Source organism: Nicotiana tabacum, chromosome 7 (genome assembly GCF_000715075.1).
Source record: "Nicotiana tabacum cultivar K326 chromosome 7, ASM71507v2, whole genome shotgun sequence".
Taxonomy (NCBI): Eukaryota; Viridiplantae; Streptophyta; class Magnoliopsida; order Solanales; family Solanaceae; genus Nicotiana; species Nicotiana tabacum.
Window position 1 is genome coordinate 96,807,965 of NC_134086.1, and position 72,089 is coordinate 96,880,053.

General features: G+C 37.8%; 2 protein-coding genes, 1 long non-coding RNA gene and 1 other non-coding gene across 4 annotated transcripts; 3 read left to right on the forward strand and 1 right to left on the reverse strand.

Annotated features, from left to right (window-relative positions):
• The first annotated feature begins 17,148 nt into the window (after positions 1–17,148).
• On the forward strand, positions 17,149–21,188 carry LOC107787376 (ras-related protein RABD2a). The gene is made up of 8 exons (XM_016608930.2): positions 17,149–17,311; positions 18,810–18,882; positions 19,455–19,502; positions 19,637–19,684; positions 19,798–19,869; positions 19,988–20,143; positions 20,225–20,328; positions 20,822–21,188. Exons 1-8 carry the CDS (start codon positions 17,298–17,300, stop codon positions 20,916–20,918), a joined length of 612 nt encoding a protein of 203 aa, XP_016464416.1. The 5' UTR covers positions 17,149–17,297; the 3' UTR covers positions 20,919–21,188.
• Positions 21,189–22,217: 1,029 nt separating this feature from the next.
• LOC107787377 (RGG repeats nuclear RNA binding protein A-like) lies at positions 22,218–26,319 on the reverse strand. Its single transcript, XM_016608931.2, has 7 exons — positions 25,875–26,319; positions 24,466–24,778; positions 24,312–24,377; positions 24,075–24,207; positions 23,266–23,418; positions 23,119–23,172; positions 22,218–22,622 (listed from the first exon to the last, which is right to left on the reverse strand). The coding sequence occupies exons 1-7, from the start codon at positions 26,050–26,052 to the stop codon at positions 22,428–22,430; spliced, it is 1,092 nt and encodes a 363-aa protein (XP_016464417.1). The 5' UTR covers positions 26,053–26,319; the 3' UTR covers positions 22,218–22,427.
• A 13,979-nt stretch (positions 26,320–40,298) lies between these two features.
• On the forward strand, positions 40,299–40,405 carry LOC142162555 (small nucleolar RNA R71). Its single transcript, XR_012693803.1, has one exon. It is a non-coding gene; the product is annotated as a small nucleolar RNA R71 (small nucleolar RNA).
• A 7,219-nt stretch (positions 40,406–47,624) lies between these two features.
• LOC142161812 (uncharacterized) lies at positions 47,625–50,677 on the forward strand. The gene is made up of 2 exons (XR_012693444.1): positions 47,625–48,381; positions 50,414–50,677. It is a non-coding gene; the product is annotated as an uncharacterized LOC142161812 (long non-coding RNA).
• Positions 50,678–72,089: the final 21,412 nt, after the last annotated feature.

Consider the following 72,089-nt stretch of genomic DNA (forward strand, 5'->3'; position numbering starts at 1 on the left):
TCTACCCTTGCGATTTTCCGACATTAAAAAACTGGGGGTCTCCCATGGTACACTAACCAATCCTCCTATTTCCTCTAGCAAGGGTGTCATCTCAATCTCTCCGAAGTGAAACACAGACTTATCACAATCCCAGAATAGAGTTGCAGCTTCTATGATTTTATTGTTGGGTTGGACCTCCAGGAGGGAAGGTAGATTTCCTAGGTATTTCCGGACAAGAGTCTGATCACTGGAATGAAGATCCTCCCACCAGCTTAGCAACCTTGGGTGGATGTTTGTGACCATGCCGAATCTGGGGACTTCGTGCCTCATGTTTCTGCAAGACAAAAGGGCTAGGTCCTTACCCCCACCAAACTCGACTATTAAATACCAATAATTGACATAAAAGTATTTAGTTCTCCAAAAAAATGCACAAAACATGATAGTGTCTGTTTGGGTTTTTGGGAAACCCAGTGGACTTTGGACAAGGCTATCTTAAAGAGTCATTATGCCGACAACATAACTGACTCAGCTAGGTTTGACCATGATGTATGCACAGTTTAAACAGAGTAAGGTTTCTACGGGGTTTTAGACTGGTACCCTTGAGCGGACAACTGAAGAGGGAAAGGCACGGAACCGTTGACTACACCGTTGATCGACTGGTTTTACCGTAAATACGCTTTTGCCGGATTTAAAGGGTGATAATATCGGAAGAGCGCAACCACTCATTATAAGCGTTGCTATGGTATTTATTTGGCACGAGTGGAATATGATGTTGGAAACATGCATATGCAATTAAAACAAGTCGTCACATATTTGCACATTCATAAAGTAATAATTACAATAATTTAAAATAGTAATAAAGGAGTGCAGTAAAGGAAAGAAGTGAAAGAAACAAGGGAAAGAAACAAGAGACAAGTTAGTTTTTTTCAGTAGAAGAGGGAATTAAATGCTTAAAGGTATTAAACAAATAAGGCACATAAGAAATGTAAAGTCACAGTAATAGCTTGAAATGGTAGAAGCCTAAAAGATATCCTCAGCAGAGTCGCCACGCTGTCGCGCCCCCTTTTTCTCACAAAAATCGGGTTTGTGACATTTGCGAGACAACTCGTTCCCGTTCGGGAATTGGGTTTTGAATTGAAGAGTCGTCACATAATGATTAAAGTGCATTAGGACATTAGGAGGGTATTGTTTTGAGTAACCAGAGATTGGGTAAGGGCTTGAAATTATCCCAATGGGAAGGTGTTAGGCACCCCTCAGGATCCACTAGTGTGGTTCCCGGCCAAACTACTATTGTGACTTAAGTGCAAATAACATATAGGCAAATAAAGGCTTCAAATAAGAGGGGATTTTCACGTAATGGTTACAATAAACAAAAGTAAGAAAAAGGAACTAAAAAGAGTTGATTTTCTTAAAAGAAATGGTTTAAAAGGATTTAAAAGAAACAAAGAAAACAAAGGGAAGGGGGTCCTAGGTTTATTAATAATATGGATCACCCCACACAATATCCGGTAATCACTCCTCAGTGAGGGGCTACACGTGATGTTATCGCATGGTCATCATATTCATGTCTACCCTTTCCTACCCCGTTAAGGTATTAAAGCGCAGAATAGTCTCGTTTACTTATTGCATGCTATTACCCGCCCCCATCTTATCAGCTCTGGAGGCACTTGGGACTACTAATCCTAAAGGAAGGAGGTACCTATTCTAAGGCGACAATCAAAACACGTATGGCAAGTATGGGGAAGCATATAAACAAATAAAAGGGCTCAAACAGACCTCCTTAAAATCGAAGAAAGCACATAATATAGCATGACTTGCATGTACTTTTTAGGGTCTGGTTAAAACTTAAATGGTGGAGGCAGATTGATTTATTACATAGTTCAGATAAGAAGCCCGAATCAGGCCTGCCTGCTGGTTGTAGCTGATAAAAATCTGATTCAGTTTATAAACTTTCACCCTATGGCTTGCCTAAGTGTTAGACAAAGACCCATATAGGCATGATATCTACTGATTCCAGAAACGATGAAACAAACATGAATACATACTAATTTAAGAAAATCATATGTTATTAAAGAAAGGCGGGTTTTAGCAAAATAGCATGCGTCATTGTTACTAGTTTTAGACCTATAAGCGAATGAAACGATTCAAATTCGATTAAGGCTCCTATAGGCAAGCTTTATATGTGTTGTCGATTTAGGACACTTTTATAAACGTAGTAAAAAATGCAGAAACCTTATAGGCATGACATCTAGATGTTGAATTTCATTTAAAGTCTATGAACATGATATCTAATTGCAGTTGGTTATTTAAGACCTACGAACATGTTTGCCTGATGAGGAATGCATATGCAAGATTCAGAAAGAACCTATAGGCAGGATATGTACATGATGTGCAGAAATTCAAAAATTCCTATAGGCAGGATATATATACGCTATGCAGAAGTTCAGAAATAAACTATAGGCATGATACCTACATGACAATGCAAGATTCCTATAGACATGGTATCTATATGAGAATGTAGAAATTCTTATAGACATGGTACCTATATGAGAATGCGAGATTCCTATAAACATGGTATCTATGCAGAAATTCTTATAGACATGGTATGTAGACGCGAATGCAAGATTCCTATAGACATGGTATCTATATAAGAATGCAGAAATTCATAAACTCCTATAGGCAGGTTATCTACCCCTTTTTGCATACATAGTTACCCTCACTTTTTCACTAACCATCCCCGAGAGTTTTATTACAAAATAATTACAACCCAGAAAAAGTAAAGTAAAGGAAAAATACATCAGAAATTAAAAAGTACAACCAAGGGGAGCCTGATTCAGACTTCCTGTCTGAAGTATGAAGTAAATCAACTCCAAAAGATCATATTTCAAAGCCTTTCTCCTATTTGGGGAGTGTCAGAGTTCCCTAAGAGTATCATATGAACTCCGGGCAGTGCTTACACCCAAATGTATCACGGATTAAGCCATAGTGCAGTATAAAAGGGCCAGCCCTCAGGTGTCCAAGTTCAGAGGGAGCTCAAGGTCCCAAGGCAAGGCTCACAAGAGGGGGGCAGAACTTAAGGACTAAGAGAGAGTGCAAGTGCAGAAGTAGAATTCTGAAAGGGGAAAAAGGAAAAGGGAAGCAGCTCACATCATTACACATAAGGGTATAGGGGAATGGGAAGTTGCAAGAGGCAACAGAAAAGCGGGCTGAAGAGCATACCCAGCAATGGGAGATGCTGGCACACCTTCTGGCCTGTTTGCTTAGAGGTCAAGACCCCAGTGGTTCAAACTTAATTCATGGACAACAACTTACATTGCCATGCCTTAAGTCACCACTCAAAACACATAGGGGTGATAGAGGAATGGGGGTTCATAACAAAACACACATAAGGAAATTAACATGCTAATTTAAGTGTTGAGATATACAAAAGTAGAATATGAACATGGATACAAAAGCAGTAACTACACATTGTTGTGGTGCTAAGAATTAAATTAGGACATACCAGTTTTCAGGAAAACAAGTAAAGGAAAGCAGTAGGTCTTGTAAAACAGGCCACAGTACAGTCAAAAATAGAATATTATTATGAGAGAGTGTGAGCTCAGAAGGATTCTGATGATGTAATGTGTGAAGAGGGTTGTGCCTTTTATAGTGTAAAAATCAAGCAGAAATAAGGTAAGAAAAACAGTTAAGGAACTGATTGTCAATCAATTACATAAGGCTTCCCTTAACTAAGGGATTCAGATTCAAACGGGTGAAAACCATTTAAGGAAAGAAATTGAGTAAGCAATTTGTGCACAACATGCAATCAGGGGCAAATACATAAAAAGTTATTTAAGGACAAGGTTTTGAAATACATGGTTTGTGCAAATAAGGTAAGCAAATCAATTAACAAACAATAAATCAAAAGAGTCTGAGACTTTGCATGAATGAACCGAGTCAGAAAAGATGAAGAAGGGTTTTAACTTAGGTCGAGTAACAGGGAGAATCAGCAAACAATGGAAAGAAATCAATCAAGCCACATTCATAAGGAAGTTTGAACTAATTGCAAATTTGAAAACCATTTAGAGGGAAATTCATCATATATAAAAAGCATGTGAGCATGTTAAGTATGAAAGAAAACTTTCATGTCACTGTAAATTAATAAGAAAAACCAGTGTAGAAGAGTTTTAGTAAAAAGGTCAGAATCATATAAAAACAAAGAAGTCTAAACTCAATTCAAAGACTCGAAGAGTTAGGGGTTCTAAAATAAAACCCTAGTTCAATCAAATATATGATCAAACCTGGCAGAACCCCCAAATTTTAGGGTTTCCGCCTTGAATCAAGTACAGAGATGATAAGACAAGTAGTTGAATCGAAACATGCTTAGAGGTTTCAGAAAAGAATTGACACTTCTAGCATGCTTTTTCCAGCAACAGAACTCATGAATAGCATGTAAATAGAGTAGAGGGGTTCAAGGCAAACAGAGTAAAAAGACTAATTCGAAACATGATGAGAAAAGACTGATAAGAACAGCAGAAGAAAGCATGCTTAAGAGGATCCTTTTAAAAGAAACTTAAACAAAGTTCAATAAAAGAAAATAGTAAGAACACTTAAGAACACGGTAGAAGAATACAGTAGGCGAAACATACCAAAACATAGTAGAAGAAAATAGCAGGACATAGTAGAAAAGCATACAACAGCATAGTATAGAAAGCATAGTAGAAGAACATACAAAAATGGAACATAGAAAGCACAGTAGAAGAACATACATGGTAGAAGGAAAACATAGAACACAGTAGAGGCAAATACACACAAAAGAAAAGGAAAAGAAAGTCAGAGAAACACTTAAGCTTTTCAGAAAATCCTAAATCGTAAAAGAAAGACTTTGAAAAGTAATTTTCGAAAGAAAAGTTAGGGAGATCGTTTGAAAACTCAAAGAGAGCACAGATACACAACGGATCTAAAGAGATCAGAGAAAACCTCAAAGGGTTAGGGTTTCAAAAGAACCCTAGAAATGAGAAAGGCTTTGAAAAGGTCACTGATCTGAGTCGGAGAGGTCAGAACCAGGCTGAAAACACCATGATACGCCGGACCAAGGTCGACGATGACTCTGGACCTTGAATCGGCAGAGGTCTGGGTGCAAACCTTCAAGGACAGGCCTTGAATCTTCAGAGATCAGGTGTGTAAGAGCAACAGGAGGTGGGTATAAGACTTCTATAGCCTGAGAAGCCATGGATCACGGTAGGTTTCAAGGTAGAAGTGATGGGAGGCGGCTAGGGTTAGAGAAGGTTCGAGAGTGTTTTGAGAGAGGAGAGGGTTTCAGAGGCGGCTGGTTAGGTGAAATGATTTAAGGTTAAGGGGTGTTGTTGGATTAAAAAGGGAAAGGAGGGATTGTGGTCGTTGATCATTTACATCAACGACCTGGATTTAATGGGGGGCCGGGCGAGTTGAACTTAATTGGATCAGGGGCGGGTAGTTTAGGAATTGGGCCGGTCCATTTGAAATTGAAATTGGGGTTAATTGGGGGGTCGATTTGGGCTAAAATTTAAATAGGTATGGCTAGTATTAAATAGCCACTTTTTCCCTCTTTATTTTTATAAAAAATAGCAAAATTTGGAAACAAATTGAAGGTACTAAATTAATTAATAATACGCAAATATTAAATTAAAAATATTGGGATTAATTTTGTAATTATAAACGCAATTAAATCTTAAAATAGGCTAAAATTGCAATTATGTGCAATTTAATTTTAAAATACTCAATAAATTTGTAAGAAAATGTGCAAAAATTACATTAGCTATATTTTGGTATAAATATGAGAATACAATAAAGGAGTTACCAAAAATGATAATTTGGGAAATAATTATTGGTTTTTTCTGATAAAATAAGGCGATAAATTGATTTAAAAATGTTTTAAAAATTGAAAAATAATGAAACACTTGGACATGCTTATATATGCATACATATGCTATTTTGAAAGTATTTTGCATATGAAAATTATATAGGGAAAAATTGGGTATCAACACGGTCAACTCCATTTTTACCTTAAACCGCTTATGTGGTTGCTCGACCGCTTCTGCGACCTCGCACCTGCGGTCCCCAGGTCGCAGGTACGGTTATGACAGCAGACTTAAAGCTTCAGCTGCAACTTTCAACTCCAAACCTTTCCGTCAAACATCTGAAATCATCCCGAGGCCCCAGTAACCTCAACCAAAAGCACGAACAAGTCATATACCACTAGCCAAACTTATACCAATCTTTAGAACACCTAAAACAATATCAAAACGACGAATCAACCACGGATTCAAGCCTAAGAACTCCAAAACTCTAAATTTACGCTTCCGATCAAAAAGTCTATCAAACCTCGTCCGAATGACCTGAAATTTTGCACATACGTCACATTCAACACTGCGGAGTTGCTCCAACTTCCGGAATTCCATTCTGATCCTCATATCAAAATCTCACTATCAAACCGAAAACTTTGAAATTCGACTTTTGTCATTCCAAGACTAAATTAGCTACAGACCTCCAATACACAATCCAAATATGCCCCTAAGCCCGAAATCACCCAACGGGGCCAACGGAACCATCGGAATTCCATTCCAAGGCCGTCTTCACATTGTTCTGACTACGTTCAAATTTTTCAAAACTTAAGCTCTCATTTAGGGACTAAGTGTCCCAAAACTCTCAAACTCAAAACCGAACATCCCGGCAAATCAAAATAGCAGAAATAAATATGGGGAAAATAGTAAATAGGAGATCGGGGCATAAATTCTTAAGACGATCGGCCGGATCATCACAGAATCCCACGCAAATTTCCACATAGGCACTCTAAACCTTCTGGTAATTTTTTCTCTGTATTTATTGATATTTTGATTGATTTCTCATTTACTTGGTCTTCTTTTTTTGCTCTTCCTATTTGGGTTTCGGGTTACGTTTAGCGTAGCCAGTAGCGTACACATGAGTTTTTGTAAGCACTACTACCATATTAAATGTAACCAAATTACTGTAATAACATCGTATTTTAAAAAATAACCTAAAAAAATAAATAGCACAACTTACTAAGAAAATAGCAACATCCCTCCATTTAAAAAATTAATTGTGCTAGTTTCTTCAATTATGACTATAATCCACTGGTTTAGTGCTTTGATAATGTCTAATTGCTTAGTGTCTCAAAACCCCTTTTGGTTATGTACATTTTTTAGATGAGGCACAAAAGTATTAGAACATCAAATAAAGCTATGGATGTTCGAACCCACGTAGAACACTTTAGAGTCTTACAAGATAAGCTACACATCTCTTTGTGACAAGCAGTGTCACTTTATCATATTTTACTTTTTTATTTTTTTATTTTATATATAAATAATAAGTAAAGATTTTCGACGAAGCGGTGTCACGTGACACCACTTGGCTAAGGTAGATCTGCCCTTGACTATAGCAGATCTCTACTAATGTAGATATTACGCGTGTCGCGCTCTGTTTTCTCACGAAAGCGAGTTTCGACATATGACAACTCTTTTGAGTGGGAGATAGAGTATTAAAAGAAGAAGAGTTGCCACCTAATAGTTTTTAAGATGCGTTAGGTCACCTATTATGCGGATAACTCTGTTTGACTAGTCAACGCTACCAAAGATCGGGTAAGGACTCAAATTACCTCAAAGATAAAGTATTGGGTACTCTTCAAGGTCTACAACTGTGGGTCCCGGCCGAACCTAAGACTATATAGATTATAATTAGGCAAGATGATCATATAAACGAAGAAAATAAAAGGTCAAAGAGTTTTATTATAACATAATGAGAATTGGTACAAATGGACTACAAGGATATAGTTAAACGACTAAGTGTAAATAACAAGTACATAAAGAAAGGGGGGTCCTAAGTTTTTTAGCCTAAAGGATCATCCCGTGCAACATAAATAATATTTCGCAACTCCCATAAGGTAGGGGTTGCTCATATTATTCAGTCAACGGGCACAGACTATCATCTCCTGCTATCCGATTACTATGTTAAAGTTGTTTACCTAAAGGCTCTTTAATTCAATTCTAAGTCGTATCCTATGCCTGCGCTACCAGTCTCATGCATATGGTCCAGGAGGATTTTGACCTCTATTTGGGTGGTTCTAGACTTTACTTAGGTTACTCAAAACGATAAAGTTAGGGGACATTCAAAACAAATAGGACTTCATATAAAGGCAGTTAAAGGCCCAGATTAGCCTCCACATATAAGCAACAAATGCATGCGGGCAAATTTTCACATTAGGCATCAGACAGTTTCAGAATTGAGGCAAATTAGAGTCATTAAACCCTATAGACATGATTTCTATTTGATTTTGATTTTAAGTGCACATGTAGTGCTGATTTTGTTGGAACAATGAGTTTACAGATTATAGGTGTTACAAATCATATAGGCATAATCTCTAAATGAGGCAATAAAACAGTTCGAAAGCTTGAAATATTACTCGTGTTTGATTTTATTAGCATAGTTTCTAGGCGAATAACAACATACTATAGGGATGATTTCTAATATCTGGCAGTTGAAACTAGTTCTATAACGCTTCATCCCTATAGGCATGTTTTCCAAGTGAGCAATATGATGAAAACAATAGGCTAATTAGTCAATTAACCCCTATAGACATGATATCTAGATGAGCATTAGTGTGATCCGCCAAGCATGGTATCTAGTGAACATGCTGTAATTACACAAATTTAACGAATAGTTATTGACACTAATTTCCTATAGGCATGTTGTCTAATAATGTAAAGTAGTAGGCATAGTAAAATAGGTTGAGTGAGTGTGTGATTTCCTATAAGCATGGTTTCTACTAGTGTACATGGACACTAAATAGCATATATGGCAGGTTGGATAAAATAACAAGTCATATAAATTCTATAGGCATGTTTTCTACCCTTTTATGCAAACATTAGAATATACCCATTTTCCAATTTCACTAACGTCCCCATTGTCTATCACAAATTATTACAGGCCCAGATAATGAATATAAGTATAAATATTACACATGGAACAATAGTAGGCCTAACAGCAGGCCCAAAAGGAGATACCTAGTATTACCTGCCTTCACAAGCTCATTCGTCGCAAATAGCATGCCCAGATCCAAGCATTTCTCAAACAGGAGACTATGCCCATCAGCACAGCCCAAAGTCACAGAGGAACTGATGCCAAGCCAAACAACTACACATAACCCAAATAAATTATAGAATCACACAAAAATCACTTAAGCAACCCAGTTTGCAGATCAACAAAAAAGATTAGGGAGAAAAGCTAAGTGTCAGAGACAGCTTAAGTTCCACCAGTAAAGAAATGGTCAAAGGACCCCAAATCCTAGAGTGTTAGAGTTCACAGGAGTCTCAAATGGACCCCGAGTAGGGCTCAACTAGGGAGGTCGATAGAAAGAGTTTTGGTGGCCTTGGCTTTCAGCCGGCCAAGAATAATAGATTCAGAATAATATAGATAACAAATGAGAGTGAGAGAACAGTGATTAAGTGATAGAATTTTAAGAGGTGCACTTGCACTTTAGAAGCAGACGTAGCAAGGTTGATTACATAGAGAACATGAGAGTTAAGAGAATCAACAAGACTTAGAGGGCAGGTTGATATTACATATTCAATCACTTAGCAAGAGATAGCATATTGGGCAGAAAAACACATTAAGAGAGTTAAAGGAATCAGTTTTTCTGAGATTATAGGATCAACATATAAGGGTGCACAATGCCAAACAAATCCAAAGTAGAGCACTAAATTAAAGGATTTAAAGCCTAGGGATCCAAGTTATGTTAAGTATCCATCACAACACCAGAAAAGCAGACATGCCAACTTATATCAGTAAGACAAACCAGTATCAAACCTTATAAGAAAACACAAGTTAGGATAGCTACTCTAAAGGTTCCAAATAATCACTAGGGGATATAAGATTAAGCAAAATAAAGACATAATAAGTGACAAAATAGCATGGGGGGAAGGTCATAGCTATGATGAATGTCCTAACAGAGATTAGAACACATTATAGATACAAGTCAGTCATTACAGGAATTCAAAACAAAGCAGGGACGCAAACTTATGCCAGGCGGCAAATATAAACATTTAGGTACCAATATGCTAGACTAAACGAGCTTAATAGAGTCAAAATTATTCAAGTTAAGCATGTACAATAAAAAGGTCTCAGAACTAAAAAATTTAGGCAAATTCAAATGCTAAAGAAGTTCATATCATAAAACAAATTTAGTGCCAACAAGGTTGCACACGGAGATGTCCTAGTAATACATCAAGTCACGGAATTTCAGAGGTATGAATGTACAAGACATGAATACAAGAGAATAAAATTGCAAAAGCGAAGGAACTTACCAGTTATCAATTGATAAACAGACAAGCAAGAAATAACAAACTCTACAGTATTCTAAACGTCAACAAAGAGCAATAGAACCCAGAGTCTTAGTGCATCAGAGTTTCCAAGGGTTTCAAATGAACTCCTGACAGTGCTTGCACTAAGAAAGGTTGAATAATCAAATTCCGGTAACCTTGGCTTTTAGCCGGCCAAGAGCTAAAGTATAGAACAAGAGAGTGAGATAATAATAGAGTGATAGCTTTGAGTTTTTAGTGAATCCGATGATTAAAGTCTGCCCTCAAAGGGAAATAGGGGAAGGATTTATATAGTAGTAGAAATCAAGCAAACAAACAAGGAAACACTGTAAAATCAAACACAAATAAGGAAATAATAACATGCGGAATCAATTAAAAACGGATTAGGGAGAAAATTAGGTAAACCCTAGTTTATGATGGAGAGCCAAAAATAGTTAAAAATCTCATTGATTCGAACCCATATGACCTTGTCATGATGCATATGGACGAAATACCGTCTAGATCTTGAAGATTAAAGAAGGATTCCCTTTTATTTAAAGATTTATACTTTCCAAAATAAAGAAAGTACTATGTAATACCATAAAAAACACCTAGTAGCGAAGGAATGCAAATATAGTAAGAAAATAATTGGTGAATCCCATTGTTAACGGAATTATGAGAAGGATTGGAGAGGGCGGTGATTAGGGTTCTTCAGAGAAAAGGGTGGATTCCAGGGATTTCAGGGGCGGCGATTGGTAGAAAATGGGCTAGGGTTTTGGGTAAGAGGCAATATAAAAGGAACGGATGGGTTTATGATAGGTCGTTGATCATTTGAGAACAACGGCCAGGATCGCAAAAGAAACAGGGCGGGTTATTTTAAAGGGTCTTGGGGATTGGTCCAGGGATTTAGGTTCGTTTGGTCCGAAAATTAGCTCAAAATTTGGCCCAGCTTTTAAATAAGAGATTAAAAGGAAAATAATTTAATAAAAATAGTTAAATAAATATAAAAAAGATATATATGCAAATTACTACTTTAAAATAGTAGAAGATTATAAAAATGTAGAGACTTATTTTGACCCTGAATAAAATGACAAGTGCAATAAAATGCAAAATATGGGCTATTATTGCAAGATTGTGCAAATAGCCTAAAAATACTAATATAATTATATAAAATGAATTAAAAGAAAATTTTGAAACATGTATATAGATGCAAATAATAATTTTAGATGATCAAGTCATCAAAAAATAATTTAAAGGAATAATTAGTAAATATTTAAGTAATTTAGATGCAAGAAAATTATCTTTAAAGCTGTAAAATTTGCTAAAAATTATGAAAAATACATGTATAATTCTTATAAACTAAATAATGACGCAAAGCTGACATGTTAAAAATATATATTATTTGGAAAAATATGATGGCGAAATTGGGCATCAACAGCGCACCTTCTACCTCTCGCCAGTACATATATTGAGTAACTATGTTCAATAAGTCGTGGACATATGGGGAAAAATCACCAAATATTTTTGCCTCCTATAGAATTTAAACATGAGACCCTAACCTTGACACCGGTATTTTTTTTATAATCGTGGTGTACTGGCAAGCTTGCTCTCACTTCAATTAATTCTACAGGTACGTGGTACCTCCCACTAGTAATAGATACCTGATAACTCTATCCACCAAGGCTTAGATAGATGAGAAGAAATCACCTAGTATTTTTGTCTTCGCTAGAATTTGAACCTGAGACCTAATCTTTGACACGCGTATTTTTCCTGATAATTGTAGTATTCGGGCCAACTTGTGAAATAAAACAAATTATTTTCACCCTCTCTTATTTTGTGTCTTGGTGATCAAATTTTCCCAAAAAAAAAACTAGTCTTCCTTTATCCTGGACTGTTTACACTAAATTCTCAAGCTTCATGAACTTCAGAGTTCTTATTGTATCAAACAATCTTAGACATGTTAGGTTCTCAAACTTCGATGAGAGCTGAAAGAGTAGAAGGAAAAGTTATCTGGAGAAATATCATCCCATAAATTGGTGAAATGGAAACAAAACCACAGAGTTCCCCACCATTAGCTGCCTATGACAGGTTAAGTTATATTTGGTGAAAAAAATCGTTATACTGTCAATACATATAACTTAAATCCTTAAATTAAATTTATGTATCTGATAGTGGATTAATGACATTTCCCAACAAATACTGGGAAAACAAAGTACATGTTGGTGAATTATATATTAATATTAAGAATTGCGTTCTTCAAATTGGTGAATCAATTTGAAGTTGTGGAACAAGGCAACTATTGCAAAGACATGCTGGGATTTAGCTCACAAATAGGACAAGCTATGGATCAGATGGATACATGCTTATTATGTCAAGAATCAGCAAGTGAAGACAATGAAAGTTCCTCAACAAGCATGCTGGATGGTAAGGAAAGTGATTGAGTCATACAGTATACTTGAAGAGGTGCAGTTCTCACATAGTCGGAAGAAGAGCATGATCAGACAAATATACCTGCACCTACTGGAAGATTACAGAAGAACGGAATGGAAAACATTGGTATTTCAAAATGCAGCAAGACCAAAAGCAAAATTCATTATGTGGTTGATGATCCAGGAAAGGCTAATGACCTGTGACAGGTTAGTTAGTTGGAAGGTCAATGTAGAACCAGATTGTGTGATGTGTATAAAAGAAAAGGAAACAAGAGATCACCTATTCTGGCATTGTGATTATGCAATCCAAGTGTGGAACAGAATGTGCAGATGGCTTGGAAAATAGAAGTTTGGAAATGGCAACTGGCAGCAGTTTCTTCAATGGGCCATAATTGAAGCAAAAGGGAAGTCTGTTTATGCGATGATGTTCAGAATAATGTATGCAGAAGTTGTTTATCATATATGACTTGAAAGAAACAGAAGCGTATTCGAGAAGAAGAGCAGAAATGTGGAGCAAATTTCAAAAGATATAGCATATATAGTTAGTGCTAGAGTCACTCCTAGGAACAAGCATTATGTGTATAGTTTATGTTTCTAGGAAGATTAGTATAAGGAGTAAATAAAAGATTAGCAAGCTGTGTTTGCTTTGCTTTGTTATGTAATTACTATTTGGTAACTAATAAAAAGAAGTTAGTTACCAAAAAAGGCGGGGAGAAGAAGTTACTCCGACTCGCTAAGGTGAGAGAGAGGACGGCTCGGGATTTGGACCAAGTGAGGTGCATAAAAGATGAGGACGACAAAGTTTTGTTGGGGGATGACCAGATTAAGAGGAGATGGCAGATCTACTTTCATAAACTTCTAAATGAGGAAGGGGATCAGGATATTATACTAGGTGAATTGAGGAACGCTGACAGCCCCCATGAACTAAGTGATTGTCGGGACATTGAGGTCGATGAGGTTATGGAGGCAATGCATAAGATGAGAAGGGGCAGAGCTACCGGACCAGATGAAATTCTGGTTGAGCTTTGGAGGTGTGTGGGTAGAGCAGGTTTGGAATGGCTTACTAAGTTGCTTAATGTTATATCCAAGACTAATAGGATGCCCGAAGAGTGGAGGTGGAGTACAATGGTCCCGTTGTATAAGAACAAAGGCGATATCCAGATCTGTAACAACTATAGGGGTATTAAATTACTAAGTCATACCATGAAAGTTTGGGAGAAAGTGGTAGAAATGAGAGTGCGAAGGACGGTGTCTATTTCAGACAACCAGTCCGGGTTCATGCCGGGGCGATCTACCACAGAAGCTATCCACCTTATTAGGAGGATGGTGGAACAATACAGGGATAAGAAGAAGGATCTCCACATGGTGTTTATCGATCTAAAAGCGTACGACAGGGTTCCTAGGGAGGTCTTATGGAGATGCTTAGAGGCTAAAGGGGTACTGGTTGCCTACATTAGGGCGATTAAGGACATGTATGATGGAGCTAAGACTCGGGTTAGGACAGCAGGAGGCGATTCCGATTATTTTCCGGTTATTACGGGGTTGCACCAAGGGTCTGCGTTCAGCCCTTTCCTATTTGCCCTGGTGATGGATGCTATAACACATCATATTCAAGGGGAGGTGCCATGGTGCATGCTATTTGCTGATGACATAGTCCTAATCGACGAGACACGACGCGGCGTCAGCGAGAGGTTAGAGGTTTGGAGACATACCCTTGAGTCCAAAGGTTTCAGGTTGAGCAGGACGAAGACGGAATACCTTGAGTGCAAATTTGGGGCAGAGCCGACGGAAGCGGGAGTGGAAGTGAGGCTTGATTCTCAAGTCATCCCTAAGAGGGGTAGTTTCAAGTACCTGGGGTCGTTTATTCAGGGGTCCGGGGAGATCGACGAGGATGTCACACACCGTATAGGGGTGGGGTGGATGAAATGGAGGTTAGCGTCGGGAGTCCTGTGTGACAAGAAAGTGCCACTTTTACTGAAAGGTAAATTTTATAGGGCAGTGGTTAGGCTTGCTATGTTGTATGGGACCGAGTGTTGGCCGGTGAAGATCTCACACATCCAGAGGATGAAAGTTGCAGAGATGAGGATGTTGAGGTGGATGTGCGGGCATACAAGGAGGGATAAGATTAGAAATGAAGATATTCAAGAGAGGTGGGTGTGGCCCCCATGGAGGACAAGATGCGGGAAGCAAGACTCAGATGGTTCGGGCACATTCAGAGGAGGAACACTGATGCACCGCTGAGAAGGTGTGAACGACTGGAGGTGGTGGGTACGAAGAGAGGTAGAGGGAGACCTAAGAAGTATTGGGGAGAGGTGATGAAGCAAGATATGGCGCGACTTAGGGTTACTGAGGATATGGCCCTAAATAGGGAATTGTGGAGATCGAGCATTAAGGTTGTAGGTTAGGGGAAATTGTGATGTCTTTTTTACAGCGCACTAGAGTGAGACTAGCCAGTTAGGAGTTAGTCTTAGGATGCTATTGATCAACTACTGATGATGGGCTTTATCTGTTGTGTATTAATACCTTATATCTTTCTCGTATTTCCTATATCTCTTATATTGCTGTTACTTTGTTTTTTATGGCATTTATGTTATGTTATGGATTTCATGGTATTTTATGTTGTTTTATTATGAGTCTATTGATAGTACTAATATAGTGTCTCTTGTTGCCTCTTTGAGCCGAGGGTCTCCTGGAAACAGCCTCTCTGCCTCTCGGGTAGAGGTAAGGTCTGCGTACATATTACCCTCCCCAGACCCCACTTGTGTGATTACACTGGGTTGTTGTTGTTGTTGTTGTTGTAGCTAGCGTATCAGTAAATTTCATATTGTCATCAATATTTGGCTTAAAAGTTGATTTTGTCTTTTATCTATTAACAACTCGATTTCATGCTCATGATATGACTTATTATTTTATTAAAATAATAAGCGGGATGAGAAAATAATCAATGCTTTCTTTTAGAGAAATAACAAAAATGGCCCCTTACCAAGTTTGTCAAAAGTAAGCACGTTTGGTTTTTGTCTAGTTGTTAGATTTAATTGATATTGGAAGAATTTTTTTTAACAAGAAACACCAAAATATTACAATTATACATCAGAAATTGGAATATCAAATATTTTAATTAGGGGTGTATATAGGCCGGGTTGGTTCGGATTTTTTAATTATCAAACCAAACCAATTGTCTCGAATTTTTAAATCTATAAACCAAACCAAACCAACAAAAGTTGGATTTTCCAATCGCGGTTTTTCTCGGATTTTTCGGGTTTTTTCGGGATTTTTTCCGACAAAATCTTCATAACATAAAATTTATAATTTGTGCTGTAATATTTCTTAGGTCCTAGTAGGATCAAACTATATAAGATACTATCCAATAAAATAATATAAGATGAGTCATGATTATACTAAAATACTCAACAAATCGTATAAGATAGATATTGCTAAAATAATATAAAATAATATAAGATGAGTCATGATTATACTAAAATACTCAACAAATCGTATAAGATAGATATTGCTAATTAATAAGCCATAATAAAAATAAAAAAATAATCTAAAGTACTAAATCATGTTAAAATAAGTACGACTAATAAGTACTACCCCATTAATTATATGACTAAATAATATTAAAAGTAGGTTATGCATTTTCACTATCTAAGTCAATGCAAAACTAAAAAAATAAATATCCAGTATTATCGTTATTCCTAGTATTGAATTGAAATTTTTTTGTTAGCATTAGTATTGATTTGATTTTGCTTTGGGCTTTATTTGAGTTACTAGCTTTTATGAGTTATAAAACATATTTGACCATTCAAAAGTTCTAAACCCAAGCTTGAAATAAAACATTAAAAGAGAGAACTATTAAAGAGTTAAAAAATATTTATAAATTACATTACAATAATTATTTTTATTATAAAAGTATTTTTAAAACTTGTATACATATAATGTCAGATTGGTTTGGTTTCGGTTTGACTTTTTTAGTTAAAACCAAACCAAACCAATTATGGTTGGTTTGTTTTCCTAACACTAAACCAATTATGGTTGGATTTTTTTCCTAATATCAAACCATAGTCGGATTTTTTTCGGTTTAACTCGGATTATCGATTTAGTACAATTTATCGTTTTCCTTTATACACCCCTAATTCTAATATTAAAGACCCGAACTAAATAACCTCAAAAACTGCACCCGACATTAGAAATAGACAAAAATAGCAAAAACTTCAAAATATGCACCTTCAAATGTTTTTTCCGGTTCCCATTAATTTAACTACCGTAGTTTGTTAAATATTTAATAGAGGCCAAAATTGCTCGATTTTGATAAATTTAAAGAACTAAAACTATTTAAATGTATATTTAAGGGACTACTTTAGACCTTCCCAAACATAAAGGACCATTTTTGTCATTGTTTCCTTTTACGTGTCTTCATTGCAGGGTCTCTTTCTCTCTCCCACAGCCTCTTTCAACGTTTTTGCATCTGAATTCTGCCGCGAAGAATCAAATTCCGTCCAATTCTCGCCGGTAGATCTCTCAATATTCCGGCGACTTCCGTCTGCTTTTAGTCTCCATGAATCCAGAATAGTAAGTTCCGTCGGCATATTCCTTTGCTTATTTTGCAATACTTATTGGTGAAGAATTGAACTATCTCTTCATATTAGTTTCTGTCATTCAATTTCCTTTTCTAGTTCTTTTCGTTTCAATACTTATTCGTTTAACTGTGGATTTTGTCAAAACATCCTTATCTTTATCGCAGTTGTGGATTTCACCTATAATCCCTAATTCACTAAAATCAGCAATCGAACGTCGTTTGAGAAGATTAAAATCAACATTAAGCTTAATAACTTATTCCTTTTTCAATCGGTCCCAAAAAATAGAAGTTATTTTCAGGAAATGGTAAATTGGAAACTTAAAAAGTATTAAAAATACTAGTCACCAGTTAAATTCAAAACTCAAAACTGTATCTTTTATATTTAAATTAGAGATTTTAAATGGTTTTTGAACTTGATGAAGAAGGTTCTTGCTTCATACAATTCACTCAATTGCAGCTTTTTCAGTAAGTCTATATAATTGCAGTTGTTGATTAACATTTACAACTACTATTTTTTTTCTTGCCTTGCATATACCTTATTTTCATACGCGCCTTTCTTCATAAAGTGCGCACTTCAGTTGTGGTTTGCTGTTAAATTCCTGTAGGCACTTGGCACTTCCTATTTTTTGTCATTGACAACATTGCTTTCATGGTTATCTCAGATCGTTTGAAATTCCTTGGTGTAATATTTCTTTCACATGCTTGCACAAGGTCCAACTAGTAACCTCCTAAGTCAGTTTTTTTTGGGTAAATAGGCCGATATTTGTTGGTCTTCCTTTGGTGTAGAGATGTTCTAGATAACTAGGATTACGTGTTCGTGATGCAGCATTAAATCATATCAAGTGCAACCTAGAAAAGAGCATCCAAACATGATCTGTGTTTTTTATGAAGTAATTGACTTCAATAATGGCATCAAGAAGATGCAAAATATTTACTCCAAACATAATCAATGTTGGAACTTGTAGGCTATATTTGATTGTAGATGATAGCATATGGCAGGTCAATTATCTCATGTCTATCATTTTAGCCTATCAAATGAGGTACAATCCTTAGACAATCTCTTCCGCAAATTCTATCATACATATCAATCTAACCATACTTAGACTGCATCATCCAACAGTGCATGATGATTTCTATAATGTAAAGACTACTTTGTCTTGGTGTGTTGATAAATATGTGAAATAATATTTACTAAAAAGTATAGTAAGTTTGAACATCTAGGGAATAATACGTAAATGTAGAACTTCTGCCCTTCCATATTTTTATAGCCAAATCAAGTAGGACTACCAAATTTAATCCCAATGTGACCAGTAGATGTTGCTAAATTACGCATATATAGCAAGGTAACAAACTTCTCTCATATTGATGTTAGCGCTTGTTTCTATTAGTGATTTAGTTTTTTCATTCCGGGTAGCGCTTAAGTATACAACTTTGCACATTTGCCAGCTAATGGATGTATATTATAATTATATTGGTTGTGCTTTCCGGCAGTGACTACCTGTTCAAGCTTCTGCTTATCGGTGATTCTGGTGTTGGGAAGTCATGTCTCCTTTTAAGATTTGCTGTAAGTTTTCAAATCTTGGAATTGTCTATACTGACTTTTTTCTCTAGTCCTGCTTTTACCTGTCTGAACGTACCTACTAAATTCCTGATTGACTAAACAAATGGAGGATTTATGGAGCATCAGCCATGGATTCTCCATGTCTTCATTTCTCAGTTCCATTCTCCACTTGGAGTGAATTATTTGTCTTGAATAATCCTTAATTTTCCAGCTAGTAGAGTCTACTGACCCTGGTGGAGTTGTTGTATTGCTTTTTATGAAATTATGAATCACCTACTCATAAAAAGCTACATCTGCCATGATATTTGAGACTCTTCTTTTACACGAAATTTATTTTTCACACTTTAATCATCTGGATGATTAGTTATGAACTTATTTCTGGTTGCGTCGCTTTCATTGTTAGAGATTCTTGATCGTGAACTCAGAGATTCTCAACCTCCTGAAAAGTTTATTAGATTATAGTTCAACTCAGAGATTCTCACCCTGCTGAAAAGTTTATCAGATTATAGTTCAATGTGGTTAAAAAATTTATTCTGCAAATGTTGGCTGACTATTTTATCGCTTTTTACCATCAGGATGACACATATCAGGAGAGCTACATAAGCACAATTGGAGTTGATTTTGTAAGATGCTTTAATTGTTTATGAGCTACTCAATTTTACATACAGTTGGAATCTTATGTGATCTTTTTCAGCCAGAGCACTCTTACTTTTATGTTATCACTGATCTTACCAACTGTTCAAATATTTTCATGTAGAAAATCCGGACAGTGGAGCAAGATGGGAAGACCATTAAGCTTCAGATTGTAAGACTTCACCTGCACTTCTGCTTCAGGCCTTTCATATTACAGATATTCGTTGTGTTGTGAACTTTTCATGAAATCAAGATATTGTTGTTTTCTATTTTGACACTGTTTAGTGGGATACTGCTGGACAAGAGCGTTTTAGGACTATCACTAGCAGCTACTATCGTGGAGCCCATGGCATAATAGTGAGTAGTTGCCTTACTTTTTATAAGAAATTGTAAATAGCAAGTAGTTATCTGTAGAGTCTAATGCCAACTGCTTTCTGTACCTTTTGACATTTTCTTTGCATGGCCTCTATGGTAGATTGTCTATGATGTGACGGATCAGGAGAGCTTCAATAATGTGAAGCAGTGGCTGAATGAAATTGATCGTTATGCTACCCCAAATGTTAACAAGATTCTTGTCGGGAACAAGTCTGACCTTGCAGCTAATAGAGTTGTGTCGTATGAAACGGCTAAGGTGAATCATCTTCGTGCAGATATTTAATTATCCTTTGTCCTTAAATGTAAAACAAACTGATCTACTTAAATTTATTCTTAGGCCTTTGCTGATGAAATTGGGATTCCATTCTTGGAGACCAGTGCGAAAGATGCTAGTAACGTAGAACAGGCTTTCATGGCTATGACTTCTGCTATCAAGAATAGGTAAAAGTGTATCCTCTTTAAATAGTGCTCCTCAATGGTGTCTTGTATAGCCTTTCCAAGTTGTGGCCTGATCTTTCATCAGATTCAATTACTAAAATTTTCTGGGAGAGGGATACGTATATATTTTTATCACTTCCTTTTCTGACATTATGGTTGGTACAGAAAATTGAGAGATATTTCAGATGGTAAACATAATCATCTTACAGTTAGGATCCTATTTGATGCCTTAAAATGGATTTAAACATGGTCATGGATCATTTCGTGCAACCCCCTATAACATTTTCACAAGCCAAAAAAAAAAAATCTAAATGAAAGATACAGCAACTTGTTTGGTTCTGGCCTCATCCCTTGTATAAAATGTCCTCCAAATAATCTTTTCATTTACATTTATGATTTGAGCTGGCATATGCGTTGCTTCTCTAAATTTCCATAATTTCATTCTTAACAAGCAAAATTCCATTATTTCAATTCTCTTTTGCTCTCCTTATTGCAGTATGGCAAGCCAACCAGCCACAAGTACTGCCAAGCCTCCAACTGTAAATATTCGTGGACAGCCTGTTGCTCAGAATAGTGGCTGCTGCTCATCTTGAGTCCTTTGACTACAAGAGAACCTCCGCTATTTGCTTGATGGCTCATCCATGACATATCTACTGTAATCTCACTAATCACCAGCAATGTTTACCCTTGTGGACTTGTCCTGCAAAATCCTTACAGCTAGATGTATCTTCTTTTTTCTTGATTAAAAAGATTTTTTAATTGAAGTGTACAAATTGTGAACATAACGATTGTTGAACTTTGACAACTTAGCCCTGCTTCAGCTTGACAAATATCTTAATATATTTCTCATAGTTCAACATGAAGCTATACTGGCGAAGATGAATACGCACTCAAACGTCTGGTGACTAAGATCCTTTTTGTCATCGGATGTCCCCAAAGGGACAGCACTTCGCCTGCCACAAAAATGTGCTAAGCTCAAAGGTCTGCTCGGTCGGCATGATCCTCTTCTCAATATATGTCTAAATATATTTCTCATATTTCAACAGTATGAGAACAGCGTGTTAGCGCCTAAGCTAATTTGTTTTGCACTCTAGCGAGAATATGGCAATCTATGCTTATAGGGATAGAGAACATACAATTGCCTTATACCGCCTTACCAGAACACCTTTTTTTTTTTACTATGTTATAGGAGTACACGATCCAAATTGTTCTAGTTATGCATATGAAGAAATTAACGGGCCAAAATAGTTAGTCACGTTGCTTCTCATAATGAAGGTGTTCGCGCTCTTTCTCTTCACTTTGTTGCTTCTGTTGAGCCTAGTATACAATCTTTTCTTTTTGCCAAAGTAGTGTCGCAGAATGGTGGAAGACCGGCAGAGCAGGTCCATGAAGTGTATAGAACATTGGACCTTGTAAAGGAAATAGCGTGAACACTTCATTAGATGAAAAGGACAAGTGATTAATTCCTTTTTTTAGCAATTCCTAAGATTCATTAAGAGGATGAACTTATAAACTCTTTGGTGCTATCAGAGCTTTGGTCAGTTTCGAACACATATAAGGTCCCCTTCTTATTGGAATCTTTTTTTGATTCTAATAAGCAAAAAGGGTCAATGCCAAACGCTTCAACACCACAGGAGGTGAAGGCCAGGGTGATCAGATTTTTTGAAAAAAAATATAGAGTATGGACAAAACATGAGAAGTCAAATAACCTCACCACGGATTTGCACTAACCGTCCCCCCTACGGTTACTCATTAGTGTCACGGCTATTAAACTTTTATCACTTCCCAACACAAATAATGTAAATTGTAAAGGTGTTTTGTCCCAAATCAGAACACGAGCACCCTCCCATCTTTTGTCAATGAGAATGCGATACAAAATATAAGAACGGAACTGCGGAGAAAAAGCTCATGCATAAATTAATGTGCTTCATATACCCCAATATATCAGAAAAGTAACACAACATAAAGAAAAAAACTACAGAGGGGTACTGCATGAGGGCAAGAAATTTACATTGAAGGCCATCAGAAACATTGACCCTTTCACTCCATTATTTTTCAGTCAATTTGCCTCTTGGACGTGGGAGAAAAGCACTAATAAAGCATCACTTGCCACCCAATGTAGGGAAGTGACCCGGATCTTCAATGAGAGGGGCTTCCACGTTGCTGGTAGTGTTGGCTCCACCGTAACCTCCACCATAACCTCTAGAACCACGGCCACGACCTCCTCGACCTCGACCACCAGGTGCATAATACCTCTCACCCTCAGCAGGCTTCAGAAACTCATTAATGCTGACTGCCTAAAGCCAGAGAAGAAGGGAAAAAAAGATTAGATGATTCTCATTTCTGCTGATTTGACACCTCTCATCTCAATCAACTCCAGCCTGTCCATGCACATGTATAAGAGTGAGCAATGGAATTTTATTGTAAAAATTGTAGCATGGTACTACAATAATTACTATATGTTCGCAAGTCAAACAATTACCAGAAAATCTGAAAGAAACCAAGGCCCGACTTTAGAAGAAATACAACTTAAATATTCCCTCTACAACAATGTTGTTACATGATACCATTTTCATCGACACACATGCAACAGCATCCAGAAAAGTAGAAATAACTGCTGTGGTGTATAGCAAGAATAACAACTAGAACAGATTGGAAGCATTGTTCATATAACAATTGCAACAGACTGGACGCATTGTTCATAAAGCTTGGTAAATCACTATTGAGCAGTGTATGAAAAGCATTTGCTGGTTAAACAATTGTCAGGAAAGAACGCATATGCCGAATAAGTACCTTCTTTGCCTTCTCTTCCTTCTCAGCAGACTCTCTTCTCTTATCCTTGGGGCCCTAAAAATCATGGCATAGAAGTATTTCAAGAGATGCTTTATAGATAACTAGCATCAAGCATGAGTAGAGGGCATAATGTCTCAAGAATTTCACCAATTTGATGAAGATGTCATCACTGGATTTCTTTGAAAGCTGTTGCATGGATTCAAATTCTTTGATGTCGACCTTCCTTTCCTCAGTTTTAAGTGCCTGCAAAGCCTGCCGCTTTTCTTCTAGCACCTTCTCGTACTCTTCAAGGGTCATCTCCTATTCATTCAAGGAACATGAGTTACATTCACATGTAACACCTATTAACTATCGCCTGCAACTCCACTATGTATTAAGTACTAGTTCTACCACAGCTAGAACAACACCTGGAAAGCTTCTACTACTGATGAAACCTCTGCTTCTACCTTTACGGTCAATATTGTAAGAAGCGAAATACATAAAGTAAAGTGCAACTAAAACACCTACTCTGCAGCGAAGGCATGTATGTTCGAAGGGAAAAGAATTTAATATATACAGTACTGCAGAAAAAATAACTAATAACACAGATGAGCATAATAATTTTTTATATTAAAAAAACAAACATCAATATATAGATAAAATAATTGAAATTAAATGAAACAATATATGAAGCAAAAACCATGTCAATTCAGAAACCTTCTTTTAATTAAAGAGCAACTGCATCAGCAATGTTGGTGAAGTGCATGTCATAGCATACACTAAACACCCAATTGATTTAGCATACTCCAATTGAGCACGAAGCCATCAAAAAGGAAGGTGTTAAATTCTGACTGCTCAAGCTCTCTTAAGCATCTGTTTCTAGAGCAGAGCAGGACATGTGTCAACAAACAAGGCAGCAACACAGGGATCGTCAAGGTCCTATCAATAATGTGTTGAGTATGATACAAAAGGTTCACCTTATTTTCAGGTTCCTTGTCCTCAGCTTCAGCAGCTGGATTTTCCTTCTTGTCGTCTCCTGCTTCTCCATCTGCGGAGGGTTTCTCCACATTCAGATTTTTCTCGCCTTCATTAGCAACTTCATCAGTAATCCTATAATACACAACACAAACAAATCAACACCATAATCAATAGATAGAATGTGCCATGATGTTCACACTAGTCTGTTTAGGACTATGTAGGAAGGTAAAACTCACTGAGTAACTTCATCTGCTTGAGTTCCCCAATTTCCTCGGCCAGCTCCTTCACGCTTTATCTCACCTCTGCTCGTATAGCGAAGGAAAAGTAAGAAAGCTTTACAAATACAGCAACAAAAGGTGATGGTAACACAGACAAGAAAGGTGTGTCTACCCGCGGCCAGTACCACTACGGCGCTCAAATATCCTACGAGGCCGGTCTCCCTCAGGAAATTCTTCATTACTAAAACCGCCTCGTCGACCACCACCAAAAGCATGGGGTCCACCGTAACCGCCACGTCTTTCATAGGGTCTTCCTCCTTCCACATCTTCAGGTGCAGCTATACCACCAGAAAATTCTCTGTTTCGAGAAAAATTCTCATTGTTGGATGCTTCCCTATTAAACCCGCCTCCACCACGACCACGACTGTAACCACGTCCACCACCTCTACCTCCTCCACGTCCAACCTCTGTTTTTGCCTCCCTGACTACACAGTTGAAACAAAGAAGCAATAAGTAAATTCTGAATACTTGCAAAAGAAAAAGAGGAAAAGAACCATAAGTGCAATGACTATAACAAAAGATATAAACAAAAAGTAATTCATCCATATCATTATTCAAGTGGACCCACTAGCAAAAATTATGAGAATAAGGAAATAGAATAACAGAGAACTGGTCACCGTCAGACATCTTGTGTGGAATATAAAAAAGTATGTACGTATGATGAACAACTGAAATTTCAAGACCAAGAGGAATCAATAACAGCAGGAATGGGATTATTTCTCATTCTTTTGAAGTGACACTAGAAATAGGACACAACAGCCAATCCTTCAATAAATAAAGGTCCAAATTACAAAATCTTATGCTTCCCTCTTAAAATTGGAGTATTTAACTCATTATATTTTCTTTCTTATATCAATAAATTATGCCTCATTCTCAAACTAGTTCCTTTTCTTTTTGGGTCAATACCTCAATCCCAAAATAGTTCGGGTTAATGACATGAATCCTCTATATATTCCACTGTATTCAACCCAATTTCATGCTGATACTGCTAAGTAATTGAAGGAAAATTAGAGATTCTATCACACTTATCCTTACCTCGACCTAATGTAGGTGTGAACAACAACAACAACTAAGCATGAATCTTAAATAGCTGGTATCATCTGCGCGAGTACTTTGCTTCGATTCTCTCATACTCTTAGTTGAGCCCACATCAATCCTAAGAGAATGGAGTTTCTTCTAGACAATTCCTCGTGTGATTTTAAATAAACCTAGTCCCTTTTAGCACTTCTAATCACTATGGTGTCACACGTATAGACTGTTATATTTAAAGGTCTATGTACGTCATGACTACTTCCGTTTTGATAAATCAATGTTAGTATTGCATAAGCAATACACCAAGTTGGTGTCATATTAATTGATTAGACGTTGAAATCAACATCCAAAAAGTTAATCACGCTATCTGCGCAATATGGAATATCTGCTTAACTCAATACACTAAACATGATCGAAATACTAATACCTTTCTCTACTTTTAGGTAATATACAAAATATGAGAACATAATAAACTGAGGTGACGCTCACCAGCCTGAGCCGTGGGAGGAGGCTTAGTGGGGAGCTTAGCCGGCTGCTTCTTAGCCGCCGCCGCCGGAGCAGAGGGTTTCTTAGCGGTATCAACTTTTTGCTGCTGAATGGCAATCAGCTTAGATGGGTCATCGTTGTCATCATCACCCAGCAAATCAAATGGGTTCAAATCCGCCATTTCAAGCAACAATTACAAAAAACCCTTTAGTTTTTTATAAGTCTAAAATCCCTCGAAAAAGCTTAATTCATCCGTATATCCATTATCATAAATCAGTTGTGAAGAACAGACAAAAACCCTAAGATAATTTGTGAAAAAGATATTTGGTGAAACCCTAGCCCCAATGCTGAGTGTAGTACACGAGGGAGGGAGAGTGAGTGTGTGAGAGAGAGAGAGGAGTTAGAGAACCTAATCTGGAAAAATCCCGGACTTATCGTACATGTTGTGCTTTTTATTTATTTATTTATTTATTATATACATTTCTTTACTGGCGTTGTCGTCGTCGAGAAAAAAGTCTAGAATGGTCCCTTAAGTTTTAGCATTTATTCCAAGTGATCCCTAAAGTATACTGAGGTACTCTAAATAGTTCTCTAACTATAAAAGTGGTGCATATAGGATCCCTAAAATAGTAAAATATGAAGTGTTACAATAAGGGGTCGTTTGGTAGGGTGTATAAAAATAATTTTGAATAAGTTATATTAGTAATGTAGGGATTAGTAATGCAAGTATTAAATGGTATTTGGATTGGCTTATTTTAAGTGTTTATTGGCTTTTAAGCACTTTTTTAGTTTTTGTGTTATTTGGCAATGATAAAAAGTGCTGAAAAGCACTTACTTTTAGACATGAAATATACAAAAATAAGCCAAAAGTTAAATGTTAGGTATTACCAACTTATGGCTTTTAGCTTATAAGCTACTTTTTAAAAGCCAATTCAAATAACATATTAGTTATGCAAAGATTACTTCTTATCTAGTGTTTGGAGTAGTGTATTGAAAATTAGAATGCATTGCATACAACAACAACAACAACAACAACAACAACAACAACAACAACAACAACAACAACAATAACAACAACAACAACGATCCAGTATAATCCCACAAGTGGGGTCTGGGGAGGGTAATATGTACGCAGACCTTACCCCTACCCCGAAGGGTAGAGAGGCTGTTTCCAGGAGACCCTCGGCTCAAAAAAGCAACATGAGCCGATATATTAGTACCATAAAAATGCATAATAAAATAACAGCAATATAAGAGATATGAAATACAAAATATGAAATACGAAATAGATGGCTGGTATAGTAAAACTAGCAGGTAAAGCCCTGCATCAATAGACGACCAATGACATTCTTAGTCTAACTCCTAACTGGCTAGTCTCACTCTATTGTGCTGTAAAAATATTCACAACTTTCCCCTAACCTACAACCTTAATGCTCGACCTCCATAATTCCCTGTCAAGGGTCATGTCCTCAGTAATCCTAAGTCGAGTCATGTCCTGTCTGATCACCTCTCCCCAATACTTCTTAGGTCGCCATCTACCTCTCCGCGTGCCCACCACAGCCAGTCGCTCACACCTCCTCACCGGTGCATCAGTGCTCCTCCTCTGAATGTGCCCGAACCATCTGAGTCTTACTTCCCGCATCTTGTCCTCCATGGGGGCCACGCCCACCTTCTCTCGAATATCTTCATTCCTAATCTTATCCATCCTTGTATGCCCGCACATCCACCTCAACATCCTCATCTCTGCTACTTTCATCTTCTGGATGTGTGAGTTCTTTACCGGCCAACATTCAGTTCCATATAACATGGCAGGCCTAACCACTGCCGTATAAAACTTACCTTTTAGTAACGGTGACACTTTCTTGTCACACAAGACTCCCGACGCTAACCTCCACTTCAAGAATGCATTGCATAATTTTTTTTAAAAATTAGTTATATACCAAAATGTCCTCCGTATTATTCAGCTTTGAAGGATTATAAGGACAATTTTATCTTTAACCATGCTAATGCATTCATTAATAGCTTTGGTATTGCTAATACCATGGTTTGCTATGTATTAGTTTTACATAGGATAATACCAAATATGTTATATATCTAATACTTGCATTAGTAATACATAGGCTGAAAAAGTGTATCAAACAACAAATTAGTAATACCAAAAGCTAATGCATGCATTATTTTCTCTAGTGCATCCTACCAAACCACCGCTAATATTCTTGCAACTATGCAAGCTGTGTTGTATATGTATTTCAAGGTAACCAATCCCATGTATTCATAATTGCACTAGTAATATATGTCATAATCTTTAACCCACATGTTACAAATAGCCCAACCAACTTTCATTGACATTAATATAACTTTATGAATTAACAACTCTAAGGATCAAATAAGGATCAAATGATGTTGTGGGTCTTTATAAACTTGTTTTTAGTTTTATGACTCCATCTCTTTTTTTACACATGAGATAATTACTTTGTTTTTTGTTTTATGACCTTATCTCTTTTTTATTATACATGAGAGATTTACTTTTTGTCACGACCCAATATCCCTTCTAATATTGATGGCACCTAGTCTCTAAGACTAGGTAAGCCTAACACATATCGAGATATTAATAGATTTAAAGCAATCAACTATTAAACATGAACCATAAATTTCTATACATAGCCTACAACCATCAATAGATGTTCAATATCCCAAAATCAGTAGTACAAGTCATAAGCTCTATTGAATTCATTAGAAGAATCTCCAAGTACAAACTATTCTGAAATAGAAATAAATAGTGGTAAAGAAAACAACAGAAAGTGACTTCGAGGCTTGCGAACGGGATGGCCTGTATACCTTGAAGTCTCCACATCAGCTCACAATCAACTAACCAACAACCTGCATACTCCAAGGTACTTGATCTACAAAAAAATGTGCAGCAACCATAGCATGAGTACACCACATCGGTATCCAATAAGTATCAAGCCTAATATCGGTAGAGTAGTGACGAGGTCATGTCAAGACACCTACTAGACATGAAAACATGTACAAGACATTGATATAATCTAACAATGAAAAAATACGAATGGAAGGAAGTAAGGAAAACAAGAACCACAATCATTCAACTCATCGAGCTTTTCAACATAAAATGCACAACAAGGATCATATCGAAATACCACAATTTCACAAATCCCAACTCACGAATCATAATCACGCGACATCTCTTGCCCACTTTATAAAGCACAATTGCACGGACAATCTACATGTTACACGCATAACTAACATGCTAATTCTATTAACAGTAACCCCATACCCGCATGGATTACTGACGTGCTAATTCTATTAACAATAAACTCATATCCGCACGGACAACTCACGTGTCAATAGTAACAATGTCTTATATCAACACAGACAACCTACATGCCAACAGTTCAGTCCCCACATATAAGGTAGATATACAAGAATACATGTACATGATCAATAAACATCGAGAATTATACTCATGGACTGATATAGGTGACAGATTACGATATATGCTTGTGCAGGTGTACTATCACATCTCGAGTCAATAAGTAAGATCAAAGATATCGAATAGCACATTGGAAACAATACAAAAAAACCCACAATATGCATGATGCACACAATATGGTCAAACCACCACACAAATATCATCAAAGACAATGCCCCCAGGCCATCACAAATCATCCATGATATAGCTCGCCTTGTCTCGTTGCATGCACAATAGTAAAGTAAATGCCCGCCTTGTCTCGCCACACGCGCATCAATAATTATCATGCCCTACATGCGCAAACTCAACATATATAGCCCGCCTTATCACACCGCATGTGAAAATATCAATAATAACAATAGCACGAACAACTCACATGCAAACACCCCGACAATCCTCTAAACAATTTGACATGTGTCTAAAACATAACAACGCAATATAATAACTCACACTACATGTACCCATATGCCGCAACATTTCCATAACAACAATCTCAATATCACAACCACACATAGCCCACGACTCAACAACACTGAGTACAACAATAACACGAGAGTACGGCAAGTAAATTAACACGAGAATTATGACAACACAATGAAATGGGAGAATAAGCTCAACAATGAAAGACATAACAAGTAATAATAAATTCAAATAATAATAACTCAACAATGAGATAGATAACATGTAGCAACGACTTCAAATAAGAATAAATCATTTATGGAAGAGATAACGTGACAATGAAAGAAGCAACAATTTCAATTAAAGTATATAAGGGTAAATTTGGCAATAAAAGATAGAACATGGACTAACAAATCAATTATAGCATGTGAGGTTGATCACACCCAACTATGCCTTATGTAAAGGACACACATACGTTGCAAATATAATCTGAGTATTTAGCCCAGAGTCGAACCCACAAGGAATTAACCTATTAATTACTTCTCGTTAGACTTACTAAATTCCACGGAATCAACTTCTCAAATGTTGTAAATAACAATTGAGGGTATTTTTACTAACTACGAATGAATGTAAATAAGCAACTGAAAAATAACTATAATTGAGTTGTAAACTATTAAGAGAAGGTTCTAAGGCTATGATTTTCCCTATTGATAGACTCTCTTCCGGTTATGCTTCACATAGATTTACCAAATTATCTCTATCAATCCTAAGCACTCTTACTACTGTAAATCTCTCCCGAGTAATCACGATAATCTACTAGATGCACTCTCCCGAGTTACGCTAGCTAGTTTATTTATTACAGCTCACTTTAGATTACACCCAAGGCTTCGTTATCCCTAATCCAGCCTTTAAATCCGCAATTATTGATCCCTCATATATTTTGGGAGTGGTGGTGTTCAATAATTACCTAAATATGCACTCTCTCCCGAATTATGCACATTAAATAGGCACAGCTAATTGAGGATCCTGTCAATTAACTACAATAAGCACGTAGTTGAACAAATAGAGATTAAAATGGCAAACTATATTAACATAAGCAAGAAGTTCATCCTTCAATAGGTTCCATCAAACCTTAGACTAAGTATTTAGCTATTCATACTAGTGTTCATCACAACAATAATCAAATTCATCACAAATCATAAAACAAAAGGAAGAAAGGAAGAACTTGATGTTGAATTCTCCTCCTTGCCTCTTGCCTCTCCTTTTCTTGCACTAAGCTATGAAAAGTTGCATAGCCCCTCCTTGGGCAAGCTTGACCTTCTATAGGTTAAGTGATTTTTTCCCCCAGACTTCCAAGTTTACCCCTGAAAATTAATATTCCGGAACTAGGCTAGCGCGGCCGCGCTAATGGCCGCGCTAATGCCCTATCATTCTGCCTCGACCATCTGGTCTAGCGCGGCCGCGCTAATGGTCGCGCTAGTCTAGGCCTTCATTTTAACTATTCTTTTTCTCGTCTTCTTGCGTACTCAGCTCCTAGGGGGTTTTTTCTTGCTTCAATGTAGCTCCAATCACATCTTTAAGGCCTCATACAAGCTCCTCACTCCTACAATGTGTGACATTCACAATTAGAGCCCATTTTTCATCATTTAACTATATTATAACATTGAAACATAATTAAGTTGGGGCATAAACAATCGCCAAATTACATAAATCTAGTCTATTATCAACACCCCACACTTAAATCATTGCTAGTCCTCGAGCAGTCCACCACACTCTATAGAGGTTCCTTCACTAAGAATTCTTCCTTAACGCATCACACCAAGAACAAATCACATGAGTTACACCTAGTAGTGAACAATCTTAGCCTCAAAAGTCGACTCTCACGTGTCGTGCAATATTCATACTTTCTCAAACTACTCTACGCAAAAGTCAAGACTTGCCCTTCCTTCATGAATTACATGCCCGCACCACACAAGAGAGTAGTTCCACATATAGTGATGTTTAGAACAATTAGGAACTTAGATAGACAAAACTAGCTCACTCTCAAAAAAGAACATTCACATGCCATAAAGATGCACCATAGGCTTGCCCGTAGTGTACTACTCTACTAATCGAGCCCGCTCAGTATAAGATCAATAGGTCTTCACTTGGTTGTAATGTAGGCTAAGGGACGGGTAGGATATATGTGGATATAGTGACTAACCTCCCTAAGCACTTTTTAATACAATTACATTAACATTCAAAGCCATACTTATGTCAACCAAATATCCCACCATTTTTTTTTCTTTTATTTACAACAACCCCATCCATTGGATGTAATTATAACAAACCACCACTTATCGATTACTACATTTATTCATTTTTTTCAGTGGTGCTTATTCTTTTACTTTTCCAAACACTGCACCTTTTATCTATTTCAACGGCTCCACTCAAAAACCAAAGAACCACCCCACACTTTTGCCTTTGTATAATTTCCATACCATTCAAGTGCTTATGGGAGGTAGAAGGGTTCAAACAGCAGGCTATTCAAATAATTGGGTAAGGTTCGCAATGTGGTTGCCAAAGAAATAGGTTTATAGGCTCAATGGGGTTAACTAAGATGTAATACAGTTAGGTAGGTTTACTTTATATGTCTGGCTCAATAAAGAAATGCCTATATCACTTCTAGGACTGAATGAAACTACTATTTCGCTTTGCAAACACACAAGGCAAGTTCTAGGCATCAAATGTGAATCATGGAATACAATAAAACTGACACGCACATGGCACATGACTTATTCCAGATTGGCTTATCAAGACACTCTCTTCTGAGTATTCAATTCAGTAACAAACATACAATTTTTAAGGCACTTTAGCAAGAATCAACTACTGAGACTAAGTGTTACACTCTAGTGTCTATTGTGTTCAGGTGTATCAACGCTAGAGGCTTAACTTTCGATTTTAGCTCGTAGCCTATTAATCCTAATCTACTAAAAAGAAAACAAAATGAACAAAAACTACCTATACCCAATTCAAGTTAAACCCTTGAAAAAGAACCGTGGCCCAAAGAAAACCCAATGGGGGGTTACTACACTACCTAAAAAAAATCTTTTTGGTCTTTTCTCTAGACTTACTTCCCTCAAGAAAATTGTCTAAAGGCTTCATCATCAGGAAGAGTCTCCATATTTCCTTTTTTTTTTCAATCGACTTAGTCCCTCAAGAATCCCGCCGAAAGAGATCCGTTGTCGGAACAAGCCACTTACCTACTTTAAACTAACCTAATGAAACTATTACTCAAACATCGAAAACAATCAACGCAAAACAAAGAGACATCAAACAGTTAAATTGTACAATTACATATATACATTGAAGTATCCCCCACCCCACACTTAAAATGTAGACATGTCCTCATGGCACCAAAATTTAAAGAGTAGTAAGGTAAAGGAACTTCCCTAAAGGATCACTCCTGCTCGGAGACGGTGTCTGGGTTCACATTGCATGTGCGACCCAGAGCTCTCTGCCAGCCTAAGAATTTCTTTTCTGACTTCACCTACCGCTCAGCCATCGCGTCAACGCGGGCACCTAAATCAGTGATGGAGGTACGCAACCCAGCCATATCCTGCTCTAAAGCGGTCATACGGGTACTACGGCGTGGCTGGGAGGATGTTGAAGTCCTAGGTGGTGCTGCAGCTGCTGCACTGTGCTCATGGGCCTGTGGTTCGGCCTCCACATCCTCCTGTTCGTCCTCCTCTTCGTCCGAGTCATCAGAGCCACTATTATCCTCCCCCTAAACTGCCGCCGGCTCCTTACCCGTTGTTACCTTGTCAGCCCAGAACTTGTGGTCTCTTGGTACTAGCCCATCCACAGCTAGATTTTTGGGCACCCGAGCTTCCCTGCAAAGCTGAGTAACAAAAGAAGGGAAAAAGAACCTATACCTTTTTACTAGGTAGCGTATGAACATCTCTTCATGTATCACTTTGGCCACGTCGAAGTTGTGACCATTGACGAAGCACCAAATCAAAGTTGCCTGGGGCCCATTTACCTCAGTAGTGTTGGAGGACGAAAGCAGACGGTTGTTGATAAGATACAGCTAGCACTTTCCTTCAAAGGTTAGTGCCGAGGAGTGAAACTTCTCACCATATTTCATCCAAACCACCTCCTTCCTTGGTACACAGATTGTTTCAAAGAATCGCTCCCACTTTTCGTGTGTTGGGTTACGGTCATACTCATAAAAGTCATTATAATCAACCACAACATGGGGCAACTGGTATGTCGTCCGTATCGCCTCAATAGAAGCATTCACCACCTTTCGGTGCACCATGACTACACCATTGTCATGCTCCAACACATTGGCGTAAAATTCTCTAACAACCATAAAATTGCCCTCACATGGCTCATTAATGAAGGTTTTCAACCCCCGCCTCAACATCTCAGTGTAAATGTGAGGGCAGTGCTGCTGGACTAATCCGATGTTATTACCCCTCTCCGGAATCGGTTTTTTAGAGGCCTTCGCCGCAAAGTGGTCCTAAGCCTTGGCCGAGACAAATCTGGTGCTATCAAAGGGGCATGTAGGGGCTGCTCCTCGTGTCCTGGACGAGTCGGCTTGGCTGCTAGAAGATGCACCTGTGGCGCGGCGTTTCCTAGATGGAGTCAGTATACCTGAAAAACGGGAACACATTAGCACAGCCCAACACAAAATTGTGACGCATTGCGATTACTCAGACTTCACATGCATAAGTGGTCACAACTACATAGTTACGTTCATTGAGGCCTTTCCACAAAGACCTTGTGGGCATTAGGCACTCACAACCCTTTTCAAGTATTTGACAACATCAAAAACCACCACAATGTAGCCACAAGCACAACTAAATCATTCTCTAACTCCACCGACCATTCCATCCATAGTTACTACAACAAATACTACAAATTTCGACTAAACAGAGGCAAGAGCAACAATAATAAAAATAAAAATGAAAATCAGAAATAAAAGGAACAAAAGAAAAAAAAATGGTCCCTAAAATGCATACCTGTAGTGATAGAAGGAGGGGAACAGAGAAGAAAGGTGGAGGAGAATGTGGTTGGAGACTTGGGGCCAATTGAAAAAAAATAAAAATTTGTGGAAGAGGGGAGTTGAAGGTGAAGGGGATTTGATGAAGAAGAGGATTTGGGGAGGGTTTTGTTTCTCTTTCTCTTGTGTTTGGAATCGGGGCATGGGAATTGGGAGTGGGGCGTGGGATTGGGGGATTAAAGGAGGGGTTTATTACAACTAACAAAAAAAATAAAATTACAACAACTCAGAAAATATAACACAAAAAAAATCGTCGGAACTAACGCGTCTAGGAGCGCGATAGCGCTAGTAGCGCATCCAGGAGCACGTTCACGAGCACAGGCCAGGCAGAATGTTTGCCTATTAGCGCGGGCCGGGTAGAATGTTTGCCCAAATAGCACAGCCTATAGCGCGGGCGCGCTCTTGGGAGGAATTTTTTTTACATTTTCCACTTGTTGTTACCACTTTCGATGGCTTTATCACCCGCCCATTGTCACCTGCATTGGTTAGCACTTCCTAAAACTCACAATTAACAACTACTACTATCGTTGGGTTGCCTCCCAACCAGCGCCTTAGTTAATATCGTGGCACGACGATTACAACAATTCAATGGGTTGCCTCCCATGTAGCGCCTGATTTAATGTCGCGGCATGATGCATACAAGTGCATTTAAGGCTCGCTCGACCTCTGAGGTTCCGTCAGGTGGATCTCTGACACTTCCTTTGGTTCCTTCATGCCTACATATACTTCAACCAATCGAAATGGCCCAGACCATCGTGATTTATGCTTACCCGGGAATAGCCGTAATCTTGAATTATAGAGCAGTACCATGTCCTCGGGTTCGAAATATAGCTCAACAATGTTCTGGTCGTGAAACCACTTCATTCTTTACTTGTACAACCTTGTGCTTTCAAAAGCAAGATGTCGAAACTCGTCGAGCTCATGCAATTCAGTGATCCTCGTTGTGCCTGCAGCTTCAATGTCAAGGTTCAGTTGTTTCAGTGCCCACCAAGCTTTATGTTCAAGTTCCACTGGCAAGGGGCAGGCCTTCCAAACACCAATTTATATGGCGACATACCAATTGGTGTTTTAAAAGCGGTTCTATACGCCCAAAGTGCATCATCTAGCTTTTTCGCCCAATCAGTTCTTGTGGCATTCACAGTCTTGGTTAGCACACTCTTGATCTCTCTGTTGGACACTTCAACCTGCCCACTAGTTTGGGGATGATATGGGATAGTCACCTTGTGGCGTACATCATCCTTTGCGAGCAACTTCTCGAAAGCTCTATTACAGAAGTGTGTGCCTCCGTCAGTAATGATCGCTCTTGGTGTTCCAAAGCGGGTGAATATGTTCTTTTTCAAAAATCCCACCACCACTCTTCCATCATTAGTGGGAAACACTTCAGCTTCTACCCATTTGGACACGTAATCCACAGCAACAAGTATGTACTTATTGCCAAAGGAGCTGACGAAAGGACCTATGAAGTCAATCCCCTAGACATCAAACACTTCCACCTCTTGAATCGGGTTCATGGGCATCTCATGGTTACGGAAAATGTTCCCGGTCCATTGACATTCATTGCAGCCCTTCACCCATTGGTGCACATCTTTAAACACTGTTGACTAAAAAGATCCGGCCTCTAGAACTTTCGCAGCTGTCCTGACCCTTCCAAAATGTCCTTCATATACCGATGCATGACAAACCTGCAAAACAGAAGATTGTTCTATCTCGGGGACACACCTCCGGATCATATTGTCAACACATATTCTAAACAGATAGGGCTCATCCTAATAATACATGCGACTGTCACGATAAAAAAATTTCTTTTGTACAGATGAAAGGTCATAGGGAGCTATACCGCTGACCAGGTAATTTACATAATCTGCATACCATAGAACTTCCTCAAGACTAGTAGCGAGCAACTGCTCATCTGGAAAGATTTCCAGAATATCTTCAACCTCGATTGAGTTTTCAGCTCCTTCAAGTTGCAATAGATGATCAGCGACTTGATTTTCTGTGCCCTTACAGTCACGAATTTCGAGGTTGAATTCTTGCAATAGTAGCACCCAATGAATCAGGTACGGCTTAGACTCCTTCTCAATCAAGTACCTGAGAGCTGCATGATCAGTGTATACAATTACCTTAGAGCCAATCAGGTATGATCTGAACTTGTCGAAAGCAAACACCACAGCCAACATCTCCTTCTCAGTCATAGTGTAGTTCAGCTGGGATCCACTCAGCATTCTACTACCATAGTAGATTGGATGCATCAACTTGTCTTTCCACTTTCCCAGCACTGCCCCCACTGCGTAGTCACTGGCATCACACATGAGTTCGAATGGCTGATCCCAGTCGAGGGCAACAATGATAGGTGTTGTGACCAACCTCTTTTTCAGCTCCTCAAATGCTACCCTGCAATTATCAGAAAATGAGAAAGGGTGATCTTTTTCTAATAACTTACAGAGAGGGTTGGCAATTTTTGAGAAGTCTCTTATGAATCTCCGGTAGAAACCGGCATGCCTAAGGAAGCTCTTGATTGCCTTGATTGAAGTTGGAGGGGGCAGCTTTGCGATCACATCCACTTTAGCATGATCCACCTCAATTCCTTTGCTTGACACTCGGTGCCCCAAGACTATGCCCTCTTGTACCATGAAATGGCACTTCTCCCAATTAAGAACCAGGTTAGTCTCAATACACATTTTCAGCACACGAGTAAGATTTATCAAGCACTCATCAAATGAGTTACCCACTATATCAGGCACTCATCAAATGAGTTACCCACTACGGAGAAGTCATCCATGAACACCTCCATTATGTCCTTTACCATGTCAGTGAATATGGCCATCATGCACCTTTGGAATGTGGCGGGTGCATTGCATAGCCCAAAGGGCATCCTCCTAAAGGCATAAATGCCATATGGGCACATGAAGGAAGTCTTCTCCTTGTTCTCTGGTGCAATGGAGATCTGATTGTACCCTGAGTACCCATCCAGGAAACAGAAATGTGACCTCCCTGCCAATCTGTCTAACATCTGATAAATGAAGGGAAGTGAGAAATGGTCTTTCCGAGTGTCTAGATTTAACTTTCTATAATCCATGTAAATTCTCTAGCCCGTGACGGTTCTCGTAGAGAGCAGTTCATTGTTATTATTTTTAACTACCGTCATGCCATCCTTTTTAGGTACACATTGAATCGGGATAACCCAACTGCTGTCAGATATTGGGAAAATGATTCCCGCATCTAACCACTTTATCACTTCTTTCTTCACTACTTCCTTCATGTTGGGGTTCAACCTTCTTTGGTGTTCCCTGGAAGGTTTGTGTCCCTCTTCTAGGAGAATTTTGTGTATACAGTAGACTGGGCTGATCCCCTTTATGTCTGCCATGGTCCACCCAGTGGCAGTCTTACACTCCTTCAGTACCTGTAAGAGTTGTTATGCCTGCACATCTAACAAACTAGATGAGATAATAACAGGTAATGTGGAGTCAGGTCCAAGGAACTCGTACCTGATATGGGCAGGCAGTGGCTTCAACTCCAGCTTTGGTGGTTCTTCGATGGATGGCTTGGCTGGAGGAGTTTCTCTATTTTCCAAGTGCAAGGGCTCAAATTCAAGAGTTCCATCCCAGAACCCTCTACCCTCTAATGCCATCACCCATTCTGCCAGTTCTTCTCCACTTACCTCATCTAAATTCATCAGACATACAGCAAGAGGGTCCTCAATAGTCAGCATCTCATCATCAGTCTCTACAATTACATCCACGACATCAATAAGAGAGCAATTGGCGAATTCACTTGGTTGCCTCATAGATTTCTGCACATTTAATGTTATCTCTTCGTCGTTCAATCTCATCTTGAGCTCCACAGTCTCACAATCAATGAGAGCTCTCCTAGTGTCCAAGAACGTCCTTCCCAAAATTATGGGAATCTCTTCATCTACCTTGCAGTCTAAGATCACAAAATCTGCAGGGAACACAAATTTCCCTACCCGAATCAACACATCATCCAGGATACCTGAGGGTTGCTTTATAGTCCTATCAGCCAGCTGCAACAACATATAGGTAGGTCTAGCTCTTTCAATGCCCAACCTCTTATAAATCGCCAGGGGCATAAGATTAATGTTGGCCCCTAGATCACACAGTGCCTTAGCAAAAGCAAAACTACCAATAGTGCATGAAATTGTAAAGCTCCCTGGGTCAGACAGCTTTTCCACAATTGGTCTAGTCACCATTGCACTACAGGTCTAAGTAAGACTAACTGTGGCCAAGTCTTGGAAATCAAATTTTCGAGACATTAAGTCCTTCATCATTTTTGCATACCTAGACATCTCTTTCAAAGCATCAATTAATGGAATATTTACCTGGATTTGTTTCAGCATCTCCAAGAACTTCTTGTATTGCTCCTCCTTTTGGTACTTAGCCAGCCTCTGAGGGAAGGGTGCAGAAGGTCTCTTCTTCCCAATCCTTTGGGATTGATTTTTATCAGCTGCCACCTCAACTACTGGTTCCTGGGTTGTCTCAGCTTCTTTCTCGGTCTCAATCTGAATGTTATTTTCTTCCTGGGCAGGCTGGACTGTCACTTCTGTCAGTTTCGTTGACTCATCCAACTCAATGAGCACTGGTATGAGTGTCTCCGCTTGTCTAGTTTCTCGATCCCTCTCTTGCTCTACATCCAAATCTCTGCCATTACGTAGACTCACCGCCATCAGCTGCTTCGAGCTTTGATTTTTTGGATTTATCTGGGTGTCTGCAGGTAGTGTCCCATGAGGACGATTGTTCAGATACATCAAAATTTGGCCCATCTGCATTTCAATATTCTTGATCGCTGAATCATGTTCATCTACTCTCTCACTAATCTTTGCATTAGACCCAATAACCTACACATCATTGCTTCAAGTCTAGCAAACCCATCTTCCTGCCTTCCATCATGCTGCTGCTGATTTTGATTATTATATCCTTGTGGCCTTGGGTAAGGTGCCATATTGTTAGGGGGTCTCATACCTCCCATGTTCCCATTGTTGAATTGTGGTTGGGCTGGCCTGTACTACTGATTCTGCTGGCCCCAATTCTGACCACCCAGTATCTGGCCTCCATAATTCGACACATAGTTCATGTCTTCAGGGTAGTGATGATGATCATGTTTTGCATTCCACTGGTTACGAATTGGATGACTAATGTACGATGTGCACAAACCCCCATTGGTAGTATCTACAATGTGCACTTGCTGCTTCTGCCCTGACTCTTCCACCTTTTTGGTGAGTATGCTCATCCGTGTCAATAAGGTGGCCATATTTTCAGCCATAGAGTTGGATAGATCTAAGGGCCCTGAGTGCACCACTGGAGTGATAGGTGCATTCCTGGTTATCCATCCTGAATTCTGTGCCATCTTGTCAAGCAGACCCTGGCCTTCTCTCCATGTTTTGCTAAAAAATGCTCTGCCAGTTGAAGCATCAACAATGTTCTTCAAACTATCTGACAATCCCATGTAAAACCGCTGCCCCAACATCAGATCTGAAATACCATGGTGCGGACATATAACCAGCATCCCCTTGAATCGTTCCTATGTTTCATGCAGTGTTTCCATTGGTCTCTGTTTAAAACTCAAAATTTCATCAATTTGTTGAGCGGTTTTGTTGGGTGCGTGGAACTTATTCACGAATTGCTTGACTAACTCCTCCCAAGTTGTTATGGAATTTATGGGGAGTGAGTTTAGCCAGGTCTGGGCAGCTCCTGTCACTAAGAATGGAAACAATAGGAGCTTGATTTCTTCCGGAGTTACGTTGGGCTGCCTTTGGGTTTTGCAGATTGACAGGAAATTCTTCAAGTGATGTTGAGGATCTTCGACTTGTGATCCCGAAAATAGTCCCTTGTTCTGCAACAAGTGCAGCATGTTATTCATTATTTGGAATGATTCAGCCTGTATCTGCGGGACTAAAATCGAGGTGGCCATATTTTCAGTTGTGGGTTGTGCCCAGTCATAGAGAGCTGCCTCTGGCACAAGAGGTGCCACTTGCGCTATTGGTATAGCTGGGTTATCTTTGTGATCTCCCATTTCTGTCTCGAAGTGTTCACTTGTTTGTTGTTGTTTGTTTTTCCGGTTGGCCCAGTTCAAGGCCTTGAAAACTTTCTCGAGATCTGATAATGCTTCAAATACTTCACCAGTTCTCGATGAGTTTCTAGGCATGCACCTGTGCAACCAAGTCAACAAACGTTAAAACTTCAATGTAAAGATTGGGTATAGAGAAAATTGACTACACTAAGATTTTTTTTTTTACTTCTTTCAATTGTAATTGATAACACCGTTAAATTCCCCGACAACGACGCCAAAATTTGATCACACCCAACTATGCCTTATATAAAGGACACGCAGACGTTGCAAATGCCCAGAGTCGAATCCACAAGGAACTAACCTATCAATTACTTATCGTTAGACTTACTAAATTCCACGGAATCAACTTCTTAAACATTGTAAATAACAATTGAGGGTATTTCTACTAACTACGAATGAATGTAAATAAGCAACTGAAAAATAACTATAATTGAGTTGTAAACTATTAAGAGAATGTTCTAAGGCTATGATTTCCCCTATTGATGGACTCCCTTCCGGTTATGCTTCACATAGATTCACCAAATCATCTCTATCAATCCTGAGCACTCTTACTACCGTAAATCTCTCCCGAGTAATCACGATAATCTAATAGACGCACTCTCAAGAGTTACGCTAGCTGGTTTATTTATTACAGCTCACTTTAGATTACACCCAAGGCTTTGTTATCCCTAATCCAACCTTTAAACCCGCAATTATTGATCTCTCATATATTTTGGGCGTGGTGTTGTTCAACAATTACCTAAATATGCACTCTCTCCCGAGTTATGTACATTAAATAGGCATAGCTAATTGAGGATCCTGTCAATTAACTACAACAAGCACGTAGTTGAACAAATAGAAATTAAAATGGCAAATTATATTAACATAATCAAAAAGTTCATCCTTCAATAGGTTTCATCAAACCTTAGACTAAATATTTAGCTATTCATACTAGTGTTCAACACAACAATAATCAAATTCATCACAAATTATAAAACAAAAGGAAGAAAGGAAGAACTTGATGTTGAATTCTCCTCCTTGCCTCTTGCCTCCCCTTTTCTTGCACTAATCTATGAAAAGCTGCATAGCCCCTCCTTGGGCGAGCTTGAACTTTTATAGTTTAAGTGAATTTTCCCCAGACTTCCAAGTTTACCCCTGAAAATTAATATTCCGAAACTGGGCTAGCGCGGCCGCGCTAGTGGCGCGCTAATGGCCGCGCTAATGCCCTATCATTCTGCCTCGACCATCTGGTCTAGTGTCGCGCTAGTGGACGTGCTAATGGTCGCGCTAGTCCAAACCTTCATTTTAACTATTCTTTTTCTCGTCTTCTTGCGTACTCAGCTCCTAAGGGTTTTTTTCTTGCTTCAATGTAGCTCCAATCACAGCTTTAAGGCCTCATACAAGCTCCTCACTCCTGCAACATGTGACATTCACAATTAGAGCCCATTTTTCATCATTTAACTATATTATAACATTGAAACATAATTAAGTTGGGGCATAAACAATCGCCAAATTACATAAATCTAGCCTATTATCAGAGGTAAATTCAACAAAGAAAGATATAACATGTTATAACTGTTGATACCCAATTTTTCCCTATAATATTTTAAAGTGTATATATACCTTCAAAACTATGCATTAGCATCAATGGATATTTTTCTATAATTTTTATATGTTTAAATTAATTTACTCTAGTATTTTATTTATATAAATAATTACAAAATTGAATCACAAATGATTTTAAAATATTTCTTGATTTAATATTACTATTTATGGTCCTATTAAGTCCAAATTATTTCACAAATAGCCAAATTGGCACCTTTTGGGTATAATTGCAATAACTCTGCAATTTTAGCCCATGCATGCAATTTTTGGGTTATTTTACCAGAAATTAGTCCATTATATTTCAAAATACTAAAAATTATTTTTTAAACATTTCTACGCATGAAAATTATTTTTATAATTAGTTAATTATTTTACAAATTAATTTTATTCAATTGTTTTGGATATTTAATAAATAGCCCTTTTATTTTCAATTTTAGACTAAATAACTAGCCAACACCTCTTTATAAATTAGCCCAAAACCTTAGGCCCAAATCATTTACCTGCATGACCCAATGCTTAGCCAATCCTGGTCGTTGATCATTTTTTATCAACGGTCCAGGAATTTCCTACCATAATTAAACTAACAAAAACCCCCCTCTAACCCTAATCATTTACCCCTTTCCCACTTACCCCCTTCCCTTCGCCGTCACTCTTCCCCTTCTCTCTCAAACGCTCTCTAGCAGAGCCCTAATTTCCCCGCTGTCACAGGCTTATACTGTTATTCCATGGTGTTTCTTCTTCACCTCAGGCCTCTACCGGCCTCCTATTTGCTATGGCTTATTCGTCTCCTAGATCCTTGAGGAGATTTCAAGGGACCTAGGCACGTCTGTTGTGCACATTTGTATTTCTTGCCTGTTTCAGGCTATTTGCTCGACCTTGAGTAAGAATTTTTGTTACGAATCCGTGATTTTCTAAACCTATGTTCTCGTCTCTGTTGTACTTTCGAAAACCCTAATTTTTATCTCCGATCTTCTCAGATCTATATAGATCTGAGACGAATCGAACATATCTTACATGTTTTCTTTAAAAGTTTTCTGGTTTTCAACTGATTTTCCATTTTTCCTAAACCAGGGTTTATCCTAAGTCGTCTTCTCAAAAGGTTTTCTTATTATTGAATGCTTAACTATTTGTTCTTAAGTGTTCTTGACTGATTTATGCTAAAGTTGCATAAACCCTAGTTGATTTATGCTAAAACTCTAACTGTCTGATGTTTTGCTTCGATTCTGATCTTTTCAAAGTTACTAGTCGTATTGGTTCATTTTGTATTCTGATTTACACGCTTTTCTTAGTAAAAATTTCTTGCTTTGTAATTTTTATCCTAATTAATCTTTATTAGGGTTTTTTGAATTATTTTTCGTCTAATTTCTCTGTGTTCCTAAAGTTTTACCCAGCGTATTTTATTTATGAAAATTGATATATTCTTTCCAGAATTGTTGAATGACTTGCTCTGTTAAAAAATTCATGTGCATGATTCTTGATTATTTCCTTGTTTACGACTTTAATTGGTTTTCTTGCCTTATTTAATTGCATGTAGTATCTACTGATTCCTTGCACGGTTATTTCCTTAATTAGATTCCTAATTATTCACTCTTTGCCTAAGTCTGATTTGAATTTCTTTCTTTAAATATTTCATATCCTTACCGTTGGTTAATTACCCTTAATTAAGGGAAGACTATGCTGATTTTTTGTGCAATTGATTCTGCAATCTTCCTTTGATTAACTGAAGTTGGTACGGTTACCTTATTTGCCATACTCTTGAACTACTATATAAACTCCTCTGTTTTAGTTCTTAACACACGAACATCAGTTCAAAAACACACACTTACACTCAAAACTCTTTTTTCTTCTCTACTACTTGTGATAATCACTGATCTAGCCGACTATAAGCCAAGGCTAGATATTGAACTGCACCTGCTTTACATTCTGTGCTCTCTTCCTTGGCTGGTATGTCTTAGTTAAATTTTGAAACCTAAACTCTATGTGTTTCATTACAATACTAGCTCATTAGTTATGAATTTAATTCGTGTTTCTGTTTACTCCCTTGCTTAGTATGTCTAATCCTGCTTTGTTCAATATGTAATTAGCATGTACAAACTATAGTTGTCCATTTGATATTTGTCCAGCATGTCTATTCGCCCTTGTCTATTCTCCTTCACTAAGGAAATCATGTTAGTTACCTAATATTTTAAGGCATTCGACTGACTCTAGTTGTGTGTCTGATTTTGTCTAGTGCTTCTTTGCTTTCAACATGGCTCCATTACCTACCATCATGACTAACCTATTAATTCTATAAGCTCCTAAGTGTTCTATGCATTTTGTTGTCTATATGCCTCCCAAAGCCCTGTCATGTGTTCTCTTAATGTGAATTCTATGTGTCCCCAATCCCTTTATCCATGTATGAGATCTGTTTATTAAGTATTTATGAATCTGGGTGTTTTATGACCAATTGATTGTTTGCTATTTTCAAAAGTGTTTTGGTACTCTTCTCAAACTATTTTTCACTACCAAACTAGTTTCTGTTTTAGAAAGCCTTTTTCACTCCTAGAGTCGTCTCTACACTGTTTTCACCGAATCTTTCAAACTATGTCAAACACTCTCACTTTACTTTTAAATCATTAGGTTCTGCCCCTTTAGTGTGTGTACTGCCTTGGAATTCCTGAGATTCCTTTGAACTCTGGCACAACGGGGCTGGCCTTTCCACACTGCACATAACCAGTCCCTATTGTGAGAAGGTCTTGGTGTGAGCACTGCCCGGGATCCTTGAGGTCCTTAGGGAACTCTGACACACCTGGACATTCATTGGCTATGAGGTTCTCGGCATTTGAGACTACCATTGAAGGCCTGGTACTCCCAGTATTATTTTGGGCCTGCAACAGGCTCCCGATAGTCTAATTTATATTTCATTTATGTAATTTATGCAATCCTGGTCTGTAATAATTCTTTGTATACATATATTGGGGCAAATAGTGAAAAGAGAGGGTAGATATATGCTTATGTGGGATAAAACTGGGTAGAAATCATGTTTTCTAGTCTTTGCTATACGATGACTTGTTGTAGAAATCATGTTTCTAGGTTGTGCTACATGTTGACCTGCTGTAGAAATCATGTTTAGATCTGTGTGATGCACTAGATACCATGCTTAGGATTGATATGGTTGTTTGCATTAAATCATGCTAAATCTGTGCATTAGATATCCTATTTTTTTAGCACTCACGTTTACTACTTTGAATACTAGAAACATGAGGTAGACCATAACTCTATTTCTGATTTTGTATAATTCACGATCACTTAGAAATCGTGTCACTAGATTATTAAAACTACTTAATAAACAACCTTCTCCATGTGCATTAGTGATCTTGTTGTAGGACTATACGTGCATTTGCTTTATGTCGCTCAAATAAAACGGGTTAAAATAGTTTCACACATAGGTATCATGTTACAGCAGCAATCTGTATAAAATCACTTGTTCACTTAAATCAACATGCCTATAGGTTGAAACAACTTCAAATTGTTTAAACGTCCCTATAACTAAGATTATGTATAGCCCCACGCCTAGGCAAACCTTAGGTGATTAATGTCCTTGTAAAAACTAAGAAACTATGCTCTAATTATTTATAAACTGCTCAGGTTTAACAGGTTTTTAAAATCAGTAGGCAAACTGATTAAGGTTCTACCACTTCGTTTTAAGAATAATGTTGCATGTTCTGTGTTTTGATGCTCACCTAGATACCCTGTTCTAGGATTTCTCAGAAATTACCTAAAAATCTGTGTTTGAGACGTGTTGCTTATTTGCCTATATATATGTGGAAGTAAACATGAGCCTTCTATCTGCTTCATATTTGACAGTCCTACATGTTATTTGTTGTCGCCTAGATTTTTGCATTTTAAACACCTTAGGATTGTCTAGAACTACCTAAGTCTAGAGGTCTTAAACTCCTCCGAGACCACAAGAAAGGGACGGGTAACAACACGCTTAGAGTTCGTTAATCAAATTCGCTTGTATAACCACTAAGGGGAGGGTAGTGGGTAGTAAAAGGATATGATGACATACGCGCTAATGACATATGTAGCCCCTCTAATTGAGGAGGATTACCGGGCAATGCACAGATTGATCCTATAGGCTAATCAACTTAGGACTTCCTTTTTCCCAATCACATATGAGTACTCAGACCTCCTAAACTTCCTTGGTTTATGTATGCTCGAGCTGTTCAAACCTCCTTAATTTACGCTTATCTTTCTTGATTGTATATGTGTTTAGATTGTGTAAACTACCTTTATTTGCAAATATGTGTTGAGACCGCTTACTTGTTAAATGACTAATTCACATAGTTTAAGTTTGGTCGGGACCCACCGTTGTGGACCGCGAGGGGTGCCAAACACCTTCCCCTCAAGGTTATTTTGAACCCTAATGCAAACTGGTTACATGAGTTAATTACTTTAGGTTCCCTAACGCACCTTAATCCATTAGGTGGCGACTCTTCAAACACCCAATTCCCAAAAGAAAACAAGTTGTTCCCCCATGAATGTCGAAACCCGGACTCCGCGAAGGAAAAAGGGGGCGCGACAATAACTGTAGACATGTGATTTTTGACCCTCCCCAAGATTTTTCATATTTTAGCGCGTAAATTTTTATTTTAGGCCTAATATAGCTATTTCAACTATTTTTGACTTCTTTACTTTATTTTCGTCATAAAAATGGAAAATTACAAAAAAATATTTTAGTTTAAATAAAAAATATATACAAAAATAGTACCTTATTTTTATTTTAACATGATCTTGAAAATACAAAAAAATATATAATAGTTTCATGTTAGCTTTTGCATTATGTAGTATTTTTATCTTATTTTAAAAGGAGTCGATTAAAGTGTTGGATCATAATTTTAAGAGTTTTAGAACTCAGTTCTTGGCCCATGTCGGATTAGTCCATTAAGCCTAGGGACCCTTTTAGACTCTTCTTTGAAATAAAAACAAACAAAAAGACCCTAAGGACCTAATACATAAAAGACCTAGGGACTAATGGGCAAAATACACAAAATACACCTAAACCTAGGCTCTACCTATAAATTAATGCTTAAAAATAAAAAAGAAGATGAGAGGACGTTGTAGGGAAAGCTGACAGAAAAGGCTGCACAGCTTTTGAAACCCCCCCGAGGTCGTCTTCTTCGAACCTCCCCCCCCCCCTCCCCGTTTTTTTTCATTTTTCTGCTTCAGCAACATAACCCAAAAACCAACAAACCCCATAACCCTCTTCACTCACACCCTTCACCAGCACCGCCGGTCGCTACCAAACCCGCAGGAAAATCCGGCAACACCCAATAACGAAAAAGGCAATAAACGTTGACCGCAGTTGCCTGAAACTCGTCGGAAAAACGAGCTCCAGCAGCTCGTCAGATTTACGAGCTCCAGACGCAACCTCTGAAACCAACGACACACAACAACCAACTCTTCCATAGCTGCCAAGCTCCATCACCAGCTCAAACGAGAAAACAACCACGACACACGTACACGCTGAAAACAGTGAGGAGTTCAAAAGCTCGTTTAACACTTTTCCGGCGAGTCTCGAGTTTTTCTGGTCGAGTTTTGATGACTATTCTGCTGGTTCCTTGTCTAGGTTGAATCCATCTTGGAGTTCGTTTGCGAGATCCGTACAGCTCCATATATTGAAGTGTAGGGTTCGTCGAGGTCCCTGGTGCAAGCTTTCCGTTTAGTCGTTGAGTCGGAGATTCGAGTTTGCCGCTGAGGTCGTCATCGAGTTTTTCGGTCAGTAAAGGTCCTGCTAGAATCGCTGACGTATGTTTCGGTTGGGCGCTAGTCAGTTGTTGGCTTTCCGTTCAAGGTCCGTTGGGATCCTTCTCACTATTTTAGATTCTTCTGTACTAGAAGACTTCAGTTTTTTTAATTAAAAGGTCAGTTCCTTCCTTCACGGCATTATTCCATTTTCAAATAGCTTTGATGGACTTTGCTGGTGCACCGCTGCTTCATTTTTGTTGATGCTTGTTTTAGAATAACGTATATCATTAGTAGTGTATGCCTTAACTGTTGATGTTTGGTTGTTTGTGTGAATTAACTTTCGTTGTGTGGAACCAGGATAAGTATACGCCTTAACAATAATTTGAGACGTAGGTTTAATGTTTAAAACACGTAAGAGTGATAAATAGACTATAAGAAGATAACGACGAGTTTATTCTATTTGGATTAAATCACATTAGTTTGGATTTGTGTCATAGTTTAATTACGTATCGGTCTAATAGGTAGAAATGACCATTTCTGATAAATTGATAACAAAAAAAATAAATGCGTAGTTGCTTTAGGCGCATTATTTTAAAAATTACCTTCCTAAACTCGGGTGTGCATTTATGTGACCCAAATCTAAATCTCAACAATGTTAGATAGAATATGTCGAGAGTCGCGGGTGCATTTATGTAACGTGGTTCGAAACGTGTTTTAATAACGTTGTAATTTTCTTTAAAAATTAAATAAAGCGGTTATAAAATTTAAAATTGAATCATAGGCTAAAATGTGTTTAAAATCAGATAATTAAGCCGAATATAACAGTTGAGCGACCGTGCTAGAACCACGGAACTCGGGAATACCTAACACCTTCTTCCGGGTTAACAGAATTCCTTACCCGGATTTCTGTGTTCGCGGACTTTAATACAGAGTCAACCTTTCCTCGATTAGGGATTTTAAACTGGTGACTTGAGACACCATAAATTATCCCAAGTGGCGACTCTAAATCTTTTAATAAATAAATCTTTCGATTGTCCTTTAATTGAAAAAACTCCCTTATACATCCCTCTTCCGGGGGGTGTAGGAAAAAGGAGGTGTGACAGCTCTGGTGACTCTGATGGGGAACGAACCCAGAATCTCTGGTTTAGGGTTCAAAATTCGAGCTTAGATGAATTGTTATATTTGGTTTTATCTGTTATCTGATTTTATCACATGTTTGGGCCTAATGTGCTAAATGTTGCTTTTACCGCTTTGATATTATCTGAACTGTATATAAACTGCTACGAAACTCTTCTCTTCTCATCTTCGGGATGTGCTCGCTAGTCAAGACTCCCTATTCTGTTAGTGTCATACCTTGAAATAAGAAAGAGGCTCGGACAAGTTACTAAGTCGGATGGCCTTTTGGTTCCCGGTACGTAGCCCCATCCTCGGCTCAAGTTGTCCGCTGGGGTACACAAGTCTAGAACAACTGCCCAGGTTTTGAACCTAGAATAACTCAGTTTCATGCCGGATCCCTAGTAGGAACGCTTGTTTCCATCATGTGCACTTGACTTAGGGGACTCAACACAGGGGTTGGGTCCGTCTAGGACAGGTATACCCCAGAAAATAAAAGATCATCCTGATGCATCTTATGTGCTACATGTTGCATTTATTCAAGGGTAAAAGGGTCATTTGGCGGACCAATATTAGTTGAGGGCGAATGAAAATGAAAGAAAAGAAGAAAAAAAAAGAAAAAGAGAGGGTGAAGTGTGAAGATAAAGCGAGTTGGGCCCAATTATGTTAAAAAAAAGCTTGAAAATTCAAAAACAATTTGCACTTTTTCATCATTTGTCGAAAATCAAAAAAAAAAGAAAAAAAATCCAAAAAGATTTTGCATGTTTCGTCATTTTTCAAAAAAAAAACAAAAATAATGTGATTTCTATAAATTAGTGGTTTTTTTATTATTCTTGCCCGTATCCAATCTGCCCGAACTACGCATACCTGATTCTCGTCTTTCGGGACGTGATACATAGGCAACCCACATAGGGTCCGGTCTTCCTAGTAAATCATAGGTTCTTGGCTTTGCAGGATCTTAGCCAAATTTTGCACTTCTAACCACCTTTTGGCCAAATAAGTCATTTTGCAAAAATAGCCTCAATCATGTCTTGCATGTGTTTAGTAGAGAATGTTATTGTCTCACATAGTGTTGGTTTAAGTTTTCTCATACAGGTGTGGATCTACTTACTGGAGTTTGAGCATGACAGATACCCCAGGATCACTGCATTCAGGAGCCGCTCGAGGAGCCATTTTATGTTTTTGAGTCAATTGTTTTTGTTTTATTTTCTAGTCCTGCATAGTAGTATTTAGTCTTTTAGGTGATGTTAGGGTTTGTATTGTCTAGTTAAGTTTGCATAGTCTTTTGTTATTGTATTTCTTATTTTGCATTTGGAAATGTGTTACAAGTCAAAAATCAAAAAAAAAATTGCGTTTTTATATTTTCGTTATACATTTTCTTTAGAATGCTTATTCTAGAAAATAAAATAAAAATTCCTTTGAGGTTGTTTTTCCTTTAGGCAATTAATGTCAAAATAAAAATTGCTTTTATATTTCCTTTAGTATATTAAGACCAAAAATTCAAAAAAAAACGAAGAGAATTTTCTTTAGTACCTCTTTAAAAATTTTCTTTTAAGATATTAAATCCAAAAAAATTTTCTATTGAGGTTTTTTTTTGGGAAATTGATGAAAAATGACTTGAAAAAAAATTCTTTTATTTTTATTAGAACTTTAGGACATTGTACATATAAGAAAAAGAAAACAACAATACTTTTTCTTTGGTTTATTTTCAGAGTTTTTTCTTTAGGCAATCAAAATTGAAATCCAAAAATATTTTGTTTTATCTTTTTCATTGCTTGTTTCGAAACCTTGCATCAGGATATCAATTGAAAATTCTAAATATTTTTCTGTGGTTCACTCTTTAGATTTTCTTCCAAAAAAAAAAAAGAATCAAAAAATATCTTTTGTTTCAAAGAAAAGAAAAAAAATCCGTTAAGCTTGAGTATAAAATAGGTTATAGAACATTAAGTTTAGAAAATTCAAAAAAAAGGATTTGCTTCATTTATTTCTCTTTTCTCAGCAGAGTAGTCATTAAGGTAAAAAGAAAAGAAAAAAAAAGAAACAGAGAACGTCAGTTTATTTCCTTTATTCCTGATCTTCCAGAACTACGCAAAGATCCGATTCATGTGGCGTCATGATACGTAGGCAACCTACATAGGGTTCTATCGAATCATTTTTTTACTGTTAAAAGAAAAAAGGAAAAAAAGAAAAAAAAAAGAAAAAAAAGAGATGAAATTGTGGGATGTGAGAAATGAGAGGAAAGAAAAGAGTAAAATTAGAAAAGGAGGAAGGAAAATGATCTAGCAAGTGCTAGAAAAGCAAAGAAAAGAGAGGTTGAAATGAACAAATTGGGATGATGTCAACTGACCTTTGTACCCTCGAAGTCATTTTAGAACCGATAACTATGGCTAGGTGCATTGCACATAATGTGAGATTATCTTATGTTAAATGCCCTAACGCTAACGTGATGGCTTCATTTTTGTTATATTCATAGTAGAAGGGTGGTTGGTTTCTGGTTTTAAAGGGGTAACTCTTCTCTACAACATAAAGTCAAAAGGTAATGACAGACAATAACAGAACTGAGTTGGTTGATACCGGTGCCCGAAAGCAGTTGGTTGAACAGGACAATAGGTTGGTTGAAGAGGTAAAGATGTTAAGACAACACATGGCGGACATGTATCAGGCTTGGATGACTGGGAAGGCACCACCCCCGCCACCACCTAGCTTCCTAAATGCTGCCCTTACCCAAACACCGGTCACAGTACCAGATGATTCCCCATACTCTCCAGATCCACCCGCTTATCATGGCTTTTCCAACCACCCTAGTAGCTCTATCACCCATCTTCCAATTACCTTTCCCAAAAATTGCCCTCTTGTCTTATCCACCATTCCCAACAATGAACACCCACTCAAAGCTCACGATGCCCAATATTACCCCTCAGAGATTGCCCACAAGGTTCCTAACTCATACAAGCAGGGCCCGCGAGATGAGCCTCATGTTGAAGATGAAAAGTTCACAGGAAGAAAGGGGTGAGATGGGATACCTAGGGGGCCGAAAGGCATAGAACAGTCCTTAAATAACAAGCAATGAACGGGAGACCAGGGTAGCATGTCTTACAAAGAATTGTCTATGTCCCCCGACGTTCGTCTGCCTACGGGGTTTAAAGTGCCAAAGTTTAACTTGTATGATGGGTGTGGGGATCCGGTAGCCCATTTGAGGGATTATTGCAGTAAAATGAGAAGTATTGGAGAGAAAGATGATTTGTTGATGGCGTACTTCAGTGAGATCCCGATTGGGGTAGCGTTGGAATGGCATAATCGCTAAGATGTTGGTAAGTGGCCTACGTTGGGTGACATGGCTCAAGATTTTGTTCGATACTTTCAATACAAATCAGGCGTTACCCCAGATCGCTCCTCCCTATCTAAAATGGAAAAGAAGCCGGAGGAAAGCTTTAGGGAGTTTGGGCTCAGATGGAGGGAGCAGGCTGCTCGAGTCAATACCCCAGTTGGTGAAAAAGAAATGGTTGAGCTTTTCCTACAAGCCCAGGGGCCCACCTACTTCAGCCATTTGATCCCGGCCTTGGGAAGGCCTTTCAAAGATATGTTAAAAATGGGGAAGCTAGTAGAAGAGGGAATCAAGTCAGGCAAAATCATGAGTTGTTCGAAAGACATTCAGAACACCCCAGTAAGTTTGGGTGGAAGAAAGAGAAACAGAAAAGATGATCCGATGGGCTTTCCCGATCAACAATTCCAGCCTTGACATCGTCCCTATGGATATCCTTGTGCGCTAGATGATCCTCCCCAATGCCACTTCTCTCCACGGAACTCCTAAAATCGTACAACACTTTCCCAGTACCCATCTCCACCAAATGCCTATCCACCCCTACGAGCCTACCGAAAACCCCCTAGATTAGGTTTCCGGCCCAATCAAGCATTTAAGAACGAGAGGTTGCTGAAAAAAGAAAAGGCTTTCACCCCTATTGGAGAATCATATCCAGTTTGTTCCAAAAGTTGAAGCAATTGGACATGTTGAAGCCGATTCATATAAAAATGCCAAACCCTCTGTCAAAGAAGTTTGATTTTTCTCAAAGGTGCGCATATTGCTCAGAGCCCCAGGGCATGACATAGAGAAGTGTTGGAATCTGAATAAAGCAATTCAAAAGCTTATTGATGCAGGTGACATTGTCGTGCAAAATCCAGATGCAGCAGACACTAGCTAAAGTCCATCGCCTGTTCGTAATGAGACGCATATGGTGAGTATGATTTGCTTTGAAAAGGAATATGAGAATTCTTCTGAGATCCTCGAAGGTCCACGCGCTATAAAGTTTTCAGTGCTATCAGAGGTTGATCTTAAGAACGAGCCAGCAAAGGGAACCTAAAAGCAATTTATTAAGAATAATGTGATGGAAGTTTGTGAAGGTCCTAGTAATGTTGAGGCGGAATTCAGTGGCTAAGATGCCGAGCTTGGCAATTGGAAAGACGCTCCTTTCTTGGTTAGCCGGAGAGGAATTTTGGTGGTTTATTTTGTTGTCATTTCTGTTGTCCGGGTTATTTCAGGGTTGTAATCCGGATATTGTCTTGTGACTCAAACCCTTCTATCCTTTTATTTTACCTAGTTTGTTTAGTCATAGTAGCCCGACTAGTGTTCTCTAGGTTTGTTCTAGGTTTGTGACCCCAGTTTAGTTTATTTGTTTTGTTGTCCAAACCCTTTCACCATCTATCTAATGCAATTTTCTGTTTTCTATTATTTTTAGTCATTTTTGTTTAGTTGTCTTTTACTTTTATAGTTATTTTCCTATTGACTCTAGTGACATGACACGCACGCGTAATTCTCATCATGGTCTTAAAAAGTTAGTTTAGTCACGAAGCAACGAAACAATGTTGAAGATGTAGGGACATTGGAGGGAAATAAGTGAAGGCATTTTGAGATCACTTCAAGCCCGAATTGTGTGAAACTGGGGCAGATAGAACATAAAAATACACTATTGAAATGCATCATGTTGCATCGGATGAAGATAACGGCAAGTTTGCCCCAAATTTGTAGGGGGCCGTTCGTGGTAGTGAGAGTGAGAGTGTTGTCCAATGGTGCTTTGTCTGTAACAGATGTAGAAGGCGAATGTGTGGATATGGTCATCAAGTCTGGCGCAATCAAAAGATGTTACGAATGTCTTCCTTGGTTTGTTTAATTGTGTTATTTGTACTTGGCATATTTTGAAGATTGGAATGATAAAGGCATTTTGTTCTACTATCTAAACACATTATCCTTCGTTACCCCTTTGAGCCTTGTTTATTTTCTTTCATACCCCTCTTTCAAAATTAGCAGCAAAGATCAGAAACACAAGCGTGAAAGATAAGTAAAGGAAAAGGAGAAAAGAAAAGAACGAAAAGGGAGAGAAGAAAAATGAAAATCGAAAAAAAAAAAGAAAAAAAAAGAAAAAGAAAAGAATGAAAAGAAAAAAGAAGAAGAAAAACAACAAAAAGAGGAAAAGAAAGCAAAAGAGAAAAGAAAAGAGAAAGAGAAAAGAAAAATCACAACAACAGAGCAATCCTACGACATGAACTACGTTCGACCTGATTCCTTTTAAGGATATGTAGGCAGCCTCATGGTTCGGTCCCATCAAAATAAAAATCCAAAAGTCCCCAAGCAAGAAACTGGGGCAGAAGTTGTGGTTGTTGTAAGAAATCTGATTCCGAAAGTTGTAATTTTGAACCCATGTGAATTGTTTTGAGCCTTTGATATCCTTTCTTTTTAACCCTATCCAAAAGCCCATGTTATGGTCCAAATAAAGACCTTTCGATCGGTCTTCGGGAAATGCCAAGTCAAGCAGGTAGCGGTGATTCACATCAGGGGCAACACTCTGGTACAAGCAGAAAAATAATGAAAATGAGAGAGTCTTATTGGTGAAAACCCTCACGGGCACCGTAGGGCGACAAGAGCTGGGAGAAATCCAAAAATGAAGAGTCTTATTGGTGAAAACCCTCGCGGGCATCGTAAGGCGACGGTAAGTTGAGAGAAAGAACAGAATGAGAGAGTCATGATGGTGAAAATCCTTCGGGCACTACAAGTCGAATAAGGATTGTGAATCAGATTGGATAATCAGAGCATTGAAGTTCAGTTTCACGGTTCAGGAGTATAACACGAGTTGAACATCAGACTTGTTTGACAGATTAGGCCACTTAATCAACATGTGCATGTCATGGTCATTAGAGTTGGTATCCACATCTGATAGGTTTCTACTTTGTAGTTTTCTTGTTAGGAATCATCTCTTTCCTTTGTCCTTTACTCTGTTCCTTTTGTCTTGTTTACTTCCTCTTCCTGAGTCTGTTTGGTCAAAATAAGTGAGAAATGACTTCAAAATTTGCCACCGGCTTTCCAATTGCACAAAACGGGATTTGGCCAATACATCAAAGTGTCATAAGTCAGGAAAGAACAACAAGCGAACTGAGCTGGTAACAATCAACATGCTTTGGGGCCCTTGTGAAATACAAAGGTTTGGTACACATAAATTCAGGAACAATGCAACAGATGGAGGGTGCTAGGTAAACGGATCAAAGGTATTTATGGTGAAACATTAGGGTTTGGTGCATATCAATTCATGAACAATGCAACAAGATGGAGGGGTTTGGTGAACGGATCAAAGGTATTTTCTGTGGTAAGATTGACAAAGGTGTTTAATCAGTGACAAGCGAGGTCCTCCGAGAAGAAATCAAAGTTATCGTGGCAAGTGAAGGAGCAACAGACCTCAAGGCCAGGGTCAGTGATTTAAGTCAAGAAAAACAACATGCAGAATGAGTGGGTGGCAATTGTCGTGCTTTGAGATTCATGAGAAACACAAAGGTTTAGTACATGCAAGAGCACAATGCAATAGATGAAGGGTATTGGGTTGGAACAGATCAGAAGTATTTTCCGTGATAAGGGTGACAGAGAAAGTGGTTAATCAATAAACAAGCAAGGTCTTCGAGTGGAAATCAAAGTTATCATGGGAATTGAAGGAGCAACCGTCCTCAAAGTCAAGGCCACAAACCAACCACCATATTTTTAAACTGACAAGATTTTTCTTTGATTTGAAACAGGGGAAGAAAATTTCGTTTGTTTCGGAGAAACCCTCCGTAAAGAAAGGCAGTCACCAAACAGGTTTGATTTTTTATTCTCAGGACCCTCCTGGAAAATGGGACCTAGTTTAAATGTTCAGAAATAGCATAATCTAGCATAAATGCATCCCAAAGGAATATAAGTTGGCTTAAAAGTTTGCATGTTCGAGATAGGATTCAATTAAGAGTTTTCAGGACCCTCTTGGATAATGGGACTTAGCTTTAAAATTTCGATTAGATAGCAACATTTAGCGTAAATTTTGCTGTAGGGTAGTATAATTCAGCCATAATAGTTGTCACTCTTAAGATAAAACTTGACTTTTGATTTTCAGGACCCTCCTGGATAATGGGGAATAGTTTAAAGACCTTCTTAGATAACAAGATTTAGCAGAAGTCACACCTTTAAAGGATATAGCTTAGATTTAAAATTGTCGTTTAGTTAAGAGTTGTCAGGACCCCCTGGATAATGGGATCTAGCTTTCAAATTCTTAGTAATATTTGGTAATATGATTCAGTTCAACACTCACATATGTGCCCAATTACCAAACTGGGGCAGAAAATTTTCGTTGTTTTGTCATTTTTTTATAATCAGGTACCCACTTGGAGAATAGGGAGAAGCATTTCAAGTTCAGCAGTCAGGAGTCCGCCTGAAGAGCAGGGAATACATTCAAGTTAGCAGTCAGGAGCCCGCCTGGAGAGCAGGGAATACATTTAAAGTCAGTAGTCAGGAGCCCGCCTGGAAAGCAGGGAATATATTTCAAGTCAGCAGCCAGGAGCCCGCCTGGAGAGCAGAGAATACATTCAAGTTCAGCAGTTAGGAGCCCACCAGGAGAGCAGGGAATACATTTCAAGTCAGCAATCAGGAGCCCACCTGGAGAACGAGGGAATACATTCAAGTTCAACAGTCAGGAGCCCACCTGAAGAGCAGGGAATACATTTCAAGTCAGCAATCAAGAGCCCACCTGGAGAACAAAGGAGTATAACTCAAGTTTTAGCTTTCAAGTTCTTATTGATATTTGGTAATGTAGTTCATTTTACACTTACATATGTGCCCAGATACCCAATTTGGGGCAGAAAAATTTTCTTTATTTTTGTCTATTTTATTGAAGTTAGGAGCCCGCCTGGAGAGCAGGGAATACATTCAAGTTCAGCAGTCAAGCGTCCGCTTGGAGAAAAGGAAAGCATCTCAAAGTACAATTCGAGTTCAGCAATCAGGTATCCACCTGGAGAAAGGGAAAGCATCTCAAATTACAATTCAAGTCAGCAACAAAAGGAGCTCGCGGCAAAAATGCGAGTCAACAGTCCGAGGTGATCAACAGAAGTTAGTCATAATAAAGGAAAAAGAGAGAAAGGCAAAAAGTGAATCCAAATGCAGAAGTTGATGGAAGATGTGAACTGCTTAAGACATGGTGGAAGTCATAAGCATGGTATGTCCGGTTTTGGTCTGGAAAGCTGAAGAAGAATGAACTAGCACCTGCAACTAGCAAGCGTCAAGGTTCAAATCCAAAGTCTGCATGAAGAACCATTCAAGACTCAAGATTAAGCTTCAGAAGACTTATAGATAGGAATCTTATAACTCGTAGTTGGCAGGCTTAGCTAGTCTTTTTCATGTTTTGATTTTGATGTAATAACAGGACCGCGGACCGGAACTTCGGCGGAACGGCACCTCGACCGGCTCTCCACCTTGGCATACTCCATCATCTCACTCACCTCTGAACTACACGTGTCCTGATTCCTTTATAGCCAAGGATATGTAGGCAGATCAGATACCATAGCTCGGTCACATTCCCCTCTCTCTTAGTATTAGTTTCTCCAAATAAGGGTCGGGTCAAAAAACCTGTCTGGTCATTCTTTGTCTGAAAATACTACGTCTTTCCAGTCAAAGAGGGGCAGCTGTAGACATGTGATTTTTGACTCTCCCTAAGATTTTTCATATTTTAGCGCGTAAATATTTAATTTAGGCCTAATATAGCTATTTCAACTATTTTGACTTCTTTACTTTATTTTCGTCATAAAAATGGAAAATTACAAAAAATATTTTAGCTTGCGTATCTTTCATAAATTTAAATAAAAAATATACACAAAAATAGTACCTTATTTTTATCTTTACATGATCTTGAAAATACAAAAAAATATATAATAGTTTCATGTTAGCTTTTGCATTATGTAGTATTTTTATCTTATTTTAAAAGGAGTCGATTAAGGTGTTGGATCATAATTTTAAGAGTTTTAGAACCTAGTTCTTGGCCCAAGTCGGATTAGTCCATTAAGCCTAGGGACCCTTCTAGACTCTTCTTTGGAATAAAAACAAACAAAAAGACCCTAAGGACCTAATACACAAAAGACCTAGGGACTAATGGGCAAAATACACAAAAATACACCTAAACCTAGACTCTAGCTATAAATTAATGCTTAAAAATCAAAAAGAAGAAGAGAGGACGCTGAAGGGAAAGCTGACAGAAAAGGCTGTGCAGCTTTTGAAAAAAAAAACCACCACCACCCCTTGAGGTCGTCTTCTTCGAACCTCCCCTCCTCCCCGTTTTTTCTTTTCATTTTTCTGCTTCAGCAACATAACCCAAAAACCAACAGACCCCATAACCCTCTTCACTCACACCCTTCACCAGTACCATCGGTCGCTACCAAACCCGCCGGAAAATCCGGCAACACCCAACAACGAAAAAGGCAAACAACGCTGACCACGGTTGCCTGAAACTCGTCGGAAAAATGAGCTCCAGCAGCTCGTCGGATTTACGAGCTCCAGACGCAGCCTTTGAAACCAATGACACACAACAACCAACTCCTCCATAGCTGCCAAACTCCATCACCAGCTCAAACGAGAAAACAACCACGACACACGTACACACTGAAAACAGTGAGGAGTTCAAAAGCTCGTTTAACACTTTTCCGGCGAGTCTTGAGTTTTTCTGGTCGTGTTTCGATGACTATTCTGCTGGTTCCTTGTCGATGTTGAATCCATCTTGGAGTTCGTTTGCGAGATCCGTACAGGGCCATATATTGAAGTGTCGGGTTCGTCGAGGTCCCTGGTGCAAGCTTTCCATTTAGTCGTTGAGTAAGAGATTCGAGTTTGCCGCTGAGGTCATCATCGAGTTTTCCGGTCAGTAAAGGTCCTGCTAGAATCGCCGACGTATGTTCCGGTCGGGTGCTAGTCAGTTGTTGACTTTCCTTTCAAGGTCCATTGGGATCCTTCTCACTATTTTAGATTCCTCTGTACTAGAAGACTTCAGTTTTTTTAATTAAAAGGTCAGTTCCTTCCTTCATGACATTACTCCATTTTCAAATAGCTTTGATGGACTTTGCTGGTGCATCGCTGCTTCTTTTTCATTGATGCTTGTTTTAGAATAACGTATATCATTAGTAGTGTATGCCTTAACTGCTGGTGTTTGGTTGTTTCTGTGAATTAACTTTCGTTGTGTGGAACCAGGATAAGTATACGCCATAACAATAATTTGAGACGTCGGTTTAATGTTTAAAACACGTAGGAGTGATAAATAGACTATAAGAGATAATGACGAGACTATTCTATTTGGATTAAATCACATTAGTTTGGATTTGTGTCATAGTTTAATTACGTATCGGTCTAATAGGTAGAAATGACCATTTCTGATAAATTGATAACAAAAAAAATAAATGCGTAGTTGCTTTAGGCGCATTATTTTAATAATCTACCTTCCTAAACTCGGGTGTGCATTTATGTGACCCAAATCTAAATCTCAACAATGTTAGATAGAATATGTCAAGAGCTGCGGGTGCATTTATGTGACGTGGTTCGAAACGTGTTTTAATAACGTTGCAATTTTCTTTAAAAATTAAATAAAGCGGTTATAAAAGTTAAAATTGAATCATAGGCTAAAATGTATTTAAAATCAGAGAATTAAGCCGAATATAACAGTTGAGCGACCGTGCTAGAACCACGGAACTCGGGAATGCCTAACACCTTCTCCCGGGTTAACATAATTCTTTACCCGGATTTCTATGTTCGCGGACTGTAATACAGAGTCAACCTTTCCTCGATTCGGGATTTTAAACCGGTGACTTGGGACACCATAAATTATCCCAAGTGGCGACTCTAAATTTTTTAATAAATAAATCCCGTTTCGATTGTCCTTTAATTGGAAAAACTCCTTTATACATCCCTCTTCCGGGGGGTGTATGAAAAAGGAGGTGTGACAATAACAAGTTCAATTAAGTGCATGGAAGAAGTCTAGAAGTCTATACCAGTCAAAATACAACATATAGCTCGTGTACACACTCGTTACATCGTGTACACGTCTTTCACATAATACAAATAATATAATCAAACTAATCCCTAGGGGGTAGTTCCCGCACACGAAGTTAGGCAAGATACTTACCTCAACTAGGCCCAATCAACTCTCAAAAATAGCTTTCCCTTTACAATTCACCTCCACGCCACTCAAATCTAACCAAAATCAATTCATAACATCAAATAATGCAAGAGGAACAAGTACTAATAAGTAAAGCTATGACCTTCATACAATTCCCAAACAATTAACCCAGACGTGTCCGGTCAAAATCCGGGTCTAAGGGTAGGTCTTCATTACTCATAACCCATGAGTCCATATATGTATTTTATTTCAAAATTTGAGTCCATATCGACTCCCAAATCCCAAAATTTCATTTTTCAAAACATAGACAAAATTTTCCAAAATTTCTGTTAGATTCTCATGAATTTGATGTTCAATATTATATATAATCATAAAATACAGTTGGAAATTGGTTAGAATCACTTACCCAAGGATTGTAAATGAAAATCCCTCCTTAGAATCGCCTCCTACCGAGTCTAGGGTTATTAGATATGAAAAATGAGGCCAAACTCCCGATTTTCAGGCCTTATGTTCTGGTGCAGGTATCGCAAATGCGATATGGGGTTCGCAAATACAAACCCCGCAAATGCGAAGAATGATCGCACAAGCGACATCCATCACAACACTGGTAATGTCGAAAATGCAACACTAACATCGCAAATGTGAAGACTGAATATTTTGCAAAAGCGACAAATGATTGCAATTGCGACCACTGCCTAGCCTAGACCCCATCACAAATGCGAACAATAAGTTCACAAATGCAAACCCAATAGTCCCAGCCTATATCGCACAAGCAATGTCCCACCTTGCAAATGCGATATCGCAAATGCGAACACAGGCTCACATTCGTGAGACCTAAAGCATATGTGCAGAAACCACCAGAAGATAGAACTCCTTCAAGCACTCCGAAATGCGTCCGAAACTCACCCGAGCCCTCAGGGCTCCACACCAAACATCAATACAAGTCTAAAAACATAACACGAACTCGCTCACACGATCAAACAATCAAAAAAACATATGAAACCATGAGTTGGACCTCTAAAATACATGAAATTTACATGAAACTCAGTAACTTTTATAAACACAATCGCGTGTCCGATTCCTATCAAATCAACTCGGAATGACGCCAAACTTTGTAGAAGTTCCAAATAACAAAACGGACCTATTCCAAGTCCCAAAACTAAATTTCAAACCCGATAGCCATAAATTCAAACCATGGTCAAACCTAAGGAATTTTTAAACTTTCACATTGCCAACTTTCGACAAAAGAAGTCCAATCAACCTAGGAACCTCCGAATTCAATTTCGGACATACGCCCAATTCCAAAATTACAATACGAACCTATCAGAGCCATCAAAAAAACCATACCGGAGTTATTTTCACAAAAGTCAAATATCGGTCAACATTTCCAACTTAAGTTTCTAAAATGAGAACCACTTATCCAATTCAATCCCGAAAAATCCGAAAATCGAATTTAACCGTACACGCAAGTCATAATGCACATTATGAAGCCACTCAAAACCTAGAACCACTGGACAAAATGCTAAAACTCAAAATGACCAGTCGGGTTATTAACTTTTACATATGAGAGATCTATCTTTTACACATAAGAGATCTAAAAAGGTCATTTTCTTATAAATGGCCATGCCTATTTTCTCTAAGCAGTTGACCTCTCTGCTTCTACAATAAAGGTAGAGTTTGCGTATACATTATGTGAAATTACATTGGATATATTGTTGTTGTGACAGCGATGAGCACTTGCATGCCAAAATCGTACCCGAAGTGCGGACTGATTTTTTTTATTTATCTTGAACACTTATATTTAAATAGATAGTGCAAACAAGGGCGGCTTTTGGGTAGGGCAAGTCCTTGCCTAGAGCACTTGCCTTGGGCCCCCAAATATATATATATATATATTAGTAAACAAATTAAGTTTAAATATTGTTTTAAATTTGGTCTAGTTAGGATCAAGTGAGTTAATACGATAAATTTTCACTATCATTAAATCAATTAATATATTTACCTTTTCATCAATTCTATTTTTCTTACTCTATGAATAGTCTATTTTCAAGTTTCTCACGATTTTACTTTTTTAGTTTCAACTCAAATTCTCTAATTTAGTTATTCATTTTTGTCCCACTTGATTGATTCATACATCAAAAAGCAAGTTCGTTTGTGTCTTACCTTTTTAACTAAGAAATTTCTGAGCAAGTGTCGCAAGGTTCAAAACTTGATGAATAATGGGTCACCCTTTTATCATTTTACTTAATACCATATTTTTGTATAAAGGAGAGTTTAATACCATGACGTGCCTAACCCACACATCAAGTGTTGCACTCTCACCACTAGATCAAAGCCATGTAGTTTTTTTGGTCTCTTATTATCATATGAATTTTATTAAAAAGGGTTAAATGTCTTTTAATAAATTTTAGTTTGGCCCTAAGACCATTGCCTTATGCACGTACTGTTCAAACAATGTTATTCACATTTGGTAACTGAATGATACATTCATTGTTTTTTATCATTATTGTCTTATGTTAATTGAGACTATAAAAATTGATTGAGAATGTCAGGGATGGACGAGTGGCTCAAGGAGGAGGCAATAAAGCTTTGATCTAGGCCCTCGAGATTTTGAGGCTCCACAGTAAATTTATGGTTTTATTTTAGTTTAGACAATATTAAAGTTTGCAGGAAAAAAAAAAGTACAAAAAAATTGTAAAAATAAAAGAGCATTTACTTTTTAACGATAGAAATATTTCAAAACTTTGAATTAAAATACTTAAATTTTTATACTAGTAAATATAATTTCTTACAAAAATATCAAAAAAACTATTATTGTAAATACATGCATAACATCTTATTTATTTCAATAACCTCTTACTAATACAAACAATAATATTACTACGGGAAGTTAAATGACTTACAGCATTTGAGAATATTATATTACAAAAACAAGTACTATAATAAAATGACAACACTAACTTTTTTATATTTGTTGTGTATACATGTATGAATTTTAATATTTTTTTAAAAAAATATAAGACCTCTTATTAAATTTGGCATTAGGCCACTAATTTTATTGAACCTCCCTTGAGTGCAACATAATCCTATATTATGTTATAAACAATGTGAAATGATGCACAATGGCGTTACATTATATCATAGCAGGTTCTCAATAAATTTGAATACAAAGAGGTGAAAAACAAGGCAATTTAACTCTATAGGGGTTTAGGCCTGAGTTGGAAATATATAACCATTTGCTTTGCTAAGCATCTTAACAGTGGCATTCAAAAATGGTTTGGTCGAATTTTCTCTGCATTTAACACTGTTCAATTTAACAGCTTTTGGGTACGGCATCACACACTTTGCACATGTGGCTCATAACAATCAGCATACAACTTTGAGAAAAGCACGTAAATATTAAATTAAACAATGTGTTTGAGTTAAAAAATAAAAAATTTAAAAAGGTCTAAGTTTTCGAAAATAATTAACAGTGATCTCATTTAACCAGCTTAATAAAAAAGAAATCTTGCCTCACATTAGTCCTCGGGTACTTATTATGATTCGTGATGACTTATGCGAGAGTATCCTTAAAATATTGCTGTTATTTTTGTGACAAATAGTAAAAATGAACAAGTAATATGAAAATACTTTAATTATAATTATTTAAGAAATTGTGAAATAAAATAAATTTAAAAACAGAATCTTTTATTTTTTTTAAAATTTGAAAATGAAGAGTTTGACGTATAACTTTAAAGAATTGATAAGTAACAATTTAAAGTATAAAAATAACTAATGTTCAGTTAATATAGAATACTAACTTAATATGTAAAAAATTACGACGAACTGTCAAATTGTTGGAACGAGTGTAAAAAGAAAAACAATAATTAACGGCAATTCATTCATAATTCAATTTTTTGTGTGCTAATAATCAATTTTTTTCATAATTCATAATTCAAATTATTTCTATTGTTTCATTGCTTCAAGTTCGTATTCTTATTAATGTGACTCTTAATACTATACTATAATTAATTTTGCTTTGTTTTTGATTTCTTTACACGCCAATATTCTTCTTGGTAAAACAAATTTATGTACCCTAAAAGTTTTATCAACTTGAAAAATAATTTTTGTATATGATGAATTTAAAAATAATTAAATTTGATTATTTGCTAAATTAATTAATTCAATAACTTAATTTTTCATTCTCATTAAAGAAAATAATTATTGATTCAAACTGTTAATATTAACTCGAAATCAATTTTTTTGTTTTGTTGAGATGATAACATTTTGAGAAACTTTCAAAAACCACTATGTTTTAGTGGTTATTAGCTAGTTATATTACTTTATATAGCTATATTTTTAGGTTTTTTAGAATGTATTCGATGTATTTAAGTTATTGTATTCATGAATACAGTAGCATTTTTAGGCGTGAAACATGTGATTACAGCTAGACAAATTTTTGTATTCGACTGTATTCACGCGTGAAACAGGGGATTACAGCTAGATAGATTATTGTATTCGACTGTATTCACGATATGTATTTGTGAATACAGTGACGTTAATAGCGTGAAATAATCTATTCAGCTGTTTTTAAACGGAAAGTGAATCAATTAACATAATAGACTCCTAATATAACTCAACAAACTCAATTATAACACATAAAATTTGTATTTCCAGTTATAAAAAAGATTCTCAACCGAAAAATACCCCGAAAACATAGCAATCTTCAGAGAAAATATGCTGAATATTTTTCCCAGCCGATAAATACAACAAAACAAAGCAATTTGAATACATATATACATCTGAATACATAAATTATATTAATTAAAAAAATAAATGAATACATTCATGGAATACAACGAGACAGTGAATACAATAAAATACACGGAATACATTGAAATACATTGAAATATATTAAGAGAAAATTCTAGTTGCTCAGCCCAAACTCCGTCGTCTTTGTTCAAAAACAACCCTAATGTCGTCTCGTCGAGAGGGCCGCGATTTTGACTCGAAACGTCACTGTTCCTGTTACCATAATAGCCTCACGTACGCTTCAAAAAAACTATTCTTTACAATTGAATTTGAATGGCGCTTGTGGATTGGGACAGAATATCCCAGATTGGGCAGAACCCTAGAACGACGAAGCGAAGAGGAAGACAGAGATTTATATAGAGTTTTGTTTCTCAATTTACAACCGCAGTCACAGCGCCGCCAACGATAACAGCATCCGTCAAACACTTTCTATGCACCGCCGTAGTGCTGCTGCTGCTACACGTGGACTCGATAATTTGGTGATAGAAACTTTCCCCACTTTTACCTACGTTGAAGTAAAGGATCATCATATTGATAAAGGAGTTTTGGAATTGTCACGACCCAAATCGATGGGCCGCGACGGGCACCCGTTACCTTACTCAACCGAGTACCAACATAACGTATCTTTTCATGTCATACTATCATTGATAACTGAGCTGGAAGGCTACTGTGAGATAAGTAGAATACAAAATGTGATACCAACTTATACATAAGATATACGGCCTATAAGGCCAAAATAACCACTCGTACACTGAACATAGGCCGAGAAGGCCATACAATATTTTACGTACATGACATCTGTCTACAAGCCTCTAAGAATACATAATTTTCATAAAGGTCAGGACAGAGTCCCACCATACCAAACAATACACGTCTAAGTCATACTAACCAAACAAGCAACCCCGAAGAAAATGAAGCACACCAACATCTTCCGCTGAGTTGATAGCCTGCTTGGAGGGCTCTCGACCTGTCTATAGGGACTTGCGGGCATGAAACGCAACATTCCCAGGAAAAAAAGGACGTCAGTAGAATAATGTACCGAGTATGTAAGGCACATAAATAAGTACATAACAGACATGGAAGAAATATAGAGTAAATGACTCAACCTGTAAGTCTGGATAACTCTGTAATTCATGAAATAATTATAATGTCATGCATATGCGTATGAATGTTATGCCGTGTATAGGTACATGTGCTCATAACATCATCAAGCCTCTGAGGGCATCCCATCATATTATCTCAGCCATCGTGGGCAAAATCATCAACGTACGTATACCAGCTGATCAGGTGGTGGTGCGTATATAACGCCATAACCTTTCCCATATCCCATATACATATATATACATATAAATACGCGTATAACATCATCTGGTCATGAGACAATGTGCATGTATAAATACATGAAATGCATATGAAATACGTTAATAAAAAATCTCTCGATACGTCATAAGATCATCATACCTCTGATTAATATCATGAAACAAACTTTCTCAACTTATGTATATTCTGAGACCCATGAACAGATGATAGAATAATATGACACATGGGGAATCAAGAACATGAGCATCTCTAGTATTTCTATGAATAGAGTCATTTATGAAAGTTGTGCATTTACTCGTTTCGTTCGTGTCGTATGAATTATGCCAAAAAGAAAGAAGGATAGCCTTAACATACCTGGAGTAGGGAAAAATTCATATGACATTCTTGGAAAAGGTTGCACCGTACTCCTTTAGAACCGTAAAATTTTACATTGCTGAGGTGCTAATTATTTCTCGCTGGAATTGATTTGGTCGCAAGAAATTTTGTTGGAAGCTTGTTGGATTTGAGTTTTGGCGTCTGTTGTTGAGAGGTTTTGAATTAGGAAGAAAGGTTGTATATATAAAATCAAATGAAACCAAGTTTTTGTGTCTGTTTTTGAGAGCTAAGAAATTTTGTTGGAAGCTTGTTGGATTTGAGTTTTGGCGTCTGTTGTTGAGAGGTTTTGAATTAGGAAGAAAGGTTGTATATATAAAATCAAATGAAACCAAGTTTTTGTGTCTGTTTTTTGAGAGCTTTTGAATTAGGAAGAAAGATTGTATAAATAAAATCAAATGAAACCAAACTTTGTATAAATGAAACCAAACTTGAATAAGTCTTATACGTAGGTGGCTGTTATGTAATTACTTTGCCACCTAATCACAAATGACTAAGAGTCATTTGTTTGGAAAGTGGCTTGCTGCCACGTTTTGGGTTTTTTTTTAATCTTATCTTATAATTTATTAATTAATTAGGTAATGTCCCGTTACTCGATAATTAACCAATTACCCACATAATTAAGAATTATCTCAAATTACTTAAAATATTACTCATTTTTAATACACCTTATACATCATACTATCATGGTCATGTAGTACCTTCTATGGCACTAATCCATAAATATCGGGTATTAACGCTCGGCTCGTATTTTATCCCAACATGCCAAACTTGGACGAAAATTTATTTTTTGACTTGCTTCCCCTTGGATGTCAATTACCTTAAGACAAATTCAACGTACAATACTACAGGGTGCAACATCATCGTAATTTAATACTGCGAAGCGTAACATCATCATAATGTAATACTGCAAGGCGTGGCATCATCGTAATATAATATTGCGGGACATAATATCGACGTAATATTGTGGGGCGTAACACCATTCCCCTGTTTGGAACATTCGTCCTCGAATGTTGACTGATGCTCTTATCATTTTCATAACTTATAGGTGTTGTGAATACCTACTCTCCTTGCCATTTAGGCAGTTGTTCTGTGAATAAATCCAAAGTCCAGGGCATTCCCTCCTTTAAGCCTATTTCCCACGCCATGACTTGTGATCTAATTCCTTCTAATCTCGTAACGGTTGCTACCTTCTATCTTGCAGCTGTCACAAACCTAAACCCGAACCCGGTCGTAATGGCGCCTCTCATGAAGACAAGGCCAGCCGATGCGTTCCCAATTCATTTTTAAGCAATTAAGTAAAAAAACTAAGTCTTAATCATAATCATAAAACCCAAAATAAGGTAAATAATACAGTTTGCGGAAAAAGACATAGCTCGACATCGAGGTGTCACCAGTCATGAGCATCTATAATAATACTAAAAGTATGAACAAGTCTACTCCACTATTATATAACTAAAACAGAACGAAATAAGATAGAGGGAGAAGCACTGGGATGCGAATCGCCGGGCAGTTACCTAGTGAATCTCCGAAATTTGCTGGACAGCTCTCAACCCTCACAAGCAGGACCTGATGCGCCTGAATTTGCACACGGGGTGCAGGGAGCAAAGTGAGTACTCCAACTCAATGAGTAATAATAATAAATGCAGGCTGAGTAATAAGAAACCATGCAAAGGCACGTCAACAGGCTGTAAAGAAGCAGTAAAAGACAGTAAAACAATGAAGCAATAAAATATAAGAAGTCATTTTAGCTCAGTTTAAACTTCTTAAAAATGCTTTTTTAACAATTAAGCAAGTAAGTCACAGTCAACTAGGAAAGATAAACACATAAAGAATCGCCCCTCGGCACAAAGTCAACAAAAATCCACCCCTCGGGCAATATCATAAATAACACCAGCCTCACGGGTTATATCTCACATCACAATGGGTATTCACGCTCACTGGGGGTGTGCAGACTCCTGGAGGGGCTCCTTACGGCCCAAGCGCAATATCAAGCTATCTTGTGGCATCATCACTAGGCTCTCGATCTCATTTCAACAAGCCATCTCGTGGCGTACAAATATCAGACCCCCGGCCTCATAACATAATCAGTGTTTCCTCACAACATAGGCCCTTGGCCTTAGTCAGAATCTCACAAGCCACTCGGGCAACAGTAGATGCTTAGCCCAAAATATCATTTTAAATGTCATTTAAAGTGTTAAAGTAGAGTAAACATGACTGAGTTATGAAAACAGTAGAATATAATATGACTGAGTTCAAGTATAAAGTCAAAACAGTGAGGAAAGATCAGTAAAAATCCCATAAAGGGGTTCAAATAGTTGGCACGAGGTTAAATATGGCATTCAACCCAAAACATGATGATAGCAAATAGTTTTCAGTCAAATACGCGGTAAAACAATCATTCGAGATGGACTAAGTCATGATCCCCAATAGTGAACGACCCCATGCTCGTCATCTAACATGTGTGTCACCTCAATATAGCACAACGATGTGCAAATATGGGGTTTCATACCCTTAGGACAACATTTACAGTCATTACTCACCTCTACCCGGTCCAAATCTCTAGCTCGCGATGCCTTTGCCCCTCCAATCGGCCTCCGGACGCTCCAAATCTAACCAAAATCAGTGCAAAACCATCAAAATATGCTAAGGGAACAAAGGCACCTCGAAAAAAATCAAATTGTAACATAAATCCCGAAATTGGCCAAACCCGACCCCCGGGATCACGTCTCGAATTCCGATAAAAATTACATCAATATGGACTCCTTATCACTCCCTGAGTTCATTCATACCAAACGCATCAAAATTCAACCACAAATGACCTCTCAAATCCCAAATTCTAGGTCTCCAATTACAAGCCCTAGTTCTTCAATAATAGACTTAATTTCCATGATTAATTAGGTAAAATTCACATTAGAATCGAGTATTAAGTCCATAAATCTTACCTCCAAGTGTTTCCCCTTGAATCCCTCTTCAATCCTCTTCAAAAAACTCCAAAATCGCTCAAAAATGGTGGAAGTTAACCCCAAAATCGCGGACAAGATGACTATTTAAACATTCTGCCCAGGCCTCAATTCCTTCTTCGCGAACGCGGTCAACGCCTCGCGTTTGCGAAGCACAATCTAACTGACCATATTTTCTCTTACGCGAACGCGTCCAATCCCTCGCGAAGGCGATGGTTCCTCATCCCCATGCTCCCCTTCTCGTGAACGCGATGACAAATCAACCTCAAATCCAGCTGCCCAACTTCCTCTACACGAACGTGGAGCCTCTCTCGCGAACGCGATGCACAACAACCCCAGTTCTTTGCGAACGCGGAGCCTTCCTCGTGAATGTGAAGGCTAAAATCTCAGCCTCACCAGCTAACCCTTCGTGAATGCGAGGGTGATAACGTCAAACTATGCCTTATACAAAAGCACACACAGACATAGCAAATATAATCTGAGTAATTCTGCCCATAGTCGAACGACAGAGAATTAACCTATCAATTACTTTTGACTGATTTACTAAATTCACATAATCAATTTTCCCCAAACTTTGTAATTCACAATTGATGATATTTCTAACAACTGAAGTCTGAAAATAATTAACAGCTGAAAATTAACTATGCTTGATGTGTAAACAGTTGGAATAAGGTCTAAGGTAATGGATTCTCCCGTTGGTGATTTCCCTGGTTGTACGTTTCTTATAGTGATGCCTTAGTTGTCTCTATTAATCAAGAACTCTCCGGCTATCATAAATCTCTCTCAAGCAATTATGATAATTTACTAGACGCACTCTCTCAAGCTACGCTAGCTAGATTCACATTACCGTTCTTTTAGATTGCACCCGAGCTATTGTGATCTCTAATCCAATCTCTAAACCCTCGGTTATGACTCTCGTCTATACTCCGGGAGTGATGTTGTCCAAACAACTACCTAAATATGCACTCTCTCTCAAGAAGATACATTATAAATAGAAACGGATAATTGAGGGCCCTTTCAACTAACCACAATCAAAACGTAGATGAACAAATAGAGATTAACAACCAATTCAAACTATATTAATATAACAACCAAGTCATCCCCAACGGGTTTCACCAAAACCTTAGATTAGAGTATTTAGCTACTCATGACAACGTAAGAATAAACTACGAAAATATTCAAAATTGCAAGAAAAATAGAAGAGAATAAGAACTATGATGTTTTAGGCGATCTCTCACACTTGTTCTTCATGCCAAAATAATCTCAAAATAAGCTTTTTCCTCTCTTGGGCGAGTTTCCTACATCTTATAAGAGTTTTACAAAAGTTTCCCCGAATTGACACTTTGGCCCCTTAACTTTCTGGACTGTGAACCTGCCGCCGCGGCTACGGCGTCGACTGCGGCGCTGACCGTGGAGAACACTGCCTCCAATCGCGGCTCGGACCGCGGTGGCAACCGCGGAGCGTGTGCTGGGCCTTTTTGTCTCCGCGTTCCTTCTCTTTTTGCTCTTTTGTGTTTGGGTATTTCTTGAGTGGGTGTTTTCTTCACGTTATTGCCTCTAAACACTTCATGTTGCTTCCTCACATCTTATATTCCCTGCGAAACCAAATAGCATTAATTAAAGCATTTTATTGGCAACTTACATTATAAAACAACAACAAAGCATGGGCAATTATGGTATAAATAACAACTATATAGCCTATTATCAACACCCTACACTTAAATTATTGCTAGTCCTCGAGCAATTCACCACACTCCATAAAAATTCATTTCCTATGCTTTTCCCTCAACGACTCACGCCATGAACATTTCACAAGAGTTACACCTAGTAGTGAACAACTTTTACCTCAAGAATCAAGTTTTTCGTACCCTGTAACATTTGCACTTACTC

What these genes read in the sequence shown, in the direction of transcription:
- LOC107787376 (XM_016608930.2), top strand. An exon ending in GTGGAGCCCATGGCATAATA is followed by an intron (nt 19,870 to 19,987) that starts GTGAGTAGTTGC and finishes CCTCTATGGTAG; the next exon opens with ATTGTCTATGATGTGACGGA. An exon ending in ACTTCTGCTATCAAGAATAG is followed by an intron (nt 20,329 to 20,821) that starts GTAAAAGTGTAT and finishes TCCTTATTGCAG; the next exon opens with TATGGCAAGCCAACCAGCCA.
- LOC107787377 (XM_016608931.2), bottom strand. Translation starts at nt 26,052, where the DNA reads ATGGCGGATTTGAACCCATTTGATTTGCTGGGTGATGATGACAACGAT. An exon ending in CAAGCAGATGAAGTTACTCA is followed by an intron (nt 24,208 to 24,311) that starts GTGAGTTTTACC and finishes TGTGTATTATAG; the next exon opens with GATTACTGATGAAGTTGCTA. An exon ending in ACAAGGAACCTGAAAATAAG is followed by an intron (nt 23,419 to 24,074) that starts GTGAACCTTTTG and finishes TTGAATGAATAG; the next exon opens with GAGATGACCCTTGAAGAGTA.